This window comes from Arachis ipaensis, chromosome B2, assembly GCF_059453495.1.
Source record: "Arachis ipaensis isolate K30076 ecotype BB chromosome B2, ASM5945349v1, whole genome shotgun sequence".
Taxonomy (NCBI): domain Eukaryota; kingdom Viridiplantae; phylum Streptophyta; class Magnoliopsida; order Fabales; family Fabaceae; genus Arachis; species Arachis ipaensis.
The window spans coordinates 9,024,113-9,095,565 of NC_142437.1; the positions used below are offsets into that span (position 1 = coordinate 9,024,113).

General features: G+C 32.4%; 5 protein-coding genes, 1 long non-coding RNA gene and 2 pseudogenes across 10 annotated transcripts; 5 read left to right on the forward strand and 3 right to left on the reverse strand.

Moving 5' to 3' along the window:
* Positions 1-6,201: 6,201 nt before the first annotated feature.
* LOC148572986 (uncharacterized) lies at positions 6,202-7,497 on the reverse strand (annotated as a pseudogene).
* Positions 7,498-8,830: 1,333 nt separating this feature from the next.
* On the forward strand, positions 8,831-11,353 carry LOC110268681 (uncharacterized). The gene is made up of 3 exons (XR_002357025.2): positions 8,831-9,380; positions 10,465-10,510; positions 10,816-11,353. It is a non-coding gene; the product is annotated as an uncharacterized LOC110268681 (long non-coding RNA).
* Positions 11,354-12,125: 772 nt separating this feature from the next.
* LOC107624787 (hydroquinone glucosyltransferase) lies at positions 12,126-14,360 on the reverse strand. Its single transcript, XM_016327243.3, has 2 exons — positions 13,135-14,360; positions 12,126-12,876 (listed from the first exon to the last, which is right to left on the reverse strand). Exons 1-2 carry the CDS (start codon positions 14,150-14,152, stop codon positions 12,452-12,454), a joined length of 1,443 nt encoding a protein of 480 aa, XP_016182729.1. The 5' UTR covers positions 14,153-14,360; the 3' UTR covers positions 12,126-12,451.
* A 3,763-nt stretch (positions 14,361-18,123) lies between these two features.
* On the forward strand, positions 18,124-19,662 carry LOC110268682 (putative protein phosphatase 2C 52 pseudogene; annotated as a pseudogene). The gene is made up of 2 exons (XR_002357026.2): positions 18,124-18,410; positions 19,357-19,662. The product of XR_002357026.2 is annotated as a putative protein phosphatase 2C 52 pseudogene (transcript).
* A 3,395-nt stretch (positions 19,663-23,057) lies between these two features.
* Positions 23,058-28,887, forward strand: LOC107626761 (replication protein A 70 kDa DNA-binding subunit D-like). Of its 3 annotated transcripts, none has more exons than XM_088505164.1 (14): positions 23,058-23,356; positions 23,549-23,677; positions 24,742-24,912; positions 24,997-25,141; positions 25,235-25,502; positions 26,083-26,179; positions 26,279-26,406; positions 26,502-26,586; positions 26,690-26,822; positions 26,944-27,101; positions 27,863-27,986; positions 28,089-28,271; positions 28,373-28,438; positions 28,552-28,887. In XM_088505164.1, exons 3-14 carry the CDS (start codon positions 24,902-24,904, stop codon positions 28,699-28,701), a joined length of 1,548 nt encoding a protein of 515 aa, XP_088361290.1. In that variant the 5' UTR covers positions 23,058-23,356; positions 23,549-23,677; positions 24,742-24,901; the 3' UTR covers positions 28,702-28,887. The 3 variants fall into 3 exon arrangements, with proteins under 3 accessions (XP_088361290.1, XP_088361291.1, XP_088361292.1); XM_088505165.1 differs by having other exon boundaries at positions 24,742-24,828; XM_088505166.1 differs by lacking the exons at positions 26,083-26,179; positions 26,279-26,406.
* Positions 28,888-29,550: 663 nt separating this feature from the next.
* LOC107647758 (replication protein A 70 kDa DNA-binding subunit D-like) lies at positions 29,551-36,310 on the forward strand. Of its 2 annotated transcripts, none has more exons than XM_088505200.1 (13): positions 29,551-29,913; positions 30,147-30,272; positions 31,142-31,296; positions 33,155-33,397; positions 33,509-33,605; positions 33,695-33,816; positions 34,390-34,474; positions 34,564-34,678; positions 34,755-34,909; positions 35,305-35,422; positions 35,516-35,731; positions 35,842-35,931; positions 36,032-36,310. In XM_088505200.1, exons 4-13 carry the CDS (start codon positions 33,364-33,366, stop codon positions 36,080-36,082), a joined length of 1,083 nt encoding a protein of 360 aa, XP_088361326.1. In that variant the 5' UTR covers positions 29,551-29,913; positions 30,147-30,272; positions 31,142-31,296; positions 33,155-33,363; the 3' UTR covers positions 36,083-36,310. The 2 variants fall into 2 exon arrangements, with proteins under 2 accessions (XP_088361326.1, XP_088361325.1); XM_088505199.1 differs by having other exon boundaries at positions 29,607-29,913; positions 33,130-33,397.
* Positions 36,311-38,876: 2,566 nt separating this feature from the next.
* Positions 38,877-45,632, forward strand: LOC107606846 (uncharacterized). Its single transcript, XM_088505612.1, has 13 exons — positions 38,877-38,991; positions 39,669-39,758; positions 39,906-40,076; positions 40,181-40,283; positions 40,376-40,548; positions 40,661-40,738; positions 40,842-41,280; positions 41,364-42,056; positions 42,099-42,241; positions 42,371-42,942; positions 43,027-43,261; positions 43,549-43,875; positions 43,966-45,632. Exons 1-13 carry the CDS (start codon positions 38,877-38,879, stop codon positions 45,630-45,632), a joined length of 4,806 nt encoding a protein of 1,601 aa, XP_088361738.1.
* Positions 45,633-50,938: 5,306 nt separating this feature from the next.
* Positions 50,939-53,407, reverse strand: LOC107624790 (hydroquinone glucosyltransferase). Its single transcript, XM_016327245.3, has 2 exons — positions 52,504-53,407; positions 50,939-51,709 (listed from the first exon to the last, which is right to left on the reverse strand). Exons 1-2 carry the CDS (start codon positions 53,323-53,325, stop codon positions 51,038-51,040), a joined length of 1,494 nt encoding a protein of 497 aa, XP_016182731.1. The 5' UTR covers positions 53,326-53,407; the 3' UTR covers positions 50,939-51,037.
* Positions 53,408-71,453: the final 18,046 nt, after the last annotated feature.

A 71,453-nucleotide genomic window follows, 5' to 3' on the forward strand; every position in this document is an offset into this window, starting at 1 on the left:
AAATTCACTCTCTCTCAATACACGTTTAGTGACTTAGAAATAGGATTGAGTGAGAATTACCATAAATGGACTCAATTGTTATATGACATACATAATGTTCGGTCGAATCATAGTAAAATAGATGAGACAACTAATCAAATAATGATAAATAAAAGTATTGAAAAAAAAGAAATTATTATCTTAATATAATCTTGTGGTACTATCTATAAAAACAGAACCGATTTAGCATCTCATAAATTACCATCTTCAAAAAGATCCAAATAAAATTTTGTCTGTGATAGTGAAATCCCCTTAGTTGAGACTTCAATGTCAAAAAAATATTTTAAAGGACCTAAGACTTTAATTCTAAAATGCCGGTGCAAAATAGATTTAGTGGCAGCAAGATAAAAAATTAAATTAAATTTACTGTATAAATTAAATCATTAACATAAACTAGAAGAATAAATTTGACAAATAAACTATAATATGGTATTGTCAGTTGATATCCATGAAAAATTAAGAGTGTATAAAATTTTTGAGGTGTTTGCTACGGTACGATGATAAATTTATATGTACCGATACGTTTAAAATATAGATAAGTAATAACAAGCCACATGGAATTTATTTTCCACATCACCATTTAATTTTTTCTTTTTTAAATATATATTATATCACTACTTTTACTAATACACCCCTTTAATTAAATAAAAATAAAAATATATTTTTTATTTAATTTTATAAAAAATCTTAAATATTCTTACCTTATTTGGTTAGACAAAAATACCCTTTTAAATTAATCAAATTTTAAAATTCAATTAATCCTAATTTTATAATTTCAAATAATTTAAACAACAAAACAAAAACATATAAAAAAAACTAAAAATCAATCTTTCTTCATCTTTTCCAATTCCCCTACTCATTAGTGTTCTCCTCTAAAACAAAGCAAAACATATCAAAAAAAATAAAAAATTGTACCGTAGCAAACACCAAATTGATACCACATACAATTAGGAGTGATATCAACAATTTGCAGCATTGGTTTGGACGAGTGGATACAATTTCATGAGGTAAAGACATGTAAACAACTTAAACATAAAGATCCCATATAAAAAGGCATTTTGTTAACATCCAATTAATATATAAATCAGTGCTTTATTGATGCCAAAAGTAAGTACCATTCTGAAAGTTACATGTTTGACGACATGAAAAAAGTTTTTTAAGAAATTAACACCTTCAATTTCTGTAAATCCTTTAGTTACAAGACGTGCTTTGTACCGATCAATGAAACTATATGGCTTACGCTCGTTCCGATATACCATTTGCAGCCAAATGTTGTTTAACTCAAGGACATCTAACTCATATTTCATATCACTGCGCCAATTTGAATGAATATTAGCATCCTTAATAGCTTAGGCCAGAATGTAGAGATAATAAATTGATGACGAAAGGTGAAAGGAAAGAAAAAGACATAACAGTGTTTAAAGGAAAACAGCACCTGAAGGAAGAAGGATTTACATAAGTAAAAGAGGAATTACACAAATAATCTGAAAGGTAAGGAAGTGGTTGATGGTGTCGTTGTGACTGTCAGTGATAGAACTCTGGCAGTGTGTGGCGTATTTCTGGAAGAGAGGGTGGAGGATGTGTTGAATCAAAAGGTATGAGTTGTATTGGTCTAATTGAAAGTCTAATTGGGTTAAGGTGGAGAGTGGTTGTTTCAAATTGTTGTAAAGGGCTAAGAGAAGTGGTGGATGTGGCCAATTAGAAAATTAATAGGAGAGGAAAAAGTGATTCTATCAATCGGGTTTGTTCGGCAGGATGAGTATGCTGTGCATTTTTGTGAACTAATGGGAAAATAGATTTATAAAAAACTATATTTTTGAAAATCTCAATTTTTTTATTTAAAAAATAAATAATGTAACCTTTGAATGCATTTTGAAAACCGATAAAAATAGTTTTTTTTTTTTTTTTAATTTTGAATCAAATTTTGATCTATCTACTATGAGGTAAAAACATAAGGCATACACTTAAAAATTTTAAATTTCATGATAATTCAATGAATGATGAAATAAAACTTAGAATGGTGTTTGAAAATTAATTGTTGAAGAGCGGCACTGGATTAAAAAAATAAACGACATGAATGATGGCATAAGACTAAAAAGATAGAGGTAAATTGGATTAAAATATTAGAGTACCGATTATATTTAAAATATGTTAGTACTTATGTTTTACTCTTTCATTTTGTTGGGGATATTTCAACACAAGTATATTAATGAATGTCTTGAATGATGCCTTTAGAAGAACAAAAATCATGCAAAAGAATTCAGATTCATTATCTAAATGAATACATTTGACTTTAAAATTAAATTATGTTTCAATCAAAGCAATGGAATTTTTTACATAATTTTGAACTTCACCTTTTGATTTTAATAAAACAATCTAAGTGAAACGACTAAAATTATCAACAATAGTTAAAAAAATATTTATAATTGTGAATAAAATTTTGTCGAAAGAAACTCCAAATATCAAAATGTAATAAATCAAAACTTGCATTGACTTTATTGAAGCTTTGATAAAAGAAAATTTCTTTTGCTTAGAGAGATAACAAATATTACAAACTTCATCATAGTATATAGAAATAAAAAAAAAATTGTCTATGTAAAAAATTTAGTCTTTTTTTTTCCAAAAAAAATGTACTAAACGAAAATGTCATAAATTTAAAAGAGTGATTAGTGAGAAATGAATGGTATATATAGAGTGTGTAGATGATGATTTATTGATGAAGGTGTTTTAATTTCAAAAACATATAATTTCTCTCTTATTCTACTTAAATCAATCGTCTTTGAATTGTTGGTTTGTAATGTGCAAAAAAAAGATAAAAAAGTGAATTCACATTTGAACATGAAAATAATTTTAAAAATTAAAATTATATTAAAATTGAAGGCAAATAAAAAACATCACAAAAAATCAAAGACGACAAAAAGTTTACAACACCTTTGTACAAGGCAATAACTTGTGCACGAGTGAGTAAGTGAACAGTAATGAGAGAAATTTTAGAATAAAAATAAACTAAGATAAATTTAATACAATGTGATATATATTACTAAAATCAATGATTCAAGTGTCCAAAAAATTATTTTGATGCGAAAAATGATTTAAAATAGCAAATGGATTTAAAGAACAAAGACAATGTGTACTTGGACTTTGAGAGTCCAAGGTCATTAGAAGGCTGGATCTTTTTGTTTTTACATTCTGATGAAGAAGCTTAAGCCTTTTTGACAAGGGCCTTGAAAGAGTGTTGTTGGAGCAAAGAAAGGCCCCAACCCAGGTCATGATGTTGCTGCTGGTGCACAAAAACTTGAGTCACCAGTGGCAGAGGACCAAGAAGGACCTAGGATATGACCACTAATAAGAACCTTTCATCGAGACATTTGAGAAATTGAATGATGAAATCTTGTGTTTTATGCATTCTTGCAGGACAGTTACAAAGAGGCAGAGGGCAATAATTATGAAGCTTTTTTCACAGAGACTTCAAGGTGGTGTAGAATTCTGTGAAAGAGAGGTTACCCTGTCTGAGTGCATAAACCTCTTCTTGCAATTCAACAACTCTGAGAAAGTCACTTGAAAAAATCGTTCTTTCAAATCAGTCCAGATAGAGGAAGTAGTAGTAAGGTAGATGACATTCTAAATAATGGATAGAGATAGAGAATGAAATAACCAAAACAAGACAAAATTATTACAACGCTCCTAAGCTAAAAAAAAGGGGGGCTCATAAGGTAAAGATGATGGTATAGAACCGGTAAGGAAGCCAAGTTTGCTTTTGGAGATTATGGTCATGGTTAAAGAACGACTCCAGCAATAATAGTTGTTTCTTGTAAGCACAGAAGTGAGACAGAAATGGGATTCTCATTGGGATGTATGTAAAAAGGAAAGGGTGTTGGCTGTTTTAAATATGGATATTTATAGAACTCAAGAAGAGTTCTAATACCATAATAAGACTCAAAAGAATGAAGAAATAAAGATGAAAAATTGTTGTATTTTGAATATTTTTCACTGAAAAAGTACAAAGAATGATGGTTCCTATATATACATGAAGCCTGTGTGTGTAAAATGGATAAAACAGAAGAATCTTTACACAATCATTATATTGATCTTATTAGCTATCAAATAGTGAGATATCGTAACAAAATTTGTTTCTAGAAAGAATGCAATATGTTGAAATGTAATAGAATGAAAACGTGATATGAATAAGGATTTCATTTGATTGATTGAGCTGAATGTATGATGTTTCCCTCTTGTTATCATGGACTAATATGAAAGGAAAGTTTAATATTGGCTAACTAAAAATTAATTTTTTATATTTTTTAAATTAATTAATTTATCTTAAATTTTATACTCTAAAATCTAAATCATAAACTTTTAATCCCAATTTCTAATTTTTTTAGTTATTGGGATTAGTGAACCTTCTTTACTAGGATATCTAGGAGTTTTACACCAAAATTTATAATAGCATGAGTAATAGTAGCATGGTTGGTTTCATTTGAAAATATCTAAATTATTATTAAAAAAATGCTAAAAAGCACTTTTTGCTAAAACTATGATTTTGGAGCAACAACAAATGCATGGAAATTTTTTCTTTGAGGGTGGCATTGAGCACGGCGGTAGTGGTAAAAAAAAAAAAGTAGGAAAAAGTGGTAAAATATAATTTTAAATTATAGTGAATTTGAGTAATTGAGGTGTGTTTTTTTTGTTTAATGAATTTTGAAGTCTAGTCAAACAAAAATTGGCAGGAGCAATTGAAATGTGTTTTTTTGTTCGAAATACTTGTACACTTAACTGTCCTATCATTAATCTCTCTATTATAATAGGGTTATATTTTGAATTTGAAATTTCTTCTGGTGAATTTAATTTGTCATTTACTTCCTACTGCATGGTTAAGCAGAAAGTTTTAGAAAAATAGCAGTAGTTATAGTTTTTTAATAGGGTATGTAAATATTATCTTGAAGAGTAATGAGATAGAAAAAATCATATACAAGTTAATTTAATTATGACATCTTAGTTAAACAGACTAATAAGCTAACCACTATATCTATCCAATTTGATTGAATTTATCTCTCTTCTATCTTTAGATTTTTGCACTTTCTTTCGATAAAGATGGATAAAAAGTTATCTTCATGCTTGTAATGGACCTCCCACTCTGCCCACTAAAAAACAATTTATGATAAAAAATAATTTTTGATCCAAATACATTTAATTTCAAAACTCTTAATGGTATAAAGCCCAACTAAAAAAAAAAAATAGTAAAGGAATTAAGGAAAAAATATAAATGATTTTTTTGTTTTTTAGTACCGCTTTCTTAGAATTTCAAGTAAAGACAAATAAAATTCATTCATTATCATAACATTCAAATAAAGTTATTAAAGGCTAAGCAATAATTCCAATTGATGATCATTTTGTAGTGGTTGAAAGATCACCTTTAACATTTAATATGAATGAAGAAAGTTTGTGTATAATCAACTAGAAAAATAATAAGATATGCTAGCTAGAATGATACATAAGATTAGGTTCCGCAAGTCAACCAAGTATCCATGAAAGTGGATGAAATAAATGGTGAAGAAGTAATAAAGAAGAGAAGGGTTGTTGCAATTACAGTGTGAGTGAGAGTGGAACCATGGCCTTGAAGCTTTCTGCTCTTTTGTTAATGTTATCCACTCTCCTCTTCTCCAGGTAATACTACTCAATATAATTAAGATAAGCAACAAAACAATTTGGTTAACTCAGCTACTTCTACTATATATTCTATATATATAGGAGAGTTTCAGTATACTAATTTTTTTTTTATTTTTTATTATTATATATAATTTATAACTTAAACTTAAAATTTTTTAATTAAAGTATAAAATATTTATTATCTTAATTAGTTCTATATTTATTATTATCTAATTAAGTAAATTAACAGAGATGTTAGTTCGTATTATACAAAATTATTCAGCATAAAAAAAAGAACAAAATTATTTAAACGGTATAAAAAAAGTAAACACATAAAATTAACCAGCCACACAGTTAATTTTAAAGTAAATTTGATACTAAAATGTGTGTTGTATGATCTTAATTATTTTATAGCGACTAAGTAGTATATAATAGGCATTAATATCTTTTATATTAATATCCTAATTATTTCATAGCGACTAATATGATCGACTAACTGCTTCTACATATTGAGGATGGTAGGGTAGAACCTCTTATTGTAGTGCCACAATAAGTCAAGTTAAACAGGTGGAATGGCAAGACAACGATTTAGAACTACTTTTACATATTCAAGATGTATACGGATTTTGACTTAAAAGAAATATATAGCTGAATTTAAAAACAGGTAGAATAATTTCTGTCACTTATTGATTTGATTGAATATTCTATTTTATTTAATAGAATATTCAGTTAATTTTAATGTTTTTGTGATGACAGAGACTTCGTTATAAATTATAACTAGTTTTACGCCCCGTGCCAAGCACGGAGACATAGCATCAACCACGTTGAATATTACAGTAATGGTTGAATGACAGAAAATAAATTGACAAAAATCTCTCTGTACACAACATTAAGAGTATGATTTGAGGCTTTTCCATCAGAATTAACAATCAAGATTTTAAGACCAAATATACTATTGACTCGAGAGAGTGCAACATAAAGCTAACCATGTGTAAAAACAAACCTTAGAAGATACACACCAACAGTTGTGAGTGTCTGTCCTTAGGACTTATTTATGGTCATTGCAAAGCAAAGCACAATTGGAAACTGCCTTCGGATAAACCTGATAAGTAAGGTTTCAATATCAGGGATCATGTTCATCCTTGGAATAAAAACAACTTGACCAACGTTTCGTCCTGCTAAGATGACGCATTCAATAACATGATCACCAAGTCGCCTAACTTGCATTCGTGTACCGTTGCACAATCCAATGGATTGGAGAATATTATGAAGAAGCATGACAAGCACACCAATCTTAAGTACTAACTTGTGTTGTGGAATACCAAAATAAATCGATGCATTCAACGACTCTGTGCTCATTGTGTATAATTCAGATTCTAAGTGACCGTCTTCATTAAGCAGTGTGTCAGACCTCAAGTAAACCTTTTTCATTGCCAGGAAGCAAAGATATGACATGATTGTTAACTTCGGTTACAACATCAGATATTGGTGCCAATATACTCTTGTCCTTAAATTAGTCCACGCTATAAATATACAGTAAGATATCAGGATAAACGAACAATACCAAATCGTGAAGAGATGGTGACTCAAAATTAAATAGCAACTTCTCCGGTATCCTAATCACCGATTCATCATCGAAACTGTCTCCTAATAACCCGTCACCTAACTTAAGGATCCAGTTAACAAATTTCTTTAACTAAACATTCGGATATCCTGTGAGCAAATTTCTTTATTTTCATTTTAAATTTTATATTTCAATTGGTGAACTCTAAACTTGATATGATTAAGCTAACCACAATAAACATTAACCATATAGCAACTTTTTTTTTATATGTGATTCATCACTTATATTCTATAAATATTATGAATATTGGTGCAATTTAAAAAGATACTAATTTAAATATTGAGGTCAATTAACCTATCAATTATGTTCATTTTATCTGAGTAAATTAACAATCATAAATACTAATTATATAAAGACTCTTTTATTTCTTTATATGCGATTCATAGTCTATATTCTATATATATCATGAATATTGGTGCACTAAAAAATAATGCGAATTTGAGGTCAAATAACTCAACACTTATGTTCATTATAAACCCTATATCTTAATTGGTGAAGCCTAAAATTTACATGAGTAAGTTAATTATTACGGTGATTTTTTTATTTTTTTATACGCAATTCATCACGTATATTTTATAGATACTATGAGTATTGGTGAAGTATAAAGAAATACAAATTTAAACATTAAGGTCAAATATGATAGTGGTTTAGTGTTATTTGAATTATTAAATCTACATGTATCCTAATTGATTAAATTATTTTTCTTAACCAATTATCAAATGTAAATATTTTATTGTCTGAATCCAAAATTTAAAATATTAAATCTTAGAGGTGAATGCTAAATTATCCAAAGTTAATTTTAAAAGATAATTTTATGATAAAAATAATAAAATTTGTGAACACCATGTGGAGCTTAAGAAAAAAAAAATACTTAAAAACAAAATTATTATGCGTCTTAATTGATAAATTCTAAAATTTATGAGTAAGTTAAACCACCATAAATACTAATCACATGATTTAAACATTGAGGTCATAAATACTAATCACATGATAAATACTATAAATACTAATCACATGATAAATACTAATCATATATATAATGAATGTTACTGCACTCTAAAATAATGCTGATTTAAACATTGAGATCAATTAACGCAATATTTATGTTCATTATAAACTGTACGTCTCAATTGGTGAACCCTAAAATTTACATGAATAAGTTAACTACCATAAATATTTTTTATATGGTGACTCTTTCATTTTTTTATATGTAATTTATCACCTATATTCTATAGATATTATAAATATTGGTAAATTATAAAAGATGCTCATTTAAATGTTGAGGTCAAATATAATAGTGTAGTTTAGTGTTGTTTGAATTATTAAATCTACATATATCATAATTAATTAAATTATTTTTCTTAACCAATTATCTAATGTGAATATTAAATCCTTGAGTTGACACTAAATTATCCAAACATAACTTTAAAGGATAAATTTATAATACAAATAATAAAATTTATAAATATCAGGTTGAGCTCAAGAAAAAAATTGCTTAAACACAAAATTGATAATGGCCAACAAAAAAAAAATTAATGTTTATAATGTCTAACAAAATAAAGCATCAAAATAAAAAATAAAAAATCACTAACAAATATTTTTGTATTATTTAAGATATATTAAATTATAATATTATCAATTTTTTGTATTAAATACTATGTAATTTAAATTAATAGATACAACTCTAATACATAAAAATTTATAATTTGTTAGTTTGAAAGGGAAAAAGGGTTTGCACGCGTTTGGCTCCGTTTTCCAACTCCTTCCTTAGTCATCAGCAAAACGCCCTAGCCTCCACCCAAGAAAGCAAACCCTAGCCTCCACCAATCTTGTCGCCGTGTGTCGGAGTGAGAGACTGCTGCTGCTGCCTCCGTCGCACTCAAGAACTTCCGCCTTCGTGCTATCGGCGTTCGTTACTTCGCTCTCACCATCCCCTGTTCGCTCTCATCAGTCACCTGTTCGCTCTCTATCCCCTGTTCGCTGTCATCAGTCGCCTGTTCGCCGTCGTCCGTTGCGCTCAACCGCTCTCCGTCGTCCGTTGCGCTCAACCGCTCTCCGTCGTCCGTCAAAGGTTAATGCTCACTGCTAGTACTTGTTCTTGGTGTTTTATTTTTTTTTATTGTCTGTTCAGAAACCAAACCCTCTTCATGCTTGTTCCTCGATGGTTAGTGATCGTCGTTTTTTAATACTCACTGTTGGTGTTTTGTTTTTCATTGATTAATGATTATTGATTAAGTGATGTGTTGCTGTTTTGTTTTTTTACTTTGTGCTTGAGTTAATTGGATGCTCTGTCAGTGCTTAGTGCTTGTTCTTGGTTGATTGGCTTTGCTCATTACTCTAGCTTGTTCTAGCCTATTCTTGATTAATTAACTCTGTTACTGGCTTATTGATTGATGCTAAATTGGTACTGATAAACTGTTACTGGCTTGTTCTTGGCTTTTTTGTTGGTTGTTAAATTTTGTTTAAGTTTCTTGATTTTGTGCTCGTTACCTCATTCAGTGCTCTTCTTTTTTTGTTGTTGCTCATTGTGGTGAGCTTGTTAATCATTTGCTCATTGATTGATGCTAAACTGGTACTGATAACTGTTACCAGCTTGTGCTTGGCTTTTTTTTATCTGTTGTTAAATTTTGTTAAAGTTTCTTGATTTTGTGCTCATTACCTCATTTAGGGCTTTTTTTGTTGTTGTTAATCATTGTGAGAGTTTGTAAAAATTGGGTTAAAAATTTTGTTAAACTTTGTTAAAGGATGTTAATTTTTGTGTTAACCTTGTAAAAACTATGTTAAAAACTTGATTGACTTTGCTAACTACTCTGGCTTGTTCTATAGCTTGTTCTTGATTAATGAACTCTTTCATTTTTTTATATGTAATTTATCACCTATATTCTATAGATATTATAAATATTGGTGAATTATAAAAGATGCTCATTTAAATGTTGAGGTCAAATATAATAGTGTAGCTTAGTGTTGTTTGAATTATTAAATCTACATATATTATAATTAATTAAATTATTTTTCTTAACCAATTATCATGAGCTGGAGTTGTGACACGTGTACTGCTGAAACCGGGATTTAGGATATTACCAAATTTCAAACACACTTGTCTAATTGTCTGATACTTTGAATTTACATTTATTATTTTTTTTTTGAACTAACAGGTAACGTACTTTAATTAGGTGTTGAAACTTCCATCCATGACCAGTGGTAAGACTGGGAACTTTTATCTTTCATAGTTTCATCACATTTGATGACTTTTATTATATATTTATATATATAATATATAATAGAGTCACCAAAAAATATTAAGATAAAAAATATTAAGATATCAAATAGATAATAGATATACATTAATAGATTAATAGATTGAGCTATATTGATATATTTGGTATATAATAGGTATTAAGATATATAATCCTTTTAATAATTAATAATTTATTATATTTCATTAATAATTTACTGTACTTCATAGTTTATTAGTTTGCTTATAAGTTGTATAATTTTTTTTACAGTCAACAGGATGAATTAGTTGGATGAATTAGTGAAAAATCAGACCGGTGAAACACGGGCGTTGAAAAGGAGAATGCATCCATTCAACATGAGCTGGGGTTGTGACACGTAGACTGCTGAAACCGGGATTTAAGATATTAACTTAGGATATATTATAAAAATTCAATTGAAAAAATAAAAAATAAAAATTTAATTAAAATTTTGATAAAATTATAAAAATTAGTAAAATAATTAAACTATAAAATAACATCTAGACCAAGTATCCTCATGTTGATCATAATATATGAATCATCTAATTGTAATGATACTTTGTATCTAGCCATGTTAATCAGTGATAACAAGAGAATATGCTTATATTTTTGGGACAGAGGGGCAATTCAATTGTGCGGAAAGAGAACTGACAAAATTATCAAAGAGGAGACAAATTTTTAAGGGCTAAACGATAATTCCAATTGATGATTATTTTTGTAGTGGTTGAAGTGTCACTAACCTTTAAAGGCTAAGCGATAATTCCAATTGATGATCATTTTGTAGTGGTTGAAGGGTCACCTTTAACCTTTAACATGAATAAAGAAAGTTTGTGTATAATCAATTAGAAAAATAATAAGATAAGGTAGAATGAATCTTTGTCTAGAATGATACATAAGATTAGGTTCAAGTCAATAAAGTGTCCCTGAATGTGGATGAAATAACTGGTGAGCAACTTGAAGATGAAGAAGAGAGATTTGTCATTTATTAGGAGCAGCCAGTAGTCAAAAGGTGTATATAATATAGAGATACTGAACTGTTTGGATTGACTTTTTTTTTAATAGAAATTTTTTTTAAACTAAAATATTTTTATTCAATTTAAAATTTATTTAAATACGTCTTTTAAAAGAAATATTTTTATTTAAAAAATAAACTATTTATTTTTTTAAAAATTAACAATACTTTACTTTTAAAAAAATAAAAGTAAAACACGTTTTTAATATTATTTTTTTTAAAAAGTCTATCTAAATGTAAAATAATTTTTGTTTGTTAAAAAATATTTTTTTTAAAAAAATAAAAAAATAAAGTACTTTTTTTTAAAGTCAATCCAAATTGACCTTTAATAAAATAGGCAAAAGAGGTCTATTTAATTTTTATCTCATTTTTATATAAATGTAAATGTAATTATATAAAATAATTATCAAATACATTAATTTTTTGTTACACAATAATAAAACTTTGTGGTTTGGACCAACCTCCCTATGTTTACAATTTTATTGTTGTATTCCTAATTGATTAGACTTGCCATCTTTGTTTACGATAATCCTTTGTTGAATATAATTACAAAGAAATAAGAAAATAAACTTTTATTTTTATTGATAATTAATAAGCTAATAATACAAAAACTTCATTATTAGAAAAAATGCTTAGGATGTGCATTATCCCACTACCTATTCAAGAAGTGGATGGTTTGCATGACAGCTACATGCATCATTATTGTTCACACGGAGAAAAGTAACTAAAAAATATCTACGAAAATATCTTCACGTGATGCTAACATAGCCGGTTCTAAGTCCGGATAAAAGAAAAGGATTGTATTAGAGACAGTCAACACAAAAAACATAGTCAAATATTCATGATATGTTATTGTTGTTGATACTAACATGTTACTCAAATGCTTTGCCATTTCAGTGCAAGACTAGACAGTGTCTTCATAGAGGAACCATTTTCACTAAGTGCAGCAGCAGCAGCATCACTCAACTCTTTGATTCTCTTTCTCATTTCCAACCCTTCTTCATTCTCCTTCATGATCCCCTTCACAACTCTGGCCACTTCTTCTCTTTTGACTATCCCATCTTCATTAGCCTCTGGCCTCACTGCCACTTTAAACACATCTTTGAGCAACACTGCATTCATTCTCTGCTCTGCAAACAGTGGCCATGCAATCACAGGCACACCATGTGACACACTCTCTAGAGTTGAGTTCCAACCACAATGGCTCAAGAAAGCACCAATGGAACCATGACCAAGAATCTCAATTTGTGGGGCCCATGATGGAATCACCAAGCCTTGTCCTTTGGTTCTCTCCACAAAACCTGATGGTAACAAAAATTTTTCAACTACCAGTCCAAATCAATAAAAAATTATCATATTTTGTATTTATTAATTGTCTTAGAATAAATGTATAAAATCATGAATGTTAGTTTAAAGATAAAGACTCACACGCATATTTTTATATAAAGTTGATAATTGATAATCATTAGATGGTTTAATATGTTTAACTAAATTGTCATGTAACAGCTTTCAACTATCAATTTTAGACGAAAAGTTTTCACCAAATTTAAATAAAGTACCGGATGGTAAATAGTGTAATGGATCTTCCTTTTGTTGACTAAGATATGCAGAACCACCAAAGTTGCTAGGAGCTCTCACAACCCACAAGAACTTGTGTCCACTCAGTTCCAATCCAAACGCAATCTCATTGAGTTGCTCTTGAGAAAGTGTTCCACCACTTCCAAAAGAGATAAACAACACTGATCTTGGTGGCTGATTATCCAACCATGTTAAACACTCTAACTTGTTTACCTCATTACTTGTCTCACTTTGAATGATTGGTCCAATTGGGTAAACAAAAGGAACATTCTTTTCTCCATTATTATTTTGTTCTTGTTGTAGAGCTCTTACTGCATCTGGTTCCAAATCTGTGAAGGTGTTCATTATGACACCATCAACCAATGAGTACTTCTTTACCACAGCAAGAAATGATTTGTAGACTTCACTTGATCTTTCAAAAAGAACTGGATCAGGAAGATCCTTGACCTGAAATGGAACAGAACAACCAGGAACATGAACAGGATCTGTTAACTCCAACAAGGAGTTCTTAGAGGAATCATCAGCTTCCTGATCAAGTTGTGGAAAATGAAAACAGAATGAAAAGAGTGTTGCTCCACTTGCATAGAAGAGATAAGTTAAGAGGTTGAATTCACTTGCAAGATCAATAACATCAGTTGAGAACAGACTGAACAAGATAGCAACAAGGTGATTGGTGAAACTGAGTGAGGTGAGTTCTTGATGGATGAACGGAAGAGAGTGTTTCACTGTTTCTTTCATCTGAGTTGCAGGATCAGATTTCTCAGTGAGGTCTTCAATGTTGATTTGGGGGAGAATGATGAATGATGAGTTTGGTGGAAGAGAGTTGTTGAGGATGGATTTCATGGAGGAAGAAGGAGCACCAAGTGTTGGAACTATGAACTTCACATGCAAATTTTCTCTTTGAAATGATAGTAATCTCTTTGAGAACTCAACCAGTGGAATCAAATGGCTAAGTCCTGGGGAAGGAACCATAACAATGCATGGATTTTTCTTCTCCATTGTGTATATAATTAATGTGGAACTTGTATGTGAAAATTTAATTTGATGAAGAGAGATTTTATAGTGAGTGAATGAATTATTAGGGGAAAAGAGTGAATGATGTAAGCTCTTGCGTAGATTCAAGACATTATGTATTCATCATCAAGATCAGAGCTGAGATAAGATGACATGAGTGGACCCAAATTAGGATGACAAATTATGTATGTTCTTTTCTTCATTCCATTAATTAAGCGTATAATAATGATTCGCAAATCGGCTATTTTTTCCTTTTTTTAAATATGAATGAAAATGATGTGTTATGACAATGGAATAATTGGTGTTTTTTTTAATATGGTATTAATTTTTTAAATTATTATTAAATAAATTAGACGGTCAAATTTGTTGAGTCAAATAAAAAATGGAAATGGAGGCTATACTTGCAATTTTTTTTTTTTGAATACCACACAAATAAAGTACAGAAATTAGTAGGTCTGATTTTAGGATTTTTTATTTTAATAAATTAAATAAATATTTTATTTATTGAAATAAATAATTTTACAAAAATACGTCAACCTCTGTTATCTCGTTTACATTGTAAACGAGATAATTTGCACATATTTTGTTTATAGTGTAAATAAAATATGTGTATTTTTTCAATTTTTATATATCTCGTTTACCGTATAAAAGAGATATATGTATTTGTAAATACAAAAATATATTTTTTAAAAATAATAAAAAATATTAATAATTTAAATTGGACTAAACTATTAAAAATGGAACATTTCAAATAATATGAAAGATATTTGAATGTGCGATATATGTTCAAATTGCTCTATATTCTCATACCAAAATGGAACCCCAAAGAAAATTAGAAAATTATGTAGAATATGATTCTCTCTCTATAGTGAGGTATCTTGAGATACAAATTACAAACAGATGATATGTTTAAAGCTCGATTTGCAGATTGTCATTTTGATGAATCAAAATTTTAAACATTAAGAGGAGAGAATAAGCTTCTCGAAAAGAAACTTAATTGGAATGCATCATCATTGATGCATTTAGATCTTCGATCAAGGCAATATGAATTAGAAGTTCAAAATATTATAAATTTTCAAAGAATAACAAATGAATTGCCTGATACATTTTCTGATACGAAAAGGATAACTACATCCTATATACCAGTTGAAAATGTTCCTATTCAAATTGACAATCGGAGAAATGACCACCAAAACAAATTCACCTCAGAAGCGTGGTAGGCCTGTTGGTTTCAAAGACAAAAATCTTCGAAAAAGAAAAGATGCAAATACTATTCCTGTTAAAAAGGATAAAGACATAGTAAAGACACGTGCAGTTGTCCAGAATTCTTATATAGTTTTGACGCCAAAAAATATTCAAGTACTTGAAAATTCTAAAAATTGTGAAAATGATGAGATCTCAATAAATTATGTCTTTATAGGAGAAAAATAAAAACAAAATAAAACAACTGTCAATGAAATATTTGCATATAATGTGGCATTACACATCATGCATGAAAGTAAGGATTTTGAGCCAATAACAGTCGAAAAATGTCGACAAAAGAATGATTGGCCAAAATGAGAAGAAGTTATGAAGGTTGAGTTAGACTCACTTGCAAAGCGTGAAGTTTTTGAACATGTAGTCCGTACACCAAAATATGTAAAACCTGTTGGATACAAATGGGTATTTGTAAGAAAACAAAATGAAAACAATAAAGTTTATACGCTACAAAGCTTGACTTGTGGCACAAGATTTTTCACAAAGGTTCGGTATAGATTATGAAAAAACATATTCCCTTGTAGTAGATACAATAACATTGCATTATTTGGTCATTTTATCCGCATATCATAAACTACATATACATCTAATGGATGTGGTGACAGCCTATTTATACGGATCATTAGATCATGATATCTATATGAAAATTCCTGAATGACTAAAGATATCTAAATTATCCAATAAATACTCGCAGGAGTTATACTCAGTTAAATTGCAATGATCTTTATATGGTCTAAAGTAATCTAGAAGAATGTGGTATAATCGTCTTATTGAATATATGGCCAAAAACATATTCAAGAATGATAATATCTGCCCATGTATTTTCATAAAAAAATTTGTATCTAGATTCATTATAATTGTTGTGTGCGTTGATGATTTAAATATCATTAGATTCCAACAATTATAAAAGTTCTAAAAGAAGAATTTGAGATGAAAGATTTTGGAAAGACTAAATTTTGTTTCAGCCTGCAAATCGAACATACAAAGTATGGGATATTTATTTATCAAACAACATATACAGAAAAGATCTTGAAGAGATTTTATACGATAAATCACATCCATTAAGTACTCCAATGATCGTAAGGTCTTTGGATGTGGAAAATGATCAATTCCGTCCTAAAGAAAAAAAATGAAGATATCCTTGGTTTTGAAGTACCATATTTCAGTATCATTGGAACACTAATATATCTTGCTAATAATACACGACCTGACATATCATTTGCCGTGAATTTACTAGCAAGATATAGTTCCTCTCCAACTAGAAAATATTGGAATGGAATCAAACAAATCTTTTGATATCTTCATGAAACAGTTGATATGGGACTGTTTTATCCATATGAATCCAAGTCATAATTAGTTGGCTATGTAGATGCAGGATATTTGTCTGATCCATACAAAAGAAGATCTCAAACAGAATATTTATTTACATATGGTGATACAGCTATATCATGGAGGCCATGAAATAGACGATAGCAGCAACATTCTCTAATGGAAAAGTCTAGGGAGTCAGCAACTTTTTCAAATTTTGGCCAGCATATAACCAGCAAAGAAAAGTGAGCCATTAGATGAAATCTCACACCAATCTCACACCGTTAAAACCATTATTGATGATTATTTGATGGCTACAAATCACAAAAGTTGCTGCCCCCTAGCACTCCTCTTCTCTAATTATACTACAATACTAGTAATATATGAAGCAAGTCGCCAGTGTTTTTTGCTCAAGAATTTAATTCAATATATTCTATCATCATGTGGATTGACTGATAGAAAAATAGCTCAAATTATTCTGTTTGAAGATAATACAGCATATATATTGTTCAACTTAAAGGTGGATAGATCAAAGGTGATAGAACAATTGATAGCTCCAAATTTTTCTTCACTCATGACCTTCAAAATCAACGAACAATTAATGTCCAACAAACCGCTCAAGCGATAATTTGGCAGATTTATTTACAAAGTCACTTTCCAAAATCGTCCTTTGAAAGATTGGTACATCAAATTGAGATGCGCCGATTTCGAGATATTAAATAATGTATGTCGACAAGAGGAGGGGCTGTACTCTTTTTTCCTTAGTCATATTTTTCTCCTTATTAGATTTTTCTTGACAAGATTTGTAATATAACAGTGTTTATCACAAGGGATATTGTACTCTTTTTTTTCATTAAAATTTTTTTTATTAAATTTTTCTTTAGTAAGATTTTAACGAGATATAATCTTAAATGGTCATTTAAAAAGAAATGTTGTAATAAAAATAATGTGAATGCACATTAATATTTAAGCAGTTCAGATTCTCAAAAGAAAGAAAGTTCAAATTCTCATTATTAAAATTTGAAATTAAAAAATTTGGTGCGTATATAAATAGAAGAAATAATTCTTTTCGTGGAATATGGTCAAAAAGTTAAAGCAAGAAGAATTTTTAATTGGGGGAGACTCACATAAAGATGGTCAAAACAACTTTTTTAAAGTTGTTGAGGTGTCACTTTGTAATTGGTCAATTATAAAACCGATTAATAAAATTTATTTTTAAACCAGATGCTTTAAATCCGATTTGACTCAGGTGGTTTAAATAAACCGGTTCGATTTTTTTTTCTTTTTTGCCCTTTTCTTCCATCCACCAAACTACGTCATTTCACAATCCCTTCTCCTCCCTCAACCTCACACTTTCACAGAAGCTCTCTCATCTCTCATATATCATTGACGCGAGCCCAGATTTCTCCTTCTATCAGCATCATCCGAGAAGCTCGTCGTCGGTCTCCTCCGGTCTCCGATCTCGCGTGCCTTCCTTGCCGTCGTCGTCACTAGCGGCAGTAGCCGGAACTTTCCGACCTGGACGTCGTCGCCGCTCCGTGTCTTGTCACTGCCTCGCAGTCAGTCTCGCGCGCCGTCATTGCGCCCGTCGACGCCGACACAGAAGCAGCAGGTCCCCGACTTCCTCCTCGCCTTCAGCAACTCCTCGGCTTCCTTCGCACAACCTGGTCCCAATTTGGTGAGTTTTCAAAAAAATTTTCTGTTCGTCTCTTTTGTGTTTGGTTGCTGTTTTGATTTTTTTGTCAAAAATAATCACATTGAGTGAAGATCACCAATATGGGCACATGGGTATTCATAAAAAGATGAACTGTATGAATGATTGAAGCCAAAATTGGGGTTTTTTTACTATTTTATTAATAATTGTATAATTGGGATCAAACAGAATTAAATGGGTTATGCAAAAAACTGGTAACTAAAATAAATGGATTTTGAAATAAGTAGTAATGAAAGGGAAACAGTAATATAAAATTCTTGCTTTATTACTGTCTTAGCGACTCCCTGCAAGTTCAATGCTATTAGGACGTTTCCATAGAAGATAAAATTCTTAAGCTTTAACAATAAAGTTCCAAGATCGATCCCTACTGCAGGATCCTTATGTTTTTTTGCCATCCTTCAATTCTCTATCAAAAGCAGTGTATAAATGAAGTATGAATATGGATAGCTTCTGAGTGTGTACATATGTACAGAGAAAAAGAAAGTTATACTAATAAAAGGGTTTATTTAGGTTCCTTGAAACCATAAAATAAATTAATAATATCAAGGGTTAAGCTCAATTGCATTGTGTGCTAAAGTCTCTCAGCATAGAGCATTTGCAGCATTTTCTGTTTCCTAGATGCATAGTTTTTTCTTGTTTTGTTGTTTTGGTCCATGTGAAAGTCATCAAATCAAAGTAACTTAGCTTAAGCTATGCATAACTTGCTGTAGGAAAATTTTGCTATGCATAATAGTTCTACCCATGTAAGCAAGAAAAGCATGTCATTCTCATCTATGTGTATGCTTACTTTTGTAAGTGAATAGACATATGATATGGTGAATTTGAATCCAACACTTGAAAAATTTTAACTAGTTCCTGTGTTTCTTTTTAGGCTACTTATGCTTAATATCCATCTTGGTATTTTGTGCAGGTCTGGGATATGTTAAGCAATGAAGAGGTGGTTGAGATAGTATCCACGACACCGACTCGAGCATCAGCAGCAAGGGTTCTGGTGGATTCTGCGGCCCGAGAGTGGAAACTCAAGTATCCCACGTCAAAGATGGATGATTGTGCTGTTGTATGCCTTTTTTTGGATGGTAAAATGGATGTGGAATCTGATTGTGATGAGCAATGCTATTCTTCTGCAACAATCCAAAGCAACCATTCGGGTAATCCAGTTGAGTCCGATGATGGTCAAATGGCCGAGCCTTCTTTGCACAGAAACTTCACTGTATGAACCTCGGAAGAAAATCAAACCTATGGAGGAATATCTGTTGATGGTGAGGATGGAGCTTCAGCAGCAGTAGCAGCTGAAGATCAAAATTGGTCGGGTTTCGAAGGTGTCACCCGAGTAAACTCATTGATCCAATTTCCTAGATTTTCTGAGGAAAAGCAAAAGCAAGCCTCATAGAATATTTATTGGTTTGATGAGAACATTTCATTGTAATACTTTTGTCAAAACAGGGAATTCAAGGAGGAAAATCTTTCAGTGGTTTTTTTATTTATACATTTATTTTAAAATTAAATTAAGACAACTCTATTATAATTTAAAATTAAATGCTAATAAATAAATATAATGATAATAGAATGAAAATAGTAGAACATTTAAGACTTATAATTTTAAATAAATCAAATTATATAGTTAATATTAAATAAATTAAATTAAATAGTCTTGTCTTATTTATCAATTATACTACCAATTCATATATTAATATTAAATTATTTAATATTTGAATATCTAAACAAATTAATTATTGGATATGATATTCTTTTGATTTTCTTTTTAATTTTGTAACTTTAATATGAGTACAAGATAGATAAACTCTTATATTATTCGGAAAAAGATAATATTCTAATTTATTACTAATTATACTAAATATAAATTATACTATAATTGTATAAATAATTTACTCTTCATTTATTAGGTGTGTGAATATGTGGACCAGCAGATCAGATCTACAGGTACATATCCGCGACTGATCGGTTTAGATAATCAAACGTAGCAATTAATATTTTCTTAATTATAATTTAGAGTTAAATACTAATGAATAAATATAACGAATACATATTAATGAATAAGTATTTTTTTATTCAAAATTTACATCTAAATTATATATTTTTATTTATTATTTTTAGAAAATTATGAAAAGAACTCAATTCAATTATAACATACTAATTCTCTCTGACATTGTAAAATCCTATAATCAAATCAACTTAAAAATATGTATAAATCCTTACAAAAAAATTGGCAACATTAACTTAAAATATGTATAAATAATTATAATAACAAAGAAATAATAATAATAATACATTCGAAATTTTAAAAAATTAATTTTTATAAATATTATAAAAATTATTCTCACTTAATAATTTTTATATTAAAGGTCTTTTTTATAATTAAATATCTCTGATCGATAGTCTTTTATCGTATTTTTTTAAATTCAATTTTACACAATTTTTGAATCCAGTGATAGAAATGGACAAATACTCTAACTTCAGTCATACAGTAGAGAAATAAAAATCTTGAATAGTTATACTTTGAACATGTATTAATGTCATTAAGGTATAATATAGAGAATGCTAACAAGTAAAAAATCATAATTATAGAAACCAAACCCAGACCTATTACCTTTTTTTAAAAAGAATATAATATTATAACTATTAATAAAATCTCATATTTTTAATTTTTATTTTTATTTTTATTTTTATATATATATTAATCTTTTTTTGTAAAAAACTTATATTTTTAGGTTATTTTTTACTTATTTCTTTATTTTAAACCTTTTTTTTTTCTATTTTTCTATCATATTCAAGAGACAAATATATTTTTAGAGTATTGATAAAATGGTCTCTAGATTGGTATCCATCCTAGACCAACAGAAAATTTGTCGCATCCTACAACCACACCGATCCTTTTAGAGTGTGGATCTTATCCAATGCGATGACAGTGCGGATAAGATAATATTCACCATTGTTTTCGTCAGCGCTTATTTTAGGTAGCGTTTGGAAGAGCGACAGAGACTAAGAGACTGAGATTGAGAGACAGAGACTGAAAGACCGAAATTAAAATAAGTCTCAGTATTGTATTTGGTGTAAAGTGAAAGCTAGAGACTAAAATAAGAATAAAGCTTTAATTTAATTTGTACACGGAATAAACTTGAAATTAATTAATTGAAATGATGATATTTTAGGTGTAAAATGTTATTAAAGTTTCAGTTTTCGTCCCACCAAATTTCAGTCTCCTGTCCCCACTTTTTGGAGGTACTTCTAAAATTTTGGGAACAGATACTAAAATTTTAGTACTAAACTAACAAACATGATATTGAGTCTCAGTCTCTCAGTCTTCATCCTAGATATGAAATTTTTGTTCTCTTTTTCTTACTTTGGCTATCTGTTATGTCATAAAAAAAATCTTAATTTTCTTTCAGTACCATATTAAATTCACATTAATATATAAGTTCAAAATCTGCCATCAATATTATCACTTTAACTTATCACACTGTTAACGAAGTAAGTTCGAGTTGACTATCGTTCTTGCTTGACTCAGTTATAAATCTATAAACAAATTAAATTCATGATGTCACTATATTAATACAACAATAGTTTATCATTATTTTATTTTAATACTTGATTAAATTCACGTTAATTGCTATTATTTTATTTTAAACTTGATCCTGAATAAATTTATTTTCATTAGCTATTGTTACAAAAATAATTCTAATGAATATACTCTAATTAAGTGAATTAAGTTATTAAACATAATTTTTAGATTGAATTTTGAGAATAGAATAATATTTTAAATTTTATTCATGCTTCAAAATCTCGTGATTAATGTAATTTACATAGTTATACCGATATTTTGTTTCTTAATGTATTAGATATGATATGATTTTATTCTTAGTTCTTTATTATTGTATTAATCAATAATTTTTTTTTTAATCTCAAAAAATTTTATACTTACATTAAAATAAAAATTTTCATTTGTAGTCGAATATTGGTCTTTTTTATAAAGAAAAGTTATATATATCTTGCATTTCATATATAGTTAAAATTGATGATATCATTAGAAAAAGGAAAGAAAAATTTGACATAAAAACTATGTGATTTCATTCTTAAAGAAAAGTAATTAAGAATCTCAATTAATAATCCATGATTTAAGTAAAACAACACAAAATTAATATATACACTAGCAAAATCATTAGATAAGAAAAAGATCTATTCTATTATATAAAAATCGGATGTCTGCACTTAATGATGAAGCTGACGTGGCATACTTCTGAGAGTGTTTCCCGATTTAATTTATTTGATTTGATTTGATTTAATTATATATTTAAATATTATAATTAATATAATTTAGATAATTTATTATCATTTATATTATTTAATTAATTATACTACATTAATTATAATTCGTTCTATTAGTGAATTAATCTTTTTATTTATAAAGTCTAAAGTAAAATAAAAGTTTAAAATAAAATAAATAAATTGTTATTTATTCTAATTAAATTGGTTTATCTACTACATATCAATTAACATTAATTTATAATCCTTTGACTTAAATACATTAATTGGACCGGACCGGTATACATTCGGTTTGCCTAATGCGATGTCGTTTTGTGGGGGGAGGAATAACGCGTTAGTGCGTTACTGATTGCTGGTCTTCCTCTTCTCTTTTCTTACTTTCAGTCATTTCTTCATTCAAAGAAAACAAAAAGGAAAAACCCTAGCTAGCCTCCACCGCCGCCGAACGGAGTGACTGGTTGCCGCCGTCCGTGGCTGTCCGAGGAGTCTTTCTTATGTACTGTCGGTGTTTTCCAGGTCAGATCCCCTATTTGATGTCTTCTTCATCACTCGGCGCCCATACTGGGTCTGATTCTTCCTGTTGCTCGTGGTCGCTTTGTCGCCGTCGTCTCGGCGTCATTATCTCGAAGGTCAGTGGCTTTGATGTGCACCTGTTCTTCGATTTTCATTTTATTCTCTGAATTTCTGTTCTGAAATCAACAATTTATTGAATGATTATAGGGTTTTGCGTTTTGCTGAAATCTTTGAACGATTATTTGATTTATGAGTTCTGGCTCTGTTGTACTGATGCTGCTTTGTGTGTTTTGTGTTTTGTGTTTTAGATTACACGGAACAAAAAAAACCAATTACTTGGAACACTTGCACACAAACATGCCCAGTCCTAACAGCAGCTTCCCAATGAATCCTTGGTTGGGTCCTTCCCTGTTCTCAGAACCTTGGCTGTAATCATGGTAAGTCTCTAAACTAATTAATCAATGTAATTTAAAACCCTAATCCCAAATTGCATGCGACCCATATGTAACTAATTTTATCATACAATTGATCCTATTTTTAATACGTCTTTTCACTTAATTTATTTTGTTTTGTCTAAATCTTATATATTTTTTTTTATTTGTCTTATGTTGCAATATTTTTTTTGGAGTCAATAAAAATCAATTTCTCAGATTTTAAATTATAGAAAATATGATACTATCCTCTCAACACAATCTTTGGTCATATATGGAAGGTACTGATAACAAATCTTTTGGGAATTATATCAGATTAGGAAACAAAAAATTGGTGCTATATATCAAATTTAATTCTCATAACGCCTTTAGTCTGTACCTCTTGAAATTAAAATAGCTTATGATTCCAAATTTTCTATATCAAATACAAATTACTTTAATAAAAAATGAGAGTACGTAAGAGTACAGACGGAACTTGAAAAAAATATTTGAAGAGGCAAAAAAATTTAATAAAAAAATATATTAGTATTTATATTAAAATAAAATTTATAAATATAATTATTTTATTTTTAAATTTATTATTAATATGTAGGAATACATATGGTTAAGATTAACAAAAAAAATAAATCTAAGTTTAATTAAAAAAAATTTTTGTTTAGGTTAATAAGCCAAATTAATTTTAAATAAAAAATTAATTTTAAAAAAAATTCATTTTTACATTACTAATATATAATATATTTTATTCAGAATTTTCTACTTAATATAATTTAAAAACAATTCATTTTTACATTACTTATTCAGTTTTAGTATATTAAGTAGAAAATTCATTTTTACATTACTAATGTATGTAAACATGGTGATTTCCTCTTCAGCATATATTGCTTCTTATTTTGATTTTTCAGAATTAAACTCCAGTTTGCCATGTAAATGGAACACATTAAATGTTGGCCGTTGATTTCTAACCTAATTTTGAATTTTATTTTATTTATTGATTTATTGGTTTATTGATTTTATTGATATGATTCAGATTCTTTAATCCTGAATAGTCTAAACACTTTCCCTTTTTTTAGCTGGATTTTGATAGGAACGTAAAGATTCTTGCAATCCTTACCAATACTGGGGCTGAACAATGCTGTGACTCTATAAATTTGGCATAGGTGATCACCACATTTGTTCTTTATCTACACTGAAATTCAGTTTATTTAAGTAATTTTGTAGTGGCAGGTAGCAATGGCAGCTAGGTGAGACTGTTTACTGCCATGTGGATTGTTTCACAATAAGTTTTTTTTTTATCTTTCACTAAATATGAGGTCTTTGATTTTTAGGTATGATCTCATCAAGTGTATCAATGCTGGTCCAGCGCATAAGGTGTGGAAGCTCAAAGTACGTGTCATTAGACTTTGGACCGTTTCTCAATTTGCAAGATCTGGGATGAAGGCACCTATTGAGATGGTTGTCCTTGATGAAGAGGTAAAATTTTCTCTTTTCATTTCAGATTTATTTTGGTAATGACTGAGCAATAAACCTCATTTATTTATGACTCTATAAAATTAATGCATTCAGGGAGATACAATTCAATGCACTGTAAAAGACATATTTGTTCCTATCTTCGAGGGCTTACTCGCTGAGGGCAACGTGTACGTGGTCACTAATTTTGGAGTTGCTTTGAATACCATCAAGTTCAAGCCTACTAGACACGAATTTAGGATCCATTTCAAGAGGGACACGATTGTGCGTCCGGTACAAGATTCTTCAGTTCCATTGAACGGATTTAATTTTGTTCCGTTCAAAACAATTCAATCAGAGTCTAAAGAAGATGGTTATTTAGTTGGTAAGTACTTTGTTAGATTAATCTATGATGCATGTGTTGTTTAATTCTTTAAAGTCTAATTTTTTAATCCTATATATTGTTTTGCACCATTTGCTGTCTTTTTTTATTATGAGCATATAGTGGACAGATATAGATTCAATTGATGGTTGTTGCTATTCCTCTCAAGTCTCAACTATTGTAGATTCATATAATATTAATCTAAAATTTGTTTCATTGAGATATTATATTAAGGAAGAATTTTTTTATTATTCCCTTTCTGTAACAAATATTCCCTTGCTGTAATTTTATATTAAGAAATAATATAATTTGTAACTCAGTTAAATATTGTTTCATTTGAATTTTGTTTAATAAAAATATTTATATAATTTTGTGTATTATCTTTATAATGTCCTATAATTTTGTTTCTTCAGGAACTTCGATTTCTAGGCCCTAACTATTTATTAACAGTTTTTATTATTTTTATTTTTAAGAGAATTAAAGGGATCTGATTTCAACATGAATAAAATGCGTTGATTCCAAAGAGAAAAATTTGGGCATATAGAGTTTTGTTAATCAATAGATTGGTGCTTTTATTTTGTAGATGTGATAGGTCAGCTTGCTTCTAAGGGTAACTTGGTCGAATTCACACGGGACGGGAAGCCGTCAAGTTATATCACCATAGAACTTGATGATCTTGAGTAATACTTGATATCTTTTTTATAGTGGCTTTTGTTTTAAAATCTTATTTTGAAATTTTGTGTCTCTCTTTAATCTACAAGAATTGCTATTTCTTATAGGGGTGGACAGAAATTAAGGGTAACGTTGTGGCAGTCTTTTGCTTTTGAATTGCTCAAATATCTAGAGGAACACCCGTGTCTTACCTATGTGGTTATTCTCCAAATGGGCAAGATGAAATTTTATAGTGGTTTGTTTATTTGTTTATTTTACTGGTATTTAAATGCATGTTTTCTGTCATCATATGCTTATGGTATTTTCTTTGTTTTGTTATGTCTTTTGTAGGGGTCATGGGTGTATCTAACACAAACTACAATTCAAAACTATTTATCAATGTTGAGTTTCCAGCTGCCAGGGATTTCTTTGCGAGGTACAGTGTATAGATCAGTATTGTGGTCAGCAGATTATTTATACAATGCTTTTGATTATTAAACTATTGACAAATTTCATAATTTCTGATTTAAAAATGCAAGGGTGAACAAATTGGATCCTGTTGACGGACAAGGCATAATGCCGCTGGTCTGTGGTCAACCTGTTTCAGATGAGGAGGATTTTTTGCGTCTGTCAGTTTACAAAACAATTGCAGAGATAAAGGAGCATAATCAGGTAAAATTCTTTCTTTATTAGTTTTCCTTTTTTTATTGTATTTTTTTATTGTATTAGTTCTAATGTTTGTTGGATCATAATCTCAATTGATGTGTTGTACCCTCCCATCCATCGATTTTAGGATGCTGTATTTGTTACAGCCGGGACGATTAAAGAAGTTGAGACTGAATTTGGTTGGTGGTACAAAGGATGTAAGAAGTGTCGTCGTGGCTTGAAGGAACTTGATAAAAAATATTTTTGTCCCAATTGCATTAGAGACTACGGGTTCTATGAGCCAAGGTATGACTCACGATACTTCTTTAACATTCACACATTATATACTCTTTGTCCTCGAAGATAATGGTGTAATCTATGCATTTGTATTATTTGCTCATACACTATTAAATTATTATTATTCTAATAGGTATTTTTATAACATTTTTTATGAATTATATATAATAAGGATTATTTTAAACTATTCTCACTTGTGGGATGGAGACTCTTGGATAATTCCCCTTTCTGAGTTTTCAGATCGAATATAGAATCTTATGTGTTGTTTTTGAGTTTGATGTGAAGTTTTACACTGTTCATGATTATTATTTTTTTCTTGATTACATGTTGTAAAATTCTACTTGATTAGTAATTTTTTTTTTAATTAAAAGGCACTGCTCATAATTTTTGCTTTTGTTATGGTCAGTCGGTGATAATTGTGTGAATGTGGGGTTGGAGATTTAGATTAACTATTATTGAAATCACATTGCAAAGTTACTTTTGTGGCTTGCTATTTCTGTGTTTTTGGATTCTGATTCACAAGGGAAATATAAAAAATTTATTGGCTACTGGTTTATTTAGCTTTGATTTGTTCACGGGGTCACTTGCTTTTAGATTTTTTTAATTCCATTTGATACGTTTTATTCTTCCTTGTGGGATGGAGACTCTTGAGTAAGCTATTAAAAAATTATTTGCATCCAATTCAGTAATAGCATAGTATAGACACTGATTATTGGTAAGATTTATGGAGTGTGTTGTTCTTGGACTGTATATTTTTTGGTGAATAATAGGTACATCATTCACATAAGGGTGATAGACCACACCGATGCTGCCTCTTTTGTTTTGTTCGATGGAGAAGCTGCAAAGTTTCTTGGAGTTTCTGCTAAGGACCTTAGGCAGTCTTGTGTGACTAAGGTTTGATGTCATATTCATTTTTTTGTGTTAATAGTCTGGACTATACCTTAATTTTTATTACTTATGAGAGCATGAATGAAGGTTTTTTCCCTAACTGTGAAGGGTGTTGAGAAAAATTCCTGTCCCGAAGAGATTAATAAGCTTAGGGATATTAAGTTCATCTTCAAAGTGCAACTCAAGATGAGGAATCTGAACTCTTATGAACCATATGTAATTCATGTGCTGAGAATGACTAATGAGAATTCTCTGGTCTCTGCCTTCTTGGATAAATACAATCCCGACACTGTAATCCCCTCTGTCTAATAACTTTTTCTTTTGTTTTTGTATTAGAAAAACAGATCAACCAGATTTTGATGATATTTTTTATTGAATCAATTGTTTTGTAGGGCCTTTTGTCCCATGAAAATTCTGAACTATTGAGTTTGTTTACTGGTCCATACAACACTTCTAAGGTTTGTGTCAAATGATTTCCAATTTAAATTGTTACAGTGATGTTATTAATTTTTACATAGTAACTAAAATATTATTATTCTTATATTTATTGGTACATGATGGCATATCCCAGGCTTGTGAGAGTGAGCCAACTCCATCTCCTGCAGTTGATGAGAAACATAATTCTAAGATTCTCGGAGCTAAGAAACATATTGAAGAGATTGGAGAGGAGTCAGTTTCATCCAAATCTAAGAAAGGGAAGTGGGTTGTGGGGGAGGACTAAATCAACACGCCTCTACACAGTTCGATTTAAAATATAGGAGAATAATTTATTTAAACTATTATTTGAATGAACTATGGTTGTTTGAGAGTTATTAGGATCTACAATATATGAGCAGTTTATTTTTCAAAGTTTTTGTGTTGATATTAATTTATCTCTTATAACTTGATACAAGAGTTGTTTCGTATATTTGTTTATTTAATCCAAGATTTTGAGTGTGTTTTCTTTTAATAAATAGTTATTGTTATTATTAGTATTTAAATAATTATATAAAAAAATGAAAGTCCGTTGAAGAAATAAGTGTAATATTGGTGGTGGTGATAATATGTTGGCAATTGCAAGGAGAGTTGAGTGAGATTCAACTATGCACAACATGTTTGGTTTTGGAATATCTTGAACCTTGCATTGGAATCCCCTCTCTCATGGATATGATTATTACTTTGAGAACTTGAGAATAAATCATGCATTACTGAAATTATTTGCTCATTCATCATCATTATTATTATCATTATCATATACTTCTTCAGTTTTAAAATAGGTATGGCTTTTATTTTAATTTAAAATGCATATTTTAATTTTTTAATGAATCTAAAAGTTAAAATTAAAACAACAATTATTTTAAAATAGACAGAATCTATTCAATGAACAGAAATAAGAACTTTTTTTAATCAATTTTTTCGTTTATCAAAATAAGTGTAGAGAATCTGATCAATCACAAGTAGTCTCTTTATAAATTAGAATGAATAGAGAAAACAAAAGAAAATAAAAAGGGAATTAGAATAAATAAAGAAAACAGAAAGAGAATTAGAATAAATAAAGAAAACAAAAGAAAACAAGAACACGTTAGCTGGTCTCCCTCCTCTCTTTTGTTACTTTTATAAATTAGAATAGATAAATAAAACAAAAGAAAACAAAAAGGGAATAACACTTACTGCATGCTGGTCTCCCTCCTCTCTTTTGTTACCTTTATTCATTCTTTCATTCAAAGATAACAAGAAGAGAAAACCCTAGCTAGCCTCCACTGCCGCCAAACGGAGTGACCGGTTGCCGCCGTCCGTGGCTGTCCGAAGAGTTTCTCTTTGTACTGTCGGTGTTTTTCCAAGTCAGATCCCCTATTTGATGTCTTCTTCATCACTCGGCGCCCATCCTCCGTCGGATTCTTCCTGCTGCTCGCGGTCGTCTTGTCGCCGTCGTCTCGGCGTCATTATCTCAAAGGTCAGTGACTTTGGTGTGCACTTATTCTTCGATTTTCATTTTATTCTCTGGATCTCTCTTCTAAAATCAACAAATTATTGAATGATTATAGGATTTTGTTTTGTTGAAATCGTTGAATGATTATTTGATTTTGGGGTTCTGGATCTGTTGTACTACTGTTGCTTTGTGTTTTTGTAAAATTTGTAGATTATTATTTGATTATTCAGCTCACCGTTGTATGTTTTGTGTTTTAGATTATAGAGAAAAAAACCAATAACTTGAAACACTTGCACACAAACATGCCCAGTCCTAACAACAGCTTCCCGATGGATCCTTTCTTGGGTCCTTTCCCTGTTCTCAGAACCTTGGTTGTAACCATGGTAAGTCTCTGAACTAATTCATTAATATATGTAATTTAAAACCCTAATCCCAAATTGCATGCGACCCATATATAATTAAATTTATCATACAATTGATTCCTCTTTTAATACGTCTTTTCACGTAATTTTTTTATTTTGTTTAAATCTTATATATTATTTTTTTATTTGTCTTATGTTGCAATATTTTTTTTGGATTCAATAAAAATCAATACCTCAAATTTTAAATTATAGAAAATATGATACTATGTTATAAAATTATTTTTCTAATAATTTAAGCTCATAAAAAAGGCATATGATTTGGATAAAATTATCTTAAATTTGCTACGTATGATACATGGTTTAGAAAACAACAATAAAATGATGAGATTTTTTTCGAAATAAAATAATACAATATCTTTCTTTATATGTATTACTGTACACGTATATATTATTGATTTTTCTGATACATATATTATGGGTATTATTATATACGTGTGTATATATATATATATATATATATATATATATATATATATATATATATATATATATATTTTTTTTTTTTTTTTCTTAAAGGAAGACATGAATTCAGCTGTTATTTTCATATCTTTTTTTACTCAATTTACTTTTAATTAACAGTATTTATGATATAGAATAAGAGCTGTATTTTCAATTCAAATCTTTTTTTATTTTTTAAATTATCAAGACAGATTTTTTCTTCTTTTGGATTATGGAAGAAATATGATTTTGGATGCAGTCTAATTTTAAAGTGATTTACCTAAAAAATATACCTCTTCTTAGTTGCTATAAAAGCCTAGGAAGTATGATCTTATGCTGTTATCATACATACTTGCTATAATTTACGTTTGCTCTTATTTTTTTATCTAAAGAAAAAATGGATAGACAATATGATTTGTTAGAGATGATTGCACCGCCAAAAGAGAGCTGGAAGATTCATGTCAGAGTAATCAGACTCTGGTCTTTACCAAAATTCAAAGACCCCAAGTCCAGTAGCTCTATTGAAATGGTATTGATGGATGAGCAGGTACTTCTAATTTATTTATCCATACAATTATTTCTCTATTTTTATACACATAGTCCCACATTTGTATGTTTCTCACTCATAATTATTACAATTTCAATCTCAACAATTTTAAGGTTTTCTTGTGACCATTCAATTAAAAACTGAACAAGAATAAAACCCAATTATATATTTCTTTGCAAGAAAAGCAAGAAAATTTTTTATAAAAGAATATTTTACAGTAAAAAAAGATTTAAATTTTAACTCTGTTAAATATTGTTTCATTTAAATTTTGTTTCATAAGAAAATTTATATAATTTTAATTATTATCCTTATAATGTCCTATAATAATTAAATAATGTTTTAAAAATTAATGTGTCTTATTTTGGTTTAAATTTTGCATTAAAGAATTTTATTAAGGAAATATAATTTTATAAGCCAAAATAATTTATCAATATGATTGTATTACATAATATGTTTATATTTAGTGTATTTCATTTGAATTGGCTGATGCGTCATTTTTTGTTATAGGTATAGGACTAAAAAAAATTGTATTATTTAGTAAAATTTTTCTTCAATTTGTTATTGGCTCTGTTTTGTTTTTTTTTTTTAATTATCTATGTTTTTTGGTACATGCTAATGACATTGAAAGTACTTTCTTTTTATTTTGATACAAGTCAAACATGACTCTAATATATAATTAGATAATTATAGGTATTGTTAGCGTATAATATATATATATATATATATATATATATATATATATATATATATATATATATATATTATTTTAGATGTTATTTTTTTTATTAAAATTTATTGAATACTTTTAGAATACAGATTTTTTGACTATATGATTATATCTGCTATTTCTGTAATTGACTAAAAGAACAAGAAAGTAATTGACTAATTGACCTGTATATCAAACAATAGTCATTGGCGTTCAGCGACCTTACTCTTCAAGTTATTATTATTTGGGTGGGGATCAATCATCGTATTTTAAAGAAGATACAATCATTTAAGCTTCTTGGTGGTGTTTTTTTTTTTTTAAATGTTCAACGTGGATTCCAAAATACCAGTACACTTAACACTTTTTTTTTCTTCCAATTTTATAATTTAGTATTAACTCGAAGGATAGCGATTTTACCAACTTCTAATTAATAGAGTCACTTATTTATTATATGCTATTTTCAACTTATTCTTAATGAAAAAAATTTTATGAAAAATAAAATAATCAAATAAAAAGGTTTCATTATCAATTTTAAGAATAATAAAATTTCAATATTCGATTATATTCTCATGTAGCATTATTTTAAGATTCTAATACTGAACTATTAATTTTATTAAAGGTGACTTATGTTTAATTGTCTTGATTTTTAATAAAATTAATTAAATAAATTATATAATTTTGTGAAATTATTCCAATTATATTATTACTTAAAAATTTTTTTTTTCTCTGTTGATAAAAACTCTCTTCTTTCTCCTGGTAACACACAGTTAGATGATGTGGGAGAGTTGCTGCCGTTGTCTCTACTTTGACAACAGTGACTCTCCACTCTCCCTCCCCCCCCCTTAAGATCGAGATTTAGAGAAAAATTTTGATTCATGAAGTTGTTTAGAGATCAGAAAAATATTTAAAAATAGGAGTGGTTCACGAAGAAGATGGCACAAGTTTTAAACAATCATGACATGGGACCGATATATATTAATTCTAGGCCATAACTATTTATTAACAATATTTTATATTTTTATTTTTAATATATATGAAGCAACTTTATCTTCAACATGATGAAGTCATGCCACAATGAGATCCTGTAGAAAGTGAATAATAAAATTTTTTTCTTTGTGAAAAAATAGGGAACAACTATGCATGCTTCTGTAGGTGAGGATTTGATATCTGTGTTCGAGTCATTGATATCGGAAGGAACTGTGTATGTTTTTACATACTTTGGAGTTAACAACAACTGTGGGTTGTATCGCACAACATCGCATCAATTTCGGTTATTTTTTCAAGATAGAACTACTGTCTTACCCTCTTTCTGTGATGCAATACCGTTATATGGTATTAAGTTAGTTCCTTTTAGGGAAATTATGGGATACTCTCCTCATCATCCTTTTTTGGTTGGTAAGTGTATAATTTATGGCAAGTACACAAGTTGATTTTTTTTTTAATTATGACAAAATATCACTAAAAGGTGTGATTTGGGTACATTTTTCTGTTTGATATTTATTTAAGACGTTGCTGGAGTTATGGCCGGCGTGGAGGGTGAGAGGAAATACATGAACGATGGTAAACTTATTAACATGATGGTCATTCATATTGAGAATGACGGGTGCGTTTTTTCCAACAATCCTTACTCACCACTTAATATGTTTAAATAAGTAATCTTTTATTTTCTAAATAATTTGCATTTCTATACAGTTTACGGCTTAATATTGTTGTTCTTGGAGAGATGGTGGACCGGATCAAGAATTTTCTAGCATCAGGCGATCAACAACTGCCAATAGTTATTTTTCAATTTGTAAGAGTAAAAAATGCTGGAGGTACGTGAGTATTTGATTACTATCAAATGATTATATTCTTATTGTAACTATTTCTACTAATTATTGAGATGCAAAATGGGTGGCTCATGAAAGGTTGTCATTAGAAGGAAGATTATGCCATCAATATTTTCATATAGTAAAAACAGTTGAGATAAGTAGAGATTTTTTTAAATATCATTGGAAATTCTCTTTTTTGTTTTTAATTTCTAAAATTTAATTGGTTGAAGTGATACAAACTATTATTATATAAAATTGGATAAACGAGGTATCAGCAGTTTTTTTTTCTTCGTTGATTGTAAATCCTATGTTGAATTACTCGATAATTAATTAATCAATATATAATTTTAAACTATATTTCTGTTATTATATAATACTTTTTATTATTTTATATTTGCATTGAATATTTTTTTTATATGTCATTGCTAAAATAAAAAGTTTTAATAATTAATTAGGTTCACGGTAGGTTATAGTTATTTTTTTAAATCTAAGTACACTTTTGGTTACCTTCCATTCGATAATTCTTCTGTCATGTATAATTGTACAACTCATTTAAACAATGATTGTTATATATAGGTACCAATATTGTGCAGAACATTATGTATGGTACTAGACTCTTGATAAATCCAGATATTCCTGAGGCTTTGATGCTTCGAAAAAGGTATTGTAACAATATTGTGAATTATTTATGGTTGTGCATATTGGCTGTATTTTTGTGGCATCGTGATTGATAAGTAGTGTGTACTATAGAGAGATCTCGCAGTACCTGTCTGTGGTTTCTGGCAAATCAGCATATCTTGATGAAGATGAAGTTTTATATTCTATTGGGAGGAAGACAATAAAGGAGTTACGTGCTGCTGCGGATGTGAGTGCTTTATATAAAACTAATTTTTTTCGTTTGGTTAATTTTTTTTTAAAACTTTCAAACTGTTCCTATATAGGTTGGATTCTATGTTGTTCGGGCCACTGTTCTTGATGTTGAACACGTTCCAAGTTGGTGGTATAAATCATGTGTTTGCAGCGTGAAGGCAGAAGCTAATGCGGATGAATACTTCTGCGATGGCTGTAATAGGGACGTGAATAATGTGGTTGACAGGTATTACTCTAATTAGATTTATTTGTGCAATCTTTTCATAAAAATGCAATATAGTTAACTAATTGATTATGTTGATTTTTAATGATTTAGCAATATCTGGCTTAATACTAATATTTATTAAAAACAAAAACTGCTTTGGTCGATGGAAATCTGGTTTAGCCACAAAAAAAAAGCTGGCAAACAAAGATAGAGTGCACAGAAAAAAATTCATATAACTACAACACTTTTATACCAAAGTCTCCTTTGCTAGGCTAAAATCTAGAAAACTGATAAATCTAAAAAAAATTGTGTTTGAGCATCTAAATTATGTTGAATATCATTTTTATGATTTTGTTGTAACTAAAGGGTGATAGGCCAGGTGTTAATTGATGTTTTTTAATTAAAAAAAAAAACAGGTATAAATTGAATTTGTTGGTTTTTGATGGTACTGGTACAACGAACTTTGTTGTATTCGATAAAGAGGTCGCAGCACTATTCGGACGAACCTGTACTGAGATGGTGAAAGAGTTGAATGTACGTGAAACCAATTTCGTTGAACACGTTATGATTGTCAATAAGATATGTTTGTTTATTTAGAACGATATAAATGTAAAATTTTTGGTGTAGGAAAAAGGGAAAGCAAGCAAAGATCCTACTGGTTTTAATGAGTTTTTCCTTGATAAGGAGTTTCTATTCAAGGTCGAAGTAGAAACTACTGGATGGTGCGATTCTTATGATGTATCGGTGATACGTTCTGATTCTTCCAATTTACCGAGGTGGAGGGACACTCAAGGCCCGGTAAAATCTGGTGTACCCCGTGCTGGTCCTATTAACCCTATGCATGTATGATTTCTTCTTTATTTTTTGTTAATTTTTAGACTATGTATATTAAGGCTTAATTTGCCAAATATGAGATGCTGTTTATTTATTTTTTTCATTGTTTTTTTATGTAGCCTCGAGGTGAAGATGGATGTTCTGTTTGTGATGAGTCACCTGATCCAATTGTGGAAAATTTGTCTGTTATTAAAAAACCTGTTGTGAGGGTATTCATTTAGTCTTCACTTATATGGCCTCTTTTATATTTTGGAATTTATTTTTTGGTTAAAATCTTAATTATACTTTTTTGTTTTATTTTGTTTGAAGCGTCTGTTGGATGAGTTCAACATGTCTGGTGCTCCTTCCATTAAAAAGTAGCTGCTGTGAAACATGAGGTTTTTCATGTAATGGAGATAAAGGAGCATGTTTTAAAGGTTTGGTGGAGTCTTGGCTATGACTAATGTTTATTGAGAGAATAGATACTATTCAAATTTTAAAATATTTTATATTAAATAATTGTTGTTTTGTTTTATTTAATTATCTATGTTTTTTGGGACATGCTAATGACATTGAAAATACTTTCTTTTTATTTTGATACAAGTCAAACATGACTCTAATATATAATTAGATAATTATGGGTATTGTTAGCGTGTGTATATATATATATATATATATATTATTTTAGATGTTATTTTTTTTATTAAAATTTATTGAATACTTTTAGAATACAGATTTTTTGACTATATGATTATATCTGCTATTTCTGTAATTGACTAAAAGAACAAGAAAGTAATTGACTAATTGACCTGTATATCAAACAATAGTCATTGGCGTTCAGCGACCTTACTCCTCAAGTTATTATTATTTGGGTGGGGATCAATCATCATATTTTAAAGAAGATACAATCATTTAAGCTTCTTGGTGGTGTTTTTTTTTTTTTTTTTTTAAATGTTCAACATGGATTCCAAAATTCCACTACACTTAACACTTTTTTTTCTTTCAATTTTATAATTTAGAATTAACTCGAAGGATAGCGATTTTACCAACTTCTAATTAATAGAGTCACTTATTTATTATATGCTATTTTCAACTTATTCTTAGAAAAAAAATTTATGAAAAATAAAATAATGAAATAATTTTATGAAAAATAAAATAATAAAATAAAAAGGTTTCATTATCAATTTTAAGAATAATAAAATTTCAATATTCGATTATATTCTCATGTAGCATTATTTTAAGATTCTAATACTGAACTATTAATTTTATATTAGGTGACTTATGTTTAATTGTCTTGATTTTTAATAAAATTAATTAAATAAATTATATAATTTTGTGGAATTATTCCAATTATATTATTACTTAAATTTTTTTTCTCTCTGTTGATAAAAACTCTCTTCTTTCTCCTGGTAACACACAGTTAGATGATGTGGGAGAGTTGCTGCCCGTTGTCTCTACTTTGACAACAGTGACCCTCCACTCTCCCTCCTCTCCCCCCCGCTTAAAATCGAGATTTAGAGAAAAATTTTGATTCATGAAGTTGTTTAGAGATCAGAAAAATATTCAGAAATAGGAGCGGTTCACGAAGAAAATGGCACAAGTTTTAAGCAATTATGACATGGGACCGATATATATTAATTATATTCTAAATTCTTCAACCTAAACTCAAAATCCGCAAATAAAAATTAGTATATGAATTTTTTCGAAATAAAATAATAACATTAATAAAAAGTGCTTTTAATTTATTATTAGTTAATCATTGGACGTATAATTATCAAATAAAACATATTATTAAATGAGAGAAATTACTGAATGAGAGTGATTGTTAGGGTGTTGGTGTTGTATGCTGTTGTGACTCATTAAAGTATGTTATATTATATTTATGACTCCGTAAATAGAAACTTTTTATTTCGTTCAAAAAAGAAAACTATTAATTTAAAATAAAATAATATCTTTGATTCTTTCCAACAAATTATAACATATACACATTAATATTTTAGCCCGGCCCAAAATACAATAGCTCTATATAAGAACTCTACAATTACATATAATCTTTCATATTCAATATTTGATTATTAGATATCCTTTTGAAGGTGTTACTGTTGCACATTGCACCACATCTTTATGTAAGTTTTATTTATTTTTTTTTCATTTCAAATAAATTTTTTAAGTGTTGATTAGTCTTCTATTGATTAGTGTTTTGGTTTTATTTTGTTCAACTTCTTTACAATATTATTTTTTTTACTGTTCACGTGTTATAAACTTATTAGTTTAGTAATTGAAAAGAATTAATATAATATAGCTTAATTGTTAAATATTTGAAAAAAAAAGACTATTATACACTCTCTAAAAATACTGTTACTACACAATACACTATATTTTATGTAATTTTTATATGTTTTATGTAAGTTTCATTTTCTTTTATCAGATAGGTTAAAGTTTGTTAATTTGGATACTAATTTTTATTATTCACTCAATGTAATTATCCAAAATTATATATTTTATTATTTATAAAATAAATTTAAAAATTACACGGAGAACATGCAATACCACCTTTTAAAAGTATATTATTATTATTATTATTATTATTGTTGTTGTTGTTGTTGTTGTTGTTGTTGTTGTTGTTGTTGTTGTTGTTGTTGTTGTTGAAGCATACCACAAAGTTGTATTTAATTTTTAATACGTAATCTAATTTTTAATATTTAAATTTTAAATGACTAAAATTATTCTGTGTTGAATATTTTGTCTTTAACTAATTTTTGTGTTATATGTTGATTAAAAAATGTGATTTATTGAATACTTCTAAATTCAAATTTAAAAATTGTCGTGCAGGAGTGTATATTTTCAATCAATTATTTAATAATATATAATGTTATATATATATATATATATATATATATATATATATATATATATATATATATCCATTTTAATTAGATTATTAATTTGTGAATTAAAAGTCACTGTTAATATATTTTTACATATTTAAAAATTAAGTTTTTTATTTTTTAAGTAAAAATTGATACCTCATAAATTAATCAATAAATAATCAGTATTGTGAGTTAATGGATATTCAAAATTTAATTTCAAAATAAGTATTAAAATTTGAAAATTTGTATTCGTAGCTCATTGTTGCGGAAGAAGTACATTGTAGATAAGTGACTTAACAACGATAATGTATCCCACTCCAATCACACAATCGAAGGTTGCAAGGTTAAGACGAAAGATAATTTTGGCAAGAAAACGAAAAAGACTTGATGATAATGAGTCTACTTTCTTTGGTGCTTCTGGTAGGTGTTCTTCTAAAACTTCTTTAATTTCTATTTTTTATGGGAATTACAGTTTAAACTATTATTATTGTTGAGAATATTAGCGAAGTAGTTTGTACTATACATAATTTTTTTAAATATTTTAGTTTAGTGATTTAAAAACTAAAAATAACTATTCATCTTTATAATTTTTTTTAAACTCATATTTAATAAGCTATAAATTACATAAAAACTATGCAATCTTCAAATCTTCATATACTATTTAGGTTAATTAATTATTTAATATTATTTAAAATATACTCTATCATAATTTAAAATAATATACTATTTATCCTAAATTAATACATAAAACTCTATATTAATTGGGAAAATATAAAATTTGACGCTTTTGTGTATATCTATTTAACTCGATTTAAATAAATTGAAATTTTAAAATTATATTTAAATTTAGAGTTTTATTTGTTATTTAAATTGCATTGTATTTATTTTTAACTGATGACTGGTTATATTTTGAATAATATGATATGAATACTCATTGATTTAGTTTAATAATTTAAAAAATAATTCAATAAAGCTAAACCAATACAAAAAAATTTTTAACTACGAAAGTATACTACTAAAATTATATAAAATCAAATACGAGATTAGTTAATTGAATAATTATTATTTGTGTTTCATTTATTTTTTTGACTTAACAGTGTCGAAGAACAACAATAATACAAATTTTGACGTACATAAAAATGTGGATCATATTACTACAAGTCAAAGAACAGTGTGTCGAGAAATTGGTACCTCATCTAATATTCTCAGTTTACAATCCAGTAAAGATAAATGTGACATTTTTTTCACTGTAATTGACTCATATTTATCTAAATTTAATTTATATCGGTTTAATGATGAAAATTTTCTATATATTTCTCATTACTCATTCATAGGGAAGCAACTATCTATGCATGGTATACACTGTGCCTCGCATGGAATTTTTGGACAGGAAAATACTCCTCCTAATTATGTAAGACCTTCTACATCAGAGATAAGATCTAAATCTTTAACTCTACAGACGGATCCTTCATTGACAAGAACTCCACTGTCCGTGTTAACAAATAGTACGTATAGTGAATGATTGCCAAATGATTCATACACCAATATTTAACAAAAATTATACTTCATCGGAAATCATTTATATAACATAAATTTATTGCAATTCTAGCATACTCCAGTGTACAAGGACCCGTCAATAATCTAACTGAAGTCGTTTCACAAAATCAGCTTCCATCACACTCCGATTTCCACCGATCGTGCCTAACAGAAAGGTAATTTAGAAAAGATAGTCGTCATTATTATATTCTTTTTTTTTCTATAGTTTCTATGGTTTATTTGAATGAAATTTAACTTTTTTGAAAAGAAGTTCTACTATGATTGGGGTGCAAAAAGGACAATCTTCCTCTGTTGTTGCTTCGGTGGCTATTAATTTGGCACAACTTTATGAAGATGTAAATTTATCGACTGTTAAGACACATCTACCAAGTGCTGGCACACACAGTGGCCAACGTGTTGACCCTTTAGTTGATGATGAAGGTAATTTCTCACTATATCAAGAATTTAAGTTTGTAGTTTACAAGATATATGAATTATTAGTAATACATCAAAATGATTATGTTTGCATTTTTTATAATTTTTTTTACTGTAGTTTTGAATGGTTATGATGATTCAATGTTGGATGTGGATATGGAAGATAATTTTATACCGTCCTCAGAAATCTTAGACGGTATGTAAAATTTTTATCTGTATGCTTATTTGCATCTGTGTACATCATGGACTAAATTGTATCGGTATGACAACTGAGTAGCTAAAGAGAGTTCATTCGACAGATGTATGGGATATAGGAAATCCTATTTATCAATGTCAACACTGTAAAGCATGGATGTGGTCTGGAGAAAGGCTTGCTAAATCCAAACAGTCACCCCAACCAAAGTTTTCATTATGTTGTATGGAAGGAAAGATTGAGCTTCCTCTACTTTCTGTGCCTCCTGATGAGCTCATTCAGCTTCATACTGGAGGAGATCAAAGAAGTATTCATTTCCTAAAAAATATAAGGACATTTAATTCAATGTTTTGTTTTACATCAATGGCTGGAAAAATTGACCGTGGGGTGAACAATGGGACTGCTCCTCCAATTTTTAAGCTTGGGGGTCAAAACTACCATAGCATTGGTAGCTTACTTCCTCCTGATAGTTTGCGACCAACATTTGCCCAGCTATATATCTATGACACAGAAAATGAGATTGATAATCGAATAGGCACACTTCGGTAATTTTCATGCAATCAGTCAAATTTTTTAGTTATTTCTTATCTGTTAGAGAAAATAACATAAATTTTATTTTTTTTCGCAGTTCCAATGAAGCTATAAATGAGCGAGATAGGGAAATTGTGGCAATATTAAGAAACATGCTAGATAGATATAATAGTTTGGCAAAGAGTTTTCGCTATGCAAGAGATAGATACCAACAGGAAAATTGCACAAACATAAAGCTTAAGTTGATTAGTAAAAGGACTACAGATGGCAGGACATACAACTTGCCATCTGCATCTGAAGTGGCTGCATTGATTGTTGGCGATGTCGAACAACTTAGTAATGATAGAGATATTATTATAGAGAGTCAATCTAGAAAGCTCCAGCGGATTGATGTTTTTCATCCATCTTATTTAGCCTTGCAATATCCATTGTTGTTTCCGTATGGGGAGGATGGATTTCGTTTGGGTATTGCAACATCAGATTCTATCTCCGCTAGACCTACAAAGAAAAACAAAACAATCACTTTGCGACAATTCTTTGCTTTTCGACTACAGAAAAGGACGGGTGAATCTCCGTTAATTCTGAGATCAAAGAGATTATTCCAACAGTTTCTGGTAGATGCCTACACAATGGTGGAATCAGAGAGGTTAAAATTCTTTAGGTGTAAACAACCACAGTTGAGGGTTGATAAATACAAATGTCTGCATGAAAGTCTTATAAACGGGGATGTAGATGCTGCAAGGCTTGGGAAAAGAATAATACTTCCCAGTACTTTTACCGGTGGACCTAGGTATATGATGAATAATTGTAAAGATGCGTTTGCAATTTGCAGATATGCAGGATATCCTAGCTATTTTATCACCATGACCTGTAACCCTGAATGGGATGAGATAAGAAGAGAAGTGACTTCCATTGGATTGAAGGCAGAAGACCGTCCTGATATATTGTGTCGAGTTTTCAAGATCAAGCTTGATGGTTTGATAGATGACCTCAAATAGGGAAAAATCTTTGGCAAAATTTTGGGATGTAAGTCTGTGTTTATGCAACGCTTTATTAAAATCCTATGTTGTAATGCTTTGCTCATTTGTCTTTTTCAATTTTCAGACGTTTGTACTGTAGAGTTTCAAAAGAGAGGACTTCCGCATGCACATATCCTTTTATTCATGAGTAACGAGTTCAAGCCACAAACACCAGATGACATAGACAAACATATAACAGCTGAGATTCCTGATGAAAATGAAAGGCCAAATCTACATAGAGCTGTTCAAAATTACATGGTACATGGTCCATGTGGTCCATACAACAAGAATTCACCTTGCATGAAGAATGGATCCTGTTCAAAGTTCTATCCTAAAGAGTTTAGACAGCGAACACTCATTGATGAGGCCGGATTTCCCAAATATAGGCGTACTGATAACGGTCGAACAGTGAAGAAAAGGGAATGTGTACTAGACAATAAGTTCATTATTCCGTATAATCCAGAATTGTTGCTCAAGTTCGGGTGCCACATAAATGTGGAATACACATGCCAAACAAGTTCTATTAAGTATCTGTTTAAGTATGTACACAAGGGTAATGACCGCGTAACAGCTACTCTATACAATGCTGGTGATCCGTCAGAAGCCACACAAGTTGTTGACGAAATTAGAAATTACTACGATTGTAGGTATATTTCGGCATGTGAGGCAGTCTGGAGTCTATTTGGATACGAAATCCAAGAGAAAGAACCATTTGTGATTAGACTTCCATTCCATTTGGAGGATGAGCAACCTGTGGTTTATGGTGAAACTTCTAATGTGAATGATATCGTCGAAAGAGCAATATCTCATAGGTCCATGTTTTTGGGATGGATGGAAGCGAACATGTCATATCCTTATGCTCGAAGTCTGACTTATGCTGAGTTTCCAACCAAGTTTGTTTGGAAGGACGATTCTTCAAAGTGGTTTCCTCGAAAGAAAGGCTTCGCAATTGGAAGGTTGACTCATGTACCTGCAGGTAATAACGAGTTTACATTCAATTTTGATCTTACTTATTTAAGGATTTAAATTTGAAATCTTAACAGCCTGTACCCCATATCCATTTTATTCAATTTATCTACACTAGAAAATAAATGTTCATATAACTTTCAACAGTTATAATTTGTAGATTATATGATTTTTTATTTTTCAATATTTTTTAGAAAAATTATTCTTAAGCGGATGTGAAGCTACATAATAATTAAAATAGCGTAGCTTAATCCATTTAACAACTTAAGAGTGGGATTTTAACTAAGTTTTTTGCAGCAAATACCGAAGAATATTACCAACGACTTCTCTTGAATACTCAAAGAGGATGTACGAGTTTTCGAGATATAAGAACAGTTGGAGGAATAATTTATGCTACGTATAGAGATGCATGCTTCGCCCTTGGACTCTTGCAAGATGACAAAGAATTCATTGATGCAATTAAGGAAGCAAGCTCATGGGCCTCAGGATCATATGTTAGGAGGTTATTTGTCATTCTATTAACATCCAATAATATCTCAAGACCAGAACATGTTTGGGATAGATGTTGGCATGAACTCTCAGATGATATTTTGTATCAACAGAGAGTCGTGATGAACATGAGTGGTGAGTTTCTATTAATTACAATGATAAAAGTTCTTTCTTATTGATCATTTTTAGTTTGATTGAATTTTTATGGTATCGTATAATATGCAGAGTTAACAATGTCAGATGATGAGATTAAGCAGTTGTGCTTAATGGATATAGACAAGATCTTACATTCCTATGGTAAGACCTTGAAAGACTATCCTCCTATGCCTTTAGCAACTGAAGTTGATAATTCTTTGTTAACCGAAAGTGTTATAAGGGAAGAGCTAAACTTTAACAGGGATGATTTAAAGAAAAATGCCTCAGATATGTTAGCCATCGCAACACCTGAGCAGAGATATGCATTCGATAAAATTGTTACAGCTGTGTATTGTGATGAAGGGGGTTTTTTCTTTGTGTATGGTCATGGAGGTACTGGAAAAACATTTCTCTGGAACCTTATGTCTGCTGAGATTCGCTCAAGGGGTGATATAGTGTTAAACGTTGCTTCGAGTGGTATTGCATCTTTACTTCTTCCCAATGGAAGAACGGCACACTCAAGGTTCAAAATACCGCTGAATATAACTGAGGATTCTGTATGTAACATCAAACCTGGTTCCCCTCAAGCAATGTTACTGTTGAAAGCCAAACTTATAATTTGGGATGAGGCCCCAATGGTTAGTAGGTACTGCTATGAAGCGCTTGACAAATGCTTGGGTGACATCATGAGGTGTTCTCCAACATATAACAAAGATTTGCCCTTTGGAGGAAAAGTAGTTGTACTAGGTGGAGACTTTAGACAAATTCTTCCTGTCATTCCACGAGGATCGAGACAAGATATCGTTCATTCAACAGTGAATTCGTCTTACCTTTGGAAGTTTTGCCAGGTGCTCAAACTAACAAAAAACATGAGACTCTCTGTAGGGACGACTGCTTCAGATCAAGACGAGACAGAGCAATTTGGTGAGTGGTTATTGAAAGTTGGTGATGGTCTAATAGGTGACAATATGGATGGTGAATCTGAGATATGTCTTCCAGGAGATATTGTTATTCCTTCTTCGGACCAGGCATTTGATGAGTTAGTTCATTTTTCTTATCCAAATATTCTGGAAAACATATCCTCAAAGGATTTTTTCAAAACAAGAACTATACTGGCTCCCACACTAGACATCGTTGAAGAGGTCAACAACCATCTGATGGCTATCATTCCTGGAGGAGAAAAATTATATCTTAGTTCGGATTCCATATGTATGGATGAAGGGAATATGGAGAGTCAACTAGATCTCTATGGTCCTGAATTACTGAATAGCATAAATTGCTCTGGTTTACCTCCACATAAATTAATACTCAAGGTTGGTGTTCCGGTGATGTTACTGAGGAATATTGACCAATCCAGTGGTCTTTGTAATGGTACAAGGCTACAAGTTATGAAGCTTGGAAATCATGTCATAGAATGCGAAGTCTTAACGGGTAATAATGTTGGTCATATTGCTTTGATTCCAAGAATGAATATGGTACCAACAAATGAAACTGTCCCAGTTAGATTCCAACGAAGACAGTTTCCCATAATAGTATCGTTTGCCATGACAATTAATAAGTCTCAGGGACAAACTTTATCTCATGTTGGATTGTACTTGCCCAGACCAGTTTTTACACATGGCCAACTATATGTGGCACTTTCAAGAGTTAAGAGTAAGAGAGGTTTAAAAGTTTTACTTATGAATCACGTAGGAATGTCTGCAAATTCAACTATCAATGTTGTTTATAGAAAAGTCTTTGAAAAAATAGTATTCTAATGTAAATATTTTAATTTTATTTTAAATTCTGTATCAGTGTATAATTATTTTACTTTAAAATATATAAAATAATTATTACTTCCTTTTTTAAGTTAAACTTTGATTTTGATAATAATTTTATAAATATCTTAAAATAATAATTATTTCGTATTTTTGTTTTAAGTATCGAAGCATATAAATTTTTTTCTTACTTTTATAAATTTTCCCGTGCTGAGCACGGGTTTATACACTAGTTCTTACATTAAAAATGACTGATTATTTTGTTTAATGAAAATGTTTGATTGGTTTAAATTATTAAACTAAAATATTTTTCGTATAAAATGTTAAATTTAAAGATATTATAATTAGTCAAACTGATCCAATTGAATTTAGCAAAGTCACGTGAAATTATCTCCTATGAATTCATAGAATTTAATTTATCTTATGTAATATTAAGTTACTCTTAATATATACTAATTAATGTTATGTCTATGGCTTTCTTATCTTTTCCATCAACCTCATTGATCCCATTTTTTGCTCTCCTCACTTGCGTCCTTTCTTCAAGTTGCAATTGAATTTTGCTAGTTGTGCTAGGCACATAATTAAATTGAAACATAGTTATACAATATTTTGGACAATATATAATAAATGTATAGATTTAAATTATCTTAGAGGATCAGTAAGAAATATAATGAAACTGTGTGTGGCCATTTCGTTCCACGTCATAGTCATGCCATAAAAAATTCGGGGCAACTTAAAATGGTTTTCATTTTAGCAGGAATAGAAGACAACTGTGATATAGTTGTACTGATATTTTGTTTCCTAATGTGTTACATATGATATGATTTTATTTTTAATTTTTCATTATTGCATTAATCAATAATTTTTTTTAATTTTAAAAAACTTTATACTTACATTAAAATAAAAATTTTTACTGTGTAGTCGGATATTGGTCATTGTATTAATAAATTCCCTTTAAAAATAAATGACTACTAAGTTTTTGTATTGTTCGAGTGTACATCTAGTTAGGTAACAACATAAATATTTAAAACTGATGCAATCACTCTGTAATTTTTCGATTATTATGAAAACTAGTTGTATTTTAGTCTTGAGTTTTATACTTTTACTTTCGTGTAAAATAAAGCAATCGCTCCTTTTTTTAATAAAGCAATCTATAATTTTGTAAGCGCTCCTTTTTTTTTCTAAACGTGATTCTTCAATACACCGTACACCTTTTTGTACACCTTTTTGTTTAATCACACTTGAAATCTTATAACTGACTGAATTAAATTCCCTTTACATGATTTAACAAATTAAAATATTCAAAGCTTTACACTAGAGCTTTAGACCAGAGGCTAGGCTAACAACACTAACCACGGGATGTAACCAAATAACTATACTCGGATTGAATGGAGGCACTTTCGCCATATTTCGTTAAATCCCCATATTTCGTTAATTGAGGCCAGTAAAATTCTTTATTATAGATAATTTTATACTCCATAAATACAACATATCATCAGCTGCGACCGAGTTGTATCTCAGAAAAATGAGAATATACATTTTTGGGGAGGAAAAATAGAACAAATTTACAATGATAATTCCTCCATATATGTTATAACAGTCATGTCAGCAGATGTAGACTGTTTCCTTGGATAGAAAAAGAGCAGCAAGGGTAGTTCAAGTTTTTCTAACTATATCATGCTAACATGCATCCACTATTTGCCACTCATGAAATGACAGCCTTGTCCAGAGTCACTGTCAAAAGATTGAATTCACGACCCAGAGACCAAGTTAGATCATTGTGGGCATCAACGCTTAAGTTGTATTCCTTGAACTAGCCGTTGTAAGTTATTACAGACATAATGGCCCTGGAAAATTGGAGATGTCGATAGTTCAACAAACATATAGGTACCATAAATTAATTGAAACTTGGTAAAGGCAGAAATTGTTAACAATTGGATTCCACATTCAGTTCAATGAACAATTAGTTTGAAGTGACTATACTATATAGCTACTTAAATAGTTCTAAGTCTTGATTTTCATCTAACTGACCATAGTTTGTGTTATTATATATAAGGAATTTGATAAGAACTACCAACAGAACCTTAGACCATTATAGTATTAGTTCTACATGACCAAGAAAAGACTATTAAGTCCTACCAACAGAACAGCAGCTTATAGATTTGAGAGGTATATCATGCTAAGAATTATAAGCAATCAGGTTAAAAACTAATAGATATTTGCAGGATCTCTGTTTAAGATGAAGGTCAAAACTCAGTCTTAGAGCACATGTCAAAAGCAAACAATAAACACCAGGGGAGACGGGCATCAATGGGATAAAATATAGACTAAAAAAGTGAAAACAATCGCCTTAAAGACTAGAGGAAGCTTAGAAAAAATAAGAAAATGTTTTAACCAATGAATCATATGTATTTAGCTCATGTTTGTAGCAACCAAAGACATGTAACAAATAGCAAATCATCGAAAAAAATGAACAACCATACAGATCTGTCCTGCTCTAAGCATAACTAAGCATGACATTACACAGTAAATCATCGAAAAAAGGAGAAATATTAATTTCTAGCAGCGATCTCCCTTTAACATTCATTTTCATGCACTAAGTGATTATTTAGCAAGACAACAACAAATTCAAGGTGCAATCACTAATATATTCAACTCACATTTCCAGCAACAAAAACATTTAGCTAAGTAATTATTTGAGCATGACAGCGACAAATTCAAGCTTCATTGATGATAATCAGTACAAAATTCATCTTAGTGATGATTTTAAGCAACAAAGAAACTAGCTCAACAAATTATTCAAGGTTCGGTGGTAATATAAATACTAACAAATTCACGACAATGATGATTTTTAGCAAAAATAAAAACTAGTTCAGTTATATTTTCAGCAACAAATTCAAATGCAGTGATGAATTAGGGCAACAAAACTGAAAAAAAAAAAAGACCAGAGGAATTTATTGGAAATCACCAAATCGGGGACCAGCTTCTGGTTGGGCGAAGAAATCTGAGGGCGGGGAGGAAGCTGACGGCGAGATTCAAAGTATGAAGACGACAACGACGACCAACCTCGGGACCAGCTACTTTTGCCGCCGAAAACGACAAGCGCGAGAAGGCGCACGACTAAGTGCGAGACGGTGAGGAGCCATGGAGCGACGACGACGACGACCAGTCCTGGGTCTGGGTGCTTCTGCCGCCGGCGACAACGAGCTCAGTGAAGGCGTGCGAGTGCGACTGAGTGCGAGATGGTGACGACTGGCGGCACGGAGAGCGACGAAAACCTTGAGTGCGAGACCAGAGACGAGAGAGGGAGAAAGCTTGAGATCGCAATAGTGAGCAGAGAGATGAGACGAAGGAGATGCTGATTGCTGGGGCTAGGACTTTTTTGGGGTTAGATTGAGAAATTGGTGAGCCATTGAGATTGGGTTTACTTTGGCTTGGGCTTGGACTACCAAGAGTTTAGAGTTTTTTTTAAGGACTTAATTGTATTACCAAAAAAAAGGACTTAATTGTAATTTTATATTTTTATAAATTTAAATGTCCGCAAAATAAAAGTTAAGAATATATTTGTTATTTTGATAAAAAATTTAAATATGATTTGGTTTAGATTATGTAAACAAATCGAATCAAATCGGATCTAATAATTATAATCAACCGATTTTATTTTGGTTTATTCAAAATATTTTATTAACCGGTTTAATATTTCGTCCAATAGCAATGTGCCACATATAACGTCTTTAAAAAAAGACATTTTGGATAACTTTATCAGAATGGTTCCCTTTTTAATTTATTTAATCGTAATTTACAAAAAACAAAAGGTTAATTCGGTGTCCATGATCCTCCACATCTCTAATACCCTTTTTTCTTCTTCTTCTTGCTCTTCTGTCACCTTCGCCACTATGGTCACCCATCTTCCTTAGCCATATCTTCATCTTCTTGTTTGGTTCCCTCATCTTCTTGGGGTCAGGGGCGAAGCTACATATATAAAAAGGGGGGGACAATGTCCCCCTAATTTTAATTTTTTACATGTAAATTATATATAAATTTTAATTTAATTTCCTTTAAAATTTTATTTTAGTCTTATTTTATTGTGTAAATATTTTTGACTCCTCTAATATTTCATCTAACTCCGTCCCTGTTTGGGGTGGCTAGCGGCCAACACCACCTACCCCTCCAACAGCAGCAATGACAAGACGATGTTCTTCTGAGGAGCTACTTTGTTTTTATATGTGAATACACATCAACTTTGTTTTTTAATGCCATTTGTGATCAAATATTGAACAATAATTAGCAACTTAATCATAAACTAAGAAGCCATCCCGATATAATTAACATGTGTCATGTGTGATATGAACTATGAAACATTTCTATACCAACACGTTCAGGTAAATCACTTCAAACTTCTACATCGATAAATTATACCATAATTCTTCTAAGATAAAAATTAATTTTCGATATTAGAAGGGTAGAAAATGAAAATAATAAATTTTAAATTTAGACATATTAAGTAGAATTTGAAAATTTAAGAAAATATTAATTTAAAATATAAATAAGTTACAATCATTGTACAATAGAATGTTTATTACAAATTTAATCTAGTGGAAAAAATATTATCCATGAAAGAAAAGTCAATGATTACCATAATAACTTTTTTGTTTTTAATAATAACAAAATGAATTTGTTAATGAGTTATGGCTCAAATGACATAGTTTTTCTATATTCAATTAAAAAATTGTGGGTTCGAATCTTCTATCTTTGATAAAAAAAAAAAATTTGTCAATTTACATGAAGAAAATAATAAATCCAAAAACAAAAATCCAAAATCCAATATTTAAAAATTCATATGAAAGAGAACAAATAGTCAAAATGTCAAATCTCCTTACTCAAATAAGGAGGGATGCAATCATGCAAATAATGCTTGATAAAGATACCGATGGCCCACTTTCTAGTTTCTCTCTCATCTAGTCATCTACCAATCACATAAAAAAACAAAAATCTGCATTATATTCTCTCAGTAAATTTGCTTTGTACCATAATCTGACCCATGTTGTCGAAGAAATGAGGTCAGATAACCTTTCACGTTTTACTTAAGCAATTTTTTTCTCACTATATCTCGTAATTCATTAGACTAAAAATAAGACCAAAAATTGCAGAATTGAGCGTTATAAAGCTGTCATTTATTTCGGTAAAAATAAATAAATAAATAAATAATTCACTACTTACATGAAATAAAAATTAAATTCAGGTTAAAATAATAAATAAAATTATTAAATAATTTAATATATTTAATTAAATTATTATTAATTAAATTTTTCACACGAACATAATTTTATTAAAAACTATTAAATAATTCAATATATTCTCAATATTTGTGTTCCACTTTATTAAAATTGTCACTTAAAAAAAATTCAAATGCTACATTTCCATTTCTTTGTAAGAGTAGAGAATGCCTTAGTAGATGAACCATTTTGAGTGAGTGCAGCAGCAGCAGCATCACTCAAGTGTTTGATTCTCTTTCTAATTTCCAAACCTTCTTCATTCTCCTCCATCATTCTCTTTATAACTCTTGCAATTTCCTCTCTTTTCACTATCCCATCTTCATCATTATCAACAACCTTCTCTGGCATGAGTGCCACTTTAAGCACCTCTTTGAGCAACACTGCATTCATTCTCTGTTCAGCAAACAATGGCCATGCAATCATGGGAACACCATGGACAATGCTCTCAAGCGTTGAGTTCCAACCACAATGACTCAAGAACCCACCTGTAGAGCCATGACCAAGGATCTCAACTTGTGGGGCCCACGATGGAACCACTAGGCCTTGTTCTTTGGTTCTCTCCACAAAACCTGATGGTAAATAGCGTAAAGGATCGTCCTTTTGTTGATTAAGATATGCAGAACCACCAAAGTTGCTAGGATTTCTCACAACCCACAAGAACTTGTGTCCAGTCAGTTCCAATCCAAATGCAATCTCATTGAGTTGCTCTTGAGAAGTTGTTCCACCACTTCCAAAAGAGATATACAACACTGATCTTGGTGGTTGATTATCCAACCATCTTAAACACTCTAACCTGTTTACCTGTATTAGAATTCATCATAAACTCTGAATATTCAGATACCTTAAATACAAAATATACTTAAATAACAGAGATAAATATACTTAAATATATGTAAAAGCGGGATCCAATATGGGAAAGTACGAAGAGCCAATGGAATATTTATACAATGTGTACAATGGAGGTTTAGAAAATATTAGAGATATAATCATTAGTGTTACCTTTTCCCATCATCCGAAACTTTTGGGATGAGTGGTATCATGCATGGTATTAGAATGCTAGATCCGAAAGGTTAAGAGTTCGATCCTTGGTGAACCCCTAGTTTAAGTTTTTGAGAAGATGTTTATTATCGCTAGTACTCGGATAGTTATTCTAGATAATATAAGAAATGTTCATTTTGTAACTCAAATAGTCCATTGTTTCCCTAGCGAAATCTAGGATCCCGCTTTTAAATATATTTTAATTATACCTTTAAGAATTAATATTATTAATGGATACATTAGTGTAACAATTAACAATCTTCGACAGCATAGTAATTTTTTGATTTAACTCTTAAAATCTTTCAATATTACAATTTTAAAAAAGTTAATTAATTTTACAAAATTTGTAATAAAAATTTAAATTTTGTGATTTTACATTTTATTAATTTTTTTTATTTTACGTAAAATTTCGATTTTTTCTACTTTTCTACAGAGTGATATGTCACTATAAAATTGTTGTATTTGATATATTGTCCAATTAAAAGTATAATTAAAACATATTTAAAATGTTAAATATAAAATTAAAACAAATTAAGTATTAAAAATTTTCTATGAACCTGATTGCTGGTGGCACTCTGAATGATTGGTCCAATAGGGTAAACAAAAGGGCTATTAGTATTTTCTCTATTGTTGGCTTGATCTTCTATGGCTCTTATTAAATCAGCTTCTAAATCTGTGAAAGTGTTGACTAAAACACCATCAACCAGTGAGTACTTTCTGCAAACACCAAGAAATGATTTGTAGGCTTGGGTTGATCTTTGAGAGAGAGCTGGTTGTGGAAAATCATGGACCTGAAATGGCACAGGACAACCTGGAACATGAACAGTAGTTTTTTCTGTTAACTGCTGGTGGAACAACAAGGACTCTTCATGTTCATGTTCATGTTGTTGTTGATCATCAAGGTGTGGAAGATGAAGACAGAACGATAGAAATAAAGCTCCAGAGGCAAAGAAAACATAGGACAAGAGATTGAATTCCTTGGCAAGATCAAGAACATCGGTTGAGAAGAGGCTGAAGAGAATTGCAAGGATGTTGTGATTGGTGGAAGTGATGAGTGATGTTAGTTCTTGATGGAGGAAAGGAAGAGAATGTTTCACTGTTTGTTGCATCTGAGTTGCAGGTTGAGGATTCTCATCAGTGATGATGAGGTCTTCAACGTTGACTTGGGGAAGAAGAGTGAAGGTTATGTTTGGTGGGAGAGAGTTTTTGTTGAGGATGGAGTTCATGGAAGAAGAAGGAGGACCAAGTGTTGGAATCATCAACTTAACATGCAACTTATCATCGTCATGAGTAAGAATCTTTGCAAACTCAACAAGTGGAATCAAATGGCTCAGACCAGGGGAAGGAACCATCACTATGCATGGATTTTTCTTCTCCATAATTGTGTGATGATGCTCAAGAGTGATGAGTCAAGATGGTTTTGTAATATGTGAAGCTGAATGAGTCATGTTTTAGGAATATGTATCACGTTTGATATTTAAAAAACATGCTGTTAATACATTAAAATTAGGTGGATACTACAATGAAGATTTTATAATTGTTTTCATGTGAATATATTTTTTTTGTGATCTTTGGATGATGGATTGTATGGTTAGATTCTAATATTTATAAAAGTGTTGTTTTTATTTAAAATGTGGCTAAATAAATAAACCACACTTTTAAACAAAGTATCTTCATGAGAAGATATTTTTGTCATCTTCATTTAAGTAGTTGCCTTAAAATTAATGACTAAAATCAGTTATTAATGTATTTATATATGAATAATTTAGTTTATTTTTAATGTGTATTTATATTTTAATATATATTTTATATTAGTGATTAATTTTAATAATTAATTTTAATATATACGTACCATAATTATATTTTTAAAGAGCTAAATAATTTAAAATTAAAATTTGTATTAAAACTAAATGATAAAATAAAATTAGTCATATCTTAAAAAATAGTATCAATTTTATAGAGAATTAATAAAATTTTATTATTTGTATAATAATTTTGATAGAATAATTAAAAATAATATAAAATTATTCTAATTAAATTAAAATAAAATATTATAATGACAAATTTTATTTTTAATTTTAAAATATTATTAGTATTCATGGTATATAATTTCATAAATATTAATGTATTATTTTATAAATCCAAAATAAACTTAAACTTAAAACTAAATATTTTCTTAATTTACATTAAAGATTGTAACATAAGTTTTGTACGCTACATTGATTATTATTGATAGGAGGGCGCCCCTTAATTTAATTCGTTCCTATCCGAATTAAAATGTTTGTTTTTGTTATTTTCGGAATTAATATCTGGTTATTAAAAATACTTTATTTCATGAAATTTTATAATAAAATAAAATAAAATATTATTTAGTTAATATGTGTTTTAGAAATGTATGTTAAAATTATTTATTTAAATTCTTTTATAAAAATATATGGAAATTTAAGTATTTAATATACATACTTATTTTGTATTTATTAAAAAAAGTTTAAAAAATATATTAATAATAATTTTAATGTATATTCTTAAAATATATATTAGCTAATAAATCTAAACATTAATTTGAAATATTTTCAATTCTAAATATGATACAGTCATTAAAAAAAATCAATAATAGAAGATATATAATAAATAAATCAATCAACATATACAACATTGAGTGATTGGTGTAATCTCTTTTCAATTCCAAATAATACGTATTTGATCTTAGCCAAAAGGCCAATTAAGGTATTCCACATAATAAACATAAGGTGATTGTATCAATCAACTTCTCTGATGGACGGTAAATAGTTTGAAATGTACGTTTTTATCTTTAGCCTTATAGACAAAAGCTACTGATGACCACTGTGTAAAGAGAAAATTAACCCTACTTTGTACTTTCTGTCTCTTCAATTTAACATTATAATATATATCTCATTACCCTCGTGGGGGAGTGGATCCTCTCAAGCGAAAAAAAATTGGATAGTGTTCAGTATTTGATTTTATCATTTATTGTTCTTTTTCTTTTATTAATTTTTTGTCTCACTTATAGAATTAAAGGTGAGAGATTACACTTTATTTTCTCTAATAAAAAAAAATAGAGATGATCTATTTTCCTCTCGTGACAACCTGTTTACGATTTAATAATTACGCTAAGAGTAATATTAAAAAGTTAATTTTTTAATTAATATTAGTCCATTTAAAAAAAATAATATTAAAAAGTTAATTTTTTTATTAACATTATTAGTTAATTGTTTTAAAATTATTTTTTATTTTAAATTCTAACTTTTAAATTATAAATTTTTTATTTTAAATCAGTAAATATTAAATTATAAATATAAATTTTAAAATTGACTAATATTGACTACTAAGAATTAAAAGAAGAAAGAAATAGAGATAAAGAATTATTGTATTGTGAGTATTCTTCACCGAAAAATTACAAAGAATAGTAGTTCCTATATTTACATAAAGTCTATGTGTATGTAAAATGGATAAAATAGAAGAATCTTTACACAATCACTATAGTGATCTAATTAGCTGTTTTGAGTCACCATAACAAACTTTATTTTTGTAAGGAGTGATATGCTGAAATGTAACTGAATGAAAAAGTGATGTGAAGGAGAATTTTCTGTAATTGGTTGGGCTTAACGTATAGCATGTTTTGATGTTTCCTTCTTGTTATTGTGGGATAATGTGGAATGGAGGTTTAATACGTTTTCTAAGTTAAAGGATAAAAGATATCTGAAATACCATTAAAAATAGGGTCCTTCTACTGTAAACATGCATTTTCGTACAAATTTATAGATTTTTATCTTTTTTAAATTTGTTATAGACACGTGTTGTGTGTGTGGCTGAAAGCAGGTAACTCTCAGAAAACTGGGGAGGCTCATGGAAGGACTGGCTGAGCCGGTTAGATAAGTCAACTCAGAACAGGATTCGCGTTGCAGACGGTCCCGTTAGGGCCGTTGTTGGGCCTTCAGGTTTTTCCCATGAAGCATGGATATGAACGCAAGCTTTATTCCCCACGTGAAAGACTATAAATAGTTAAACCAACGTAGGCCCCAAAATAGTTAACCGTTGAGAACGTAAAATTAATTTACTTGTCACAGTCTTCTAAAACAAAAATGGATTAATAACACAACTCTGGTCCAAAAAAAAACAAAATTTGAACCATTATTAAAAATGGATTAAATAGTTTTGCTGTTGTTTTTAGACATTATTAAAGATAATAATAATAAAATAATTATAAAAAATCATTTTACTAACTATAAATAAAAATAATAATAAACCACTAATTATAAATACAGTTAAAACATTATTTTTCTGTATTTTTTTAAATTTATTTTTTAAAATTATAAACATAATTATTAAAAAATATTTTTAATAAAAATAATCATATATAAAAAATTATAAGAGAAAAAATTATTTTTATTTTAAATTTAATTTTTTTATTATGTGTTAATATTTTATTTATAGGTCAAACTTCTACCATTTTTAATGGCCAAAACTAATAGCACAATAAAACTTCTCTAATTACTATATTTTAAAGTTGAAATATTTTAATTTCCTTCGGTTAGTATAATTAAATGATTTTCTTTCTCTCTTATAATTTCTTATAATTACTTTTATCAAAATAATTTTTTATAATCATGTTTATAAATATAGAACATAATTTTATAAAAACAAAACAGAAATAATGTTTTTAATTATATTTATAATTATTATTTCTATTTTTTAAAATTTTTTTGTTATAATTATTTTTAAAAAATAATTTCTTACAATTATTTTACTAACATGATTTTCTTGTAATTATTTTTATTTTCACTATTCTTAATAATTTCTGAAATAACATCAAAATTACTTTTATTTGTAAAATTTAATTTCTTATAATAATTTTTATTATTATTCTTACCAAAATAATTTTTTTTATAATTTTCTTCTCGCAGTTTTAAAAAGGTAACACTTGTCTCTTATAATTTTTTAAAATTAAATTTTAAACTAACACCAACAGACAAACTTTCATTTTGATGTTAGGTTCTCAAAACTACAAAAAAATTAATTACAAGACAATTATTTTGTCAACATAGTAATAAAAATTATTATAAAATAAGTTTGGTGTTATTGTAGAAATTATTCAAAATAATAATGATAAAAATTAAATAAAAATAAAAATAACTATAAAAACACAAAAATTATAATAAATTATTCCTTAAAAATAAAAATAAAAATCATATAATTATTATAAATATAATCAACAAATTTATGTTAGTGATATTTAATTTTTTTAAATTTTTTTTATAATTTTAAAAATAATTATAAGAAATTATTTTAATAAAAATAATCAGAAGAAATTATAACAGAAAGAGAATTCTATTGGTCATAGATTTATTTTGCCATGTGTCGGTAGGGATGTTCGCGGTGCAGTTTTGTTCGGTTTTAAAGAAAAAAGTCATCCGATCCGAACGCCTAATTTATGTGCGGTGGGGTTTGGATTGGATAAAATTCTTTTGAAAATCCGATCCGATCTGATCCGATTACAAGCGGTTTGAATCGGTTTGGATTTGCGATTTTTTAAATAAAAAAATTTAAGTTCATATTACAAGTCTTAACATCAGATTTTAAATAATCAACAATGACATAACAAGTCTTAACATATCTTAAAAAGCCAAGGATAACATAACAATAGAAATAAAGTTATAGGTTAGTTAAAATTAATAAATTCCTAAATAATATTTTAAACATAAAATTTTTATTAAATAATATAATAAAGTACTTTCACACAAAAAAAAGGCCTAAGTTAACAAAAGTCTCTGACTAAGAAGACCAACGTATCTATAGATAAAAAATCAAATAATAAGATATTTAGTTATTATTTTTATATCAAAATATCTAACTTATTATTAACAATTAATTTTAATATTCGTTATCTAAAATTTGATACAACTTAACATCTGTACTTTTATATTTAATTAGGTGTTAAGTCTGTTGTACAAATACAAATATCTAATTTCTATACTTTTTTTTTTTACCAAAGATAGGAGACTCGAATCCGCAACCTCTTAGATGAGTATGGGGAGATTATGCCGTTTGAGCTATTACTCATTGGCTATCTAATTTCTATACTTGTTATTTAAAGATAATATTTTTTCTATATAAAAATATAACATCTATACACCCTTTGCTCCACTCAATTCCACGCTGCACCACACTCATGGTTCACGAACACGTGTTGCTGCTGTGTTCTTCCAATCGAAAATCTGTACATCTGCACACATTCAAAATCTATACATTATAATTTACCTTAAAAATATTGAGATAAAAAAGTTGAAGAGATAATGTCTTGGTGAAAATGTCAGTGAATTATCTGAAAGATGAAATAAGGAGAAGTTTTATCATTTTAATTTAAGTATTGTACGAGATGTCTCTGGTACGGATTTGAAGGGTGGATCAGGAACCCGCGGGCAAGGCTGGGGCCGGATTGCTTGACTGGAGCGATGGGAGGCGGTACCTGCAAAGACACTCCGACGCTCAAGTCAGAATGGATCTGAGAGGTATGAGGTGTGTGGAATGAATGATACCTGAGGGGACTTGGGTCCTCTTTTTATAGGTGATGGCCGTTATCTTATCTTATCTTGTTTGATTAGGATAAGAGAGATATTTGAATTTCGGAGGTCGGTTAGGAGCCGTGAAGGGCCGGTTTTGGGCCTTCGGGCCGAAATGGGTTGTCCCCGGATAACCGGGTATGCGGGATCCGTGGGTCGGATCCATAACAGTTGCCCCCGCAGCGGGAGAGCGAGCGAGGTCGGTCTGTTGCTGGGAGACGTTTGTTATGGGCTCGATTTTTTCTCGATTGCCCGTGTGATTTCTTTGAGGTGAGGTCGGTTCCTCAGTTTTCGTATCGTGGAAGATTCGTCTGACCGTTTAGGTCTGACGTGACTCTTCCGTATCAGTCGCAGCTGTTGCGTTCTTCGCGGCGTTACCTTTTTTCGAGGGGGTATTTATTGCAAGCTGCGTTTTTTCTTTTTTGCCCTCGCGTTTGTTTTGCTTTCAGAGGGTATTTTCGTCGTTTTGCTTTTTCAAAACCGTTTTGGTTTTCCTCCTTCAGTTCCCTCGTTCTGCTTTTACTTCTCTATTGCTTCTTTTTCTAACCAAAGCATTTCCTTACTCTCTATTTTTGCTTTCTGTGGTTTCGGTTGGTCTTCTTCTGTGGCATCTTTCCTTCGGGTTTTCTTCCTTTGATTTATCAGGTTAGCATTTCTCTTGTTTCTTTTTACTTCTTCTGCTTTGTTTTCTGCAGTGTTTTGTTTTTGTTTTTGCTAAGTGTAGTTTTAGAGTAGTTTTGTGGTGTTTGTATAGTGGTTAGATAGTTTTGTTGGGTTTTTAGAAAGGGGCTGGGGAGAGTGCCACCGTATAATTGGTGGTGTGCGGTGGCGGTGTTTGTTTTTGGTTTTTTACCCGCCGTCATTTTCTGCCGTGAGGTTTGGCTGACAGTGGTGCTCGTCGACATTTTAGGTATGGCTCGCCGACGGACGGAGGGTGTGAGGGCTCTGGTGGCCCCGGCGGGGGGTGTCCCTGACCTTTTTTCTTGGGTCACCAGTGATGTTTGGGGGACACCGTCGCGGATGACGGAGGCGGACCTCCAACGGCTCCGTGATGAAGGGGCTGTTTGTGGGGGTGGCGATGTCGAACGCCACTACGAGCTTGCCCTCCCTGGGATTGACGAGAGGGTTTGCTATACCAATCTCGACTCCCCGACAGTGCCGGATTGGATGTGGGTGTATGAGGCTATGTTTACCCGGCTTGGAGTTCGGCTTCCCTTTTCTCCGTTTGTTCAGCAGTTGTTGAACCGGTGCTCCGTGGCGCCGTCCCAGCTACATCCGAACAGCTGGGCGGCGATACGGTCTTTTGAACTTGTTTGTGATTATTTAGAGCTACCTACCTCAGTAAATGTTTTTCTTTTCCTTTTCTTGTGTACTCTTCCGACTAAGGAGGGGAAACATAAGAAGGGGTATGTATCTTTCCGAGCTCAGCCCCACCGTCGGGTTTTCGGTTTGTATGAAGACTCCTTCCATGGTTTTAAGAGTGGTTACTTTAAAGTTCGTCCCGCGAGGGGGCATCACCCTTTTTGGTTGACGCTGGAGGGTGAACGTTGGTTCCCCACTTACTGGAACTTTAAGGCTGGTCCGTCCGTGTTTACTCGGGTTTCGAAAGAGTTCTTGTCCTCGGAGGAGCGGGATATCGCTCTTGTTCTGTGGCAGTTATTTGGGGAGCGTCCTCTTAATCCTCGGGACGTGATGGGTGATCCGATTGCTTGCCGGTCGTATGTTGGTGTGTGTCGTGTGTCTTTTATTTGTTTTTATGTTTTGTTTCCCGTTTTTGTAACTTGGGATTTTTGTTTCTTGTTTCCTTGCAGTTGAGATGGCTGGTGGTTTGACATCCTTGGCGCGGCTGAAGGCGGCGATGGCCCAGGAGGAGGGGTCGTTGTCCCCGGCTACTCCTGTTTCTAATCCTGCCGTGGAGTCTCAGCGGATTTCTCAGGAGGTGATTTCCTCGGGTGCGCGGGCCGACGCTCAAGTTTCTCCTGGCCCCGCGAACTCTCCTGAAGTCGTCGTGGTGACGGCTGCTGAGGCTTCTCGGAAGAGAAAGAGGCCTGAGGACCCGAGCAGTGAGACTTTTGAGGATGAGGGTCTTGTGCCCAGCGTGATGGATCGACGTTTCGATACCCCGGGGTTTATTGATCAACACTTGATGCCTGGAACGGAGCCGTTTTTTATGGCTGCGATGTTTCGTTCCAGGCCAAGTCGGTGTATCGTGCTCTCCTCCGGTCTGCCGTTGTTGTTCGGAAGGCTAAGCCTGTGATGGCTCAGGTCGGTTTGTTGGATAAGAAGCTTCGTCTTTCTCATGCTGAGGTAGCCAAGTTGAAGGGGAAACTTGAGGCTGCCGAAGCTGCGAGGGAGAGGGCTGTGAAGTCTTCTGAGGAGGCCGGGTCAGAGATTCTCCGACTTGCCGAGGTTGAAACTTCGCTTCTCTCTCAGTTGGCAGAGGAGCGGCAGCAGGCTTCCGATGTGGGTTCTCAGGCTGCCATGCTTCTCGCCGAGTCGGAGGCTCTAAAGGCCGAGGTTGCTGCCTTGAAGAGGGAGAAGACGGAGTTACTAGCTGATGTGAAGGATGCAATTGCGGCTACCGAGGAAACGATGAGGGCTCAAGCTTCAGTGTTGGCTCCTGGTGTGGATATGTCCGTGATGGGGGCCTTCAAGACTGTTCGCGATGGTCAGATCGTTGATCTTTGAGTAGCTTTTATTTTTATCTCTTTGGATTTTTCTTTGAACTGTGTTTTTGGATATTTTCGGATGGCCAAGGGCCGTGTATTTTGATTTTGGAACACTTTATTTTCGTTTTAATAGTACTTATTGGCCGTTCGGGCCTTTTGTATGTTCCGTTGTTGTTTTTGGGCCGTCCAGGCCTATCATGTATTCTGTTTTAAGCTATTTCGTGTGTATTTCGTTTATTTCCTCGGACCGTCGTTTGGTCGGGTTCTTTTGTGGATATCCGCGTGTTTGGGCCTGGGGGGTGATCAGTCCGCCAGTTGCGGCCGTGTTTTTGTTCCGTATTCGGGATACTAAGAAAAATAGAAATAGCTGTTTTAATGGAATTTTTATTGATGGTTGGGCCTCGTTAAAACCCTCCGTTGGTGGCGGGAAAGAGTACCCGAGTTTGAAACTTAGATGAGAAATAAAACCTTAAAACCTTAGAATTTGTAAACTGGTAGGAGAAGTACAAAAACAGAAATGAGGGCAAGGGTGCGACCTTTGTAGGTTGGTCTAGGCATAGTACCGTCACAAGTTGGCGGCGTTCCAAGTTCTCGGGACTTCGTCGCCGTTGAGCCGTTCGAGTTTGTACGCTCCTTTTCCGATTACAGCCTTGATTCTGTATGGTCCTTCCCAGTTGGTGGTGAGCTTCCCTTCTCCCGGGGTCGGGGGACCGATATCGTTTCGTCGTAAGACGAGGTCGTCGGCCGCAAATTCTCGTCGGATGACTCCGTGATTGTATCTCAGGCTGATTCTTTGCTTTAGGGCTAGCTCCCTGAGATGGGTTATGCTTCTTGTTTCGTCAATGAGGTCTCGTTCTGCTTCCTCGTCGTTACCTCTGACCGTTTTCCTGGGGCTTGGGTCTCCGATCTCTACCGGGATGACCGCCTCGACCCCGTATGTTAGTCGGAAAGGTGTTTCTCCCGTTGTCGTTTGAGGTGTGGTTCGGCATGACCATAAGACCGACCCGAGTTCGTCGGCCCATAGCCCTTTGGCTTCGTCGAGCCGCTTTTTAAGTCCTTTGACGATTATTTTGTTTGCGGATTCCACCTGTCCGTTTGTCTGGGGGTGTTCTACCGAGCTGAAACGGTGGGATACACGTAGCCCCTCTAAAAATTCTCTGAATTTTTTGTCAGTGAATTGGGTTCCGTTGTCCGAGATAACAATCTCGGGGATCCCGAATCGGGTGATGATCTGACGCCAGAAGAATTTTCGGCATTGGGTTGCCGTTATGGAGGACAGGGGTTCGGCTTCGATCCATTTAGTGTAGTAGTCTATGGCAACGATGAGGTATCTAAGTTGGCCGGGTGCCGTAGGGAAGGGTCCGACGAGGTCGATGCCCCAAGTGCCGAACGGCCGCTCTGCCGATATGGTGCTGAGCTGGTGCGGTGCGGCTTGGTGGATATTGGCGTGTCTTTGGCATTTGTCGCAGTTTTTAACTATTTGTATGGAATCCCGGATAACCGTGGGCCAGAAGTAGCCTGCTCTGATGACTTTTTGGGCTAAAGTCTTGCCTCCGACGTGGTGACCGCAGCAGCCTTCGTGGATTTCACGGAGTATGTACTCCGTGTTCTCGGGTTCGATGCATTTGAGCAGGGGTTGCGAGAATCCGCGTTTGTATAGCTGTCCTGCGACAATGGTATAGTTGGCGGCTTCCCTTTTTATTCATTTTTCCTCTTTGGGGTCTGGTGGCAGTGTTCCATCGAGGAAGTATTGCAGGATCGGGTAGGTCCAAGATCCCTGGTTTGAGGTTGTCAGGTGAGCGTTGGTCGTTGTTGACACGGAGGGTGTCTTAACGACTTCCTGGATTAACGATTTGTTACTGCGTCCGGGTTTGGTACTGGCTAGCTTGGAGAGTAGGTCAGCTCTGGCATTTCGTTCCCTAGGGACGTGCTGTATGGTGACGTGTTCGAATCCTTCTTTTAGTTTGTTTACCTTGGCGAGGTATTGTTGGAGTAGGGGATCTCGTGTCTGGTAGTCTCCGTTAATTTGGGAACTGACTACCTGTGAATCGGTATTTACTTCTAGGACCTTTGCTCCGACTTCCCGAGCTAAGGATAGGCCTGCCAAGAGGGCCTCGTATTCTGCTTGGTTGTTTGATACTGAAAATTCATATCGTACCAACTGTTCGATCGTGATTCCGTTTTGATTTTCGAGTATGACTCCGGCGCCTCCGTAGGTGGAGTTTGATGAGCCGTCGACATGTAGTTTCCATGATTCGGGGGTGAGCTTTCCCGGGGTCATCTCGGCGATGAAGTTGGCCATAGCTTGTGCTTTGATCGCATTTCGGGGTTCGAATTTGATCTGGAATTGAGATAGTTCGATGGACCACGCTAGCATTCTTCCCGCTAGATCGGGTTTCTGCAACACCTGTTTGACCGCCTGGTCGGTTCGAACCGTCACGGGATGAGCTTGGAAGTATTATCGTAGGCGTCGGGAGGCTGTAAAGAGTGTGAAAGCTAGCTTTTCTAAGCGTGAGTAGCGAGCTTCCGCATCTTGTAGGACTTTGCTTATGAAGTATACGGGTTTTGTTCCTTTTTCTCGTTTTCACGGACGAATGCTGCTGCGAGTGCTTCTTCCGTTATGGAGAGGTATAAGTAAAGTGTTTCCCCTGTTTGGGGTTTGGCGAGGATTGGTGGTTCCGCTAGGACCCTCTTGAAGTGTTGGAATGCTTCTTCACATTCCGTCTCCCATTTGAAAGGGGCTCCTTTTTTCATTAGCTTGAAGAAAGGGGTCGCTTTTTGGGCCGAAGCCCCGAGAAAGCGCGATAATGCCGTCAGTCGGCCGGTAAGCTTTTGGATGTCTTTAAGGTTTTTGGGGCTCGTCATCTCGAGGACGGCGCGACATTTCTCTGGGTTTGTTTCAACTCCGCGTTGCGTGATCATGAAGCCGAGGAACTTCCCTGCCTCCATTCCGAAGGCACATTTTGCCGGGTTGAGTCGCATTTGGTGCTTTCGTAGGGTACTCATTATGACCTTGAGGTCGTCGGTTAGTTGTTCGCCGGGTTCGGTCTTGGCGAGCATGTCGTCTATGTAGACTTCTAATTTGTTACCGGACAGGTCTCGAAATATCTTGTTAACTAGTCTTTGATAGGTTGCTCCAGCATTTTTCAAACCGAAGGGCATTACTGTGTAGCAGTACGTCCCGTCTGGGGTGATGAACGATGTTTTCTCTTCGTCTGGTCGGTGCATCGGAATCTGGTTGTATCCGGAATATGCGTCCATGAAGCTGAGGTATCGGTGACCGGATGCAGCGTCTACCAATCCGTCGATGTTTGGTAGGGGGAAGGCGTCCTTCGGACAAGCTTTGTTGAGGTCCGTGTAGTCGACGCACATTCGCCATTTTCCGTTAGATTTTTTCACTAGTACGACGTTGGCTAGCCAGGTCGTGTAGGGGAGTTCCCGGATGAAGTTGGCCTCGAGTAGGGCTTTAACTTGTTTTTTGACTTCGGTGGCTCGGTCCGGCGACATTTTTCTTCTCTTTTGTGCTACTGGTTTAGCTTTGGGGTCCACGGCTAGACGGTGAGACATTAGGTCGGGGTTTATTCCCGGCATGTCGGCTGGTGTGAATGCAAACAGGTCTCTATTTTGTTTCAGGAGTTGAGAGAGCTCCTCTTTGAGGTCATATGGGAGGTTCCTATTAATGAAGGTGTATTCATCCTTGGTTGACCCTATTTGTAGTTTTTCCATATCCCCTTCTGGCTCTAGCCTGGGTTGGCCGTCTTGTCGGGCATTCAGATCGGCTAGGAATACTCCGGCCGCATCTCGGGACTTCTTCCTTAGGGCTAGGCTGGTGTTGTCGCATTCGGCTGTGACTTCTCGGTCCCCGTGGATTGTGCCGACGGAGCCGTCGTTGGTTCTGAATTTCATAAGGAGGTATTTGGTAAAGATAACTGCGGAGAAGTCATTGATTGTTTTCCTTCCGAGGATCACGTTGTAGGCTGTGGAGTCTTTTAGGACTACGAATTCAGATAAGATTGTCTTCTTCTAGCTGCTCGTTCCTATGGTGATGGGAAGTGTGATTGAGCCATCTGATTTGAGGAAGTTGTCTCCGAGTCCCGTGACGCCGTGGCGGTGTGTTTGGAGGTTGTCGTTGTGGAGTCTGAGTTTATCGAAGGCTCCTCGAAAAAGGATGTTTGAGTCTGCCCCGGTGTCTACCAGTATCCTTCGTATGAGTCCTGTTCCGATTCTAGCTGAGATGACGAAGGGGGCATCCTCGGCTGAGGTGCCGTGTTGGCAGTCTTCCGGTAAGAACGTTATCGTATTGTTGGTCACGGAGATTGGGGCTTGGTTCCTTACAGCCATTACCTTGAGGTCCTTCTTCATTGTTAGTTTTGACTTGCTTGATACGTCCTTGCCTGTGATGACGTTTACTATGATGGTCGGTTCTTCCTCTGGGCTTTCCCTGGGGGTTGCTTTTGGGTTCTCGGGTTACGTCCTTCTCTCTCCGACGACCTGTCTCTCTCCGCGCGTCTCGGTTCTCTGATGATTTTGGCAAATTCTGGGAGTTTGCCGTCTCGTATGGCTTGTTCAAGGGCGTCTTTAAGGTCGAAACAATCTTGTGTTTTGTGACCGTAACCTCGGTGGTATTCCCAGTAGAGGGTTTTGTTGCCTCTTGTCCTTTCTTTGAGTTGTCGGGCTTTCGGAATGATGCCTCGATCTGCTATTTGGTGGTATATCTCGGTAATTGGTGCTGTCAGGGGCGTGTAATTAGAGAATTTGCCTATTCTCGGTGGTTGGCTAGTCGGCCTGGGGTGGTCCCGTTGATTCTCTTTGGGTGTTGGGTTTTGGTGAGAAGCCGAATTGCCGCGCTGGGTGTTGCGTACTGCCGTTTGTTGGCGGCGACGACCTGGCTGACTTCTTCGTCGTTGATGTAGTCTTTGGCGACGTTCTGGATCTCGTGCATGGTCCATACCGGTCTGGTGGTGAGGTGTTTGCGAAAATCTTCGTTCATTAGCCCATTGGTCAGGCAAAGGCTTGCGACGGAATCCGTGAGTCCGTCGACTGTTAGGCATTCGTCGTTGAAGCGGTCGAGGTATTTTCTTGTGGATTCTTCTTGTTTTTGCGTGACCCCTAGTAAGCTAATGGGGTGTTTGGCTTTAGTGATCCTAGTAGTGAACTGGGCCATGAACTTTCGTGTGATATCGTGGAAGCTGGCTATGGACCCGTTTGGGAGGGCGTTGAACCATTTGATCGCTGGCCCGGCGAGGGTTACCGGGAAGGCTCTGCATCGGACCGCGTCGGCCGCTCCTTCTAGGTTCATTCTGGCCTCAAAAGCCGTTAGGTGTTCTTGGGGATCCTTAGTTCCATCGTATTTCATATCGGTAGGTTTGTCGAAGCCTTTGGGGAGTTTTGCTCTTAGGATTCTTTCTGTGAAGGGTGTAGCTCCCATTATTATATGGTCGTTTCTCGTGCGTTTGGTGTTTCGGTCCCTCCGATCTTCGTCTGAGTAGTGTTGGTAACTCAGATCTTGAGAAGCGCTATGGTTATGTTTCTTGTTGTATCGCCGTTCTGGCGATTTCTCGTGTCTGTGGTCGCGTGAGGAGCTGCGACCGTCTCTTCTGTCGTGTCGTCGGGTTGGAGACCTACCGCGGAGAGATCTTGATCTGGAGGTTGCATGGCTTCCGTGTTTGTTGTTGTGTTTTCCTTTATTGGTTATCTTGCCTTCGAGTTCCTGAACTCGGAGGCAGAGATCCTGGATGATCTGCGCTGCTTTGTCGCTGGCTTTCTCAGGATGTCGTCGGTCTGTGACGTCGTGATCGTTCGCGTTTTGGATAGTACTCGCTATTCTCGCTTGGTTTGTGACTTCACGGTGCTCGGGGGTTGGGTTAATCGGTTGAGAGTCATCCTAGCTTGAGGGGGTTTCCTCTAGGACGTCCCCCATCGGGCCCAGCTGGCGCAGGGTCCCCACAGACGGCGCCAATGTACGAGATGTCTCTGGTACGGATTTGCAGGGTGGATCAGGAACCCGCGGGCAAGGCTGGGGCCGGATTGCTTGACTGGAGCGATGGGGGGCAGTACCTGCAAAGACACTCCGACGCTCAAGTCAGAATGGATCTGAGAGGTATGAGGTGTGTAGAATGAATGATACCTGAGGGGACTTGGGTCCTCTTTTTATAGGTGATGGCCGTTATCTTATCTTATCTTGTTTGATTAGGATAAGAGAGATATTTGAATTTCGAAGGTCGGTTAGGAGCCGTGAAGGGCCGGTTTTGGGCCTTCGGGCCGAAACGGGTTGTCCCCGGATAACTGGGTATGCGGGATCCGTGGGTCGGATCCGTAACAAGTATTTTGTCTGATCAAATGACAATAACCTCTAGATATTTAGCCTCAACGGAAAAACACGTAATGGTGTTCTTGATTTTTCAAAAAACTAAAGAGTTGTCCAAAAAAAAAAAATTAACTAGTTAAAGATCTTCATGTGTCAGAATATTCCGCCTAATTAGAGTCATTAAAATAAAAAGATTGAAGTTCAGAAATTTTTAGAAAAAAAAAATCCTTTTTTAAGGTTGTTTTTTAAGTACTTCAATACGAGACCTCTCAAAATTTTTTTAATTATTTAACAAAGTGTGATCTCTCACATTATATTCTTTAAGTAGAACTGATCTCTCACATGATTTTTTTAAACCAAGTAGAGAATTGCAGCAAGGCGATCCTCTCTCTCCCTATCTATTTCTTTTTTACGTAGAGAGGCTCTCCCATCTGCTCCACAAAGGAGAACAGAGGCAATAAATTGTAGACTTGAGACTTAATCGCAGATGTCCGATTATTAGTCACCTATTTTTTTGCGAATGACTCAATCCTATTTAGCAGAGCTACAGCTGAGGATTGCCAACACTTATTGAGTGTGCTACATACCTATTCCCAAATTAGTAATCAAGTCATTAATTTGGATAAATCATCAGTGTTTTTCAGCTATAACACACCAGAGGTCATAAGAAATCAGCTGGCAGATGTATTACAGGTGCCTCATGTAGGGAACCAGGACAAATATTTAGGACTTCCCTCCGTGGTTAACAAATCGAAGAAGGCTACCTTTAATTATCCTAAGGATAAAGTGTCCAAAAAGTTTCAGCAGTGGAAACGGTCCTTGCTATCAGCCAGTGGCAGAGAAGTGCTAATTAAAGCAGTGGCAATTACTATCCCTATTTAAACTTTGAGCTGTTTTAAGCTCCCAGAGACCTTAATGGAAGAACTTCATAAGATGATAATGCAGTTTTGGTGGGAACAGAGAGGAACAGAAAGGAAGATGCATTGGATTATTAAATGGACTGTAATCTGTAGACAAAAGTCCCAGGGAGGCTTAAACTTTAAGGATCTCAGGGCTTTCAATATGGCTATGCTCAAAAAACAGGGTTGGCGGCTGCTGACTAAACCTAACTCGCTAATTTCCAAAGTATACAGAAGTAAATACTTCAGGTATTCAAATTTTCTAAGAGCCGAATTAGGTAACAACCCCTCTTGGGGGTGGAGAAGCATGTTGGAAGGGAGAAAAGTCATAGAAAAAGGGCTTATCTGAAAGATAGGAAAGGGTAACTCGGTGAAGGTAATGACAGATTCTTGGATTACACAGTTTTCGACACTGGCTACAATAATTCAAACAACCAACTATCCACCAATAATAGCACAATTCAGTCCAAAAATTGCTCAAGCCATCTTACAAACAGAAATTATAAAGGGAGAAGACAAGCCTACCTGATCATTAGAGAGGAGAGGCCTATATATTGTTGCTTCGGGGTATAAGGTAGCTCACCAATTTTATCACCCACCACTGGAGGTACTTCCGGCTCAATGTAAGTCAAAGAAGCTCTAGTCCTCCTTGTGGGATCTGAAATGCCCACCGAAAATCAGAGTTTTTTTATGGAGGTTATTTCACAATGGTTTACCGGTTGCAAGAAGAATCTCTGAAAGGTTACCTAAGATCTCCCCAATGTGTCTAAGATGTGGCTAAGAGGAGGAATCACTACGACATTACTTGCTAACCTGCCCACAAGCGATGGTAACCTGGCAAAATTCAGGTGTGACACCCACCAACATGAGTGATGATGATGAAATATGGAAATGGTGGCTTCAATTCAAAGAAGACTTGGAACAAAGCAAAAATGGAAGGAAGAAGATTCAATTTGTAGCTCACATTTTGTGGCAATTGTGGATATCAAGAAATAAACTAATTTTTGAGGGTGAGAGAATTTGTTACCAGTAAATTTTGGAGAGGCAGCTACCAAATTGGAGAATGACTTTCAAGCACTGGGAAGAGAAGGAAGTTGGAGCGTCTAGAAGGAAGATATTTTCTTTCTTTTACCACGTATAGGGAAGACCACGTTATCCTTCATAAAGCTCTTTTCTTTTTCTTAAGCATTTTCTTTCTTGTCTAAGTGATATCATATTGGTTTTTTATGGAAAAGCCCATCATGAATTTTGTAAGGAGTTCACCGTGGACCCATTCTTAAGTTTCATTCAATGAAATGTTATCTTTGGAAAAAAAAGAGAAAACATGTGAGAGAACATATCAAATGATAAAAAGTTATATTTTACCAAACAATTGAGAAAAAAATTGAGAAGATTCACTCCCCTTAATACATGCTTAGTGGCTTAGAAATAGGATTGAGTGAGAATTACCATAAATTGACTCAATTGTTATATGACAATATAATGTTCGTTCGAATGATGGTAAAATAGATGAGACGACCAATCAAATAATGATAAATAAAAGTATCCGAGAGAGGAAAATTATTGTCTTAATATAATCTTATGGTACTATCCATAAAAACAGAAACCAATTTAGCATCTCATAAATTATCATCTTCAAAAGGATTCAAATAAAATTTTCTCTGTGATAGTGAAATCCCCTTAGTTGATTGAACGACTTCAATGTCAAAAAAATATTTTTTTTTTGAAACAAGAAGAGCTCAACACAAATGTGGAGCGTTAGAGACATAAACCAACATAAAAATACCTATAGTAACCACCTAAAATTCTCAAATAAATGCGTATCCCTATGTCATCTCCGGCATTGCCATCAATAACAATAGGATCGTCGCTCCTCCACTCCTTGTAGCTAAGCATAGTCATGTTGATGATGTCTTCAACACCTTTTCCTGTATTCTGAAATAATCTCCTATTCCTTTCCAACCAGACGTTTCAGATTACTGCGAAGAAACTTATAAACCACTTCTTGCTTTCCTCCTTCCTCGCAACACCTGTCCAGTTTTGAAAGTGTTCCTTTAAAGTACCCGAAACGGACCAATTTTTGTCAAATTCTAATAACCAAGCGCACCACACCTGCCATGTAAAATCACAACCAAGAAACAGGTGGTAGACATATTCAACATCCTTATTACATAAAACACACATATTATCACCTTGATTAATAATTCCGAGTCGACACAGTCTTTCTTTTATATTCACTTTACCTATCAACGCAAACCATATAAATAGCTCAACCCTTGGAGGGACTAAACCTTTCCAAATAGTCTTAGTAAAGCTATAGCTTGTTACGTCCTCCGGGAGCGTCTCCACCTGTAGTACCTGCACAAAGGAGTTAGTAGAAAATACACCTTGCCTGTCAAATTTCCAGACAACTCTATCCTCTCTGTCAGAGGCTAGTTTGACCGGCCTCAATGTTTCATGTAATTGATTCAGAAGTTCCAACTCCCATTGGAATAGCTCACGCCTCCATTGGAAGTTCCAAATCCACTCAAGCCCATCCCAAAACCCAAAAACCCCTATGACAAAGCCTTTTTGGTTTGCAACCGAGAAGAGCCTTGGGAACCTATCCTTTAGAGAACCGCAACTTAACCAGATATCTTCCCAAAAGTGAGTCCTTCTGCCATCACCAATCTCTATTGCCAAGCCAGTTATCATCTTTTCTCTTATAGATTGCTCCTTAAACTGTATCTGACAAATGTCCTTCCATGGCCCCCCTCTAGTAGGTAAATCCTGGATTGATAAAAGCTGGTTAGGAGAGAGATTATTACAAGAGAAAACTACTTTCTTCCACAACGGACACTCCTCTTTAGAGAACCTCCACCACCACTTAAATAGCAGGGCAGTATTGCGGAGCATCGCATCACTGACTCCTAGCCCGCCTAGCCTCTTCGGGGCTTGGACCACTTCCTATCTAACCAAAGCCATGCCATTCCCCCCATCCTCCTTACCCCACAAGAATCTCCTTTGTAATGAAACAAGTTTCTCTGCAACAGCCTTCGGCATCTTATATAA

Bases quoted from the DNA above. Each gene is read 5' to 3' on its own strand.
- LOC107624787 (XM_016327243.3), bottom strand. From the start codon at position 14,152: ATGGAGAAGAAAAATCCATGCATTGTTATGGTTCCTTCCCCAGGACTT. The intron at 12,877-13,134 runs GTACTTTATTTA...TGTTACCATCAG, and splicing joins ATTACACTATTTACCATCCG to GTTTTGTGGAGAGAACCAAA.
- LOC107626761 (XM_088505164.1), top strand. The intron at 25,142-25,234 runs GTAAAATTTTCT...TAATGCATTCAG, and splicing joins TGGTTGTCCTTGATGAAGAG to GGAGATACAATTCAATGCAC. The intron at 25,503-26,082 runs GTAAGTACTTTG...TTTATTTTGTAG, and splicing joins AGAAGATGGTTATTTAGTTG to ATGTGATAGGTCAGCTTGCT.
- LOC107647758 (XM_088505199.1), top strand. From the start codon at position 31,147: ATGGATAGACAATATGATTTGTTAGAGATGATTGCACCGCCAAAAGAG. The intron at 34,910-35,304 runs GTATTACTCTAA...AAAAAAAAACAG, and splicing joins GTGAATAATGTGGTTGACAG to GTATAAATTGAATTTGTTGG. The intron at 35,932-36,031 runs GTATTCATTTAG...TTTTGTTTGAAG, and splicing joins TTAAAAAACCTGTTGTGAGG to CGTCTGTTGGATGAGTTCAA.
- LOC107606846 (XM_088505612.1), top strand. From the start codon at position 38,877: ATGTATCCCACTCCAATCACACAATCGAAGGTTGCAAGGTTAAGACGA. The intron at 42,057-42,098 runs GTATATGATGAA...TGCAATTTGCAG, and splicing joins ACTTTTACCGGTGGACCTAG to ATATGCAGGATATCCTAGCT. The intron at 43,262-43,548 runs GTAATAACGAGT...AGTTTTTTGCAG, and splicing joins GTTGACTCATGTACCTGCAG to CAAATACCGAAGAATATTAC.
- LOC107624790 (XM_016327245.3), bottom strand. From the start codon at position 53,325: ATGGAGAAGAAAAATCCATGCATAGTGATGGTTCCTTCCCCTGGTCTG. The intron at 51,710-52,503 runs GTTCATAGAAAA...ATTCTAATACAG, and splicing joins AGAGTGCCACCAGCAATCAG to GTAAACAGGTTAGAGTGTTT.